The sequence below is a fragment of the Coffea arabica genome, chromosome 2c (genome assembly GCF_036785885.1).
Source record: "Coffea arabica cultivar ET-39 chromosome 2c, Coffea Arabica ET-39 HiFi, whole genome shotgun sequence".
In the NCBI taxonomy this organism is placed as follows: domain Eukaryota; kingdom Viridiplantae; phylum Streptophyta; class Magnoliopsida; order Gentianales; family Rubiaceae; genus Coffea; species Coffea arabica.
The window spans coordinates 66,748,684-66,820,772 of record NC_092312.1 but is presented as its reverse complement, the minus strand read 5'-3'; the positions used below and the strand labels follow the sequence as shown (position 1 = coordinate 66,820,772).

The window sequence follows — 72,089 nt, the reverse complement described above, 5'->3', positions numbered from 1 at the left end:
ATAGATGAAATTAAAGCTTCCAGGTGGGAAACATTATGATATTTTCTCTAGCTAATATTTAAGAAGTAAATGCAACTAAAGCTTCATGATCAGCTACTACTGCACATTTATGTATTGGCTTTATGGGCATTGAGTTGCTAATACTTATTCTGAAAGCTTTTAACTTTACGCATTTATCTATCCTGTAATTGCCGATATGAAATGCATGTAACTAGTTTTGTTAGCAGTTGACTTTATGTTACTGAGTGGATACAAGGTTTAGTTTGTCATTGATAGCAGATTGATCTTAAGTGTGAGTGGGTTGCAAAATTTCCCCCTGGAAGTGATTATTTCGTGGAATACAAAAAATTTGAACAAATTTAAATCCTTAGAATGGTTCCTAACTTTGAATCAAACAAAATGACATGGCTCGTGGCCTAAACCATAGTGGAAAAAGGGTTCATGTCTTTACATTGTGGCTCTTAGGTCTCATCATGAATGGCTTCGTCTCTGGAATCATGGCAATTTAATTTGATCTTTAGCAAATATATTGTGGCTTTTCTGGGAAGCTCTTGTTAGTATGATGATCTAATGATCCCCACAAACTTTGTGCACAGGTGGGGACTTTGTGGTTATGACTGAAGGCTCTCATTTCATTAGAAAGTTTGGAAGCTACTATTAGTTCTTTTAACTTGTTAGGGATGAGAATCTTTTAGTTTTTGCATAAGAGAGTATTTCAAGTTTGTGTACATGAGAATCTTTTAGTACTTGCTATGTTTGTACTTGTTACCGATTTTTAGTTCAACAAATTATATTTGAGCATTGACTTTTTCTTTTAATTACTATATGCATTCTACTTTTTGGGATAATTTTACAAGTTATTTGGGTTTCTGATTGATGGAATGTACAGCAAGAAGAATTACTTGTAGGTTGCTTCCATATAAAAAAAAACAAAAACAAAAAAAAACTCCTGGCAATTAAAAGTGGCAGCATAGCTCAGCTTCTAAAGCAATATCTAATGACACATGGGAATGTCGTCCAAAGCAATGTAAATTGACTAGGTTAAGTGTCCTTAAAAGCCATATATTAAGACAACTCAAGATGCCTTCATAGAATTTGATATCCTATTGATATACTATACCTATCTTGACACTTTCGATTATCACGAGAAGAGATTTTTGTTGGCAGACGGGATACTATAACAGCATAGTTTTCTTAACACATTTCAATGCTACGAGGCTATCCACACATTGGAAGGGACGACACTCATCCTAGGTGTGAGGAAAGATAAAGTGTTAGGTTAGATTATCTATACTGACACTTTTTAATGCTGGTAAAGGTCATTTTTGTTGTAGTGAATTTGCCTTTTTTCTTAAGAAAATGAAGAACTAAGTTCCCAAAATATATATTCCTTTTTTATTTGGTATTAAAAGGTTAAAATATTTCATTTCTATAAAACAAAGCCATTAAATTCAATAAATTAGACAACTTGTCAGAATGTAAGGTAAATTCCTCAAATTATGAACATCAATAAGAGGAGGGGAGCTGCAAATATGGTAAAATATTTCCATTATCACGTCATGGACATTTGAAAATCTCAAGAGGGAATATTTTATTGTTAAAATTATATGTTTTTTTGTTACTATTTTATGAGTTCCATTTTCACATAAAATGATATTATTTTATAGTTTACAACACTTTCAAGGATATGTAGTTTCTTTCAAGAGGTTGGATCCCAATTTTAAGGACATTATCCTAAAATTTAAAAAAAAAATTGAATCTCCATTTTGGGTATTATTTTGATTAATAACTAATTAAGGATAATAATATCTTTTTACCATATAGTTAGTGTAGAGGAGAAGTATAACAAAAATAATGACAGGAGGAAAGTGAAAATCGCATTAAGTGGACTAATGCATTTAATCCAAATGTAAGTTATGAAACTTGAAAGAAAGAAGATAATTTGCAACCTCCCAATATTGATTGAACAACCCAATTTTTGTGCAGTCAACAATCAAGGAAAATCCAGTGCCTAATCAATTCTCGATTAAACTTTTTCCAGTAGTCAGTCTGGTCCAAATTCAAAGTAATTTCATCCCGTCTTTCCTCTTAGGATAAATTTCTCCATCAAAGGCAAATTTCACATCAAATTTGGTACAAATGATTAGCTTTCTATGTAGGATACTACCAATTTGAATTGCTATTTTTTGGAGTTTTTATAAAATATGTATATATAGTTTAACGATTTGACATATGTAAAATAAAAAGATAATTAAAAAATGTGTTCACAAAAAATGTAAAAATTTTTGGGAAAAAATGCAATCCAAATAGGCAATAATAACCCCAATAATCTTTTATTGCCCATTGGCCAATACATTGCTAAGTTCATAGTAACTTGTAAGACACAATTTGCAATAAAGTAAATGAATTGATTGCTAATTGATCCAAATCATTCTCAACCCATAGGAGTATTATTGTGATATGGAATGGAGATCCTCCCACTCTATCACATGATTTTCTTTATACTTTGTACTCCTATTATTTATTCCATCATTGAACTTTTGACAGAACACATAAGAATTGTTTTAGTCTGTGTCATTGTCAAAGAGAACCCTTTCAAAAGGAATAGGATTTCATTTCTTCTACCCTTTAATACTTCAACTAGCACTTGGTATTAGGACTTAAAATTTTATTGTTGGAAAAGGCCTTTTGATCCTAAACCATGGGATAGCTGATCATCTACAATAACCAATTCAACTTCTCACTTCCCAGCTAGAGATCAGTGATGGATAAAAGTTGTGGGAGATATTATATTGGACGAAAAGTGAAATGAGCTGAGGTAAAAGAAACAGAATCTGTAAGTTTCCCATGTTTGTTTAATAAATAGTAGTCGGACAATTAGTTATAGATAATATTGCTAGACCAATATGAAGAGCACATATGTCAACTTAATTGAGATTTTATTTTGTAGAAATCAACCAAAAATACGGGAGAAAATAAATTGGATCTCACCAGTAAACTTTTGAAACAAAGAAGGAAAAAAAAAATCAAAAGAGCCAACCTCATTAACTTGTTTATATGAAAAATGTTAGATGGTTCCAAGATAATGAAAACTCAATAGATATCAATTGAAGAATAATCCAAATTTCATAACTACAAAAGGTATTTATTTTTTAAATAACTTAAATTAAATGGGATAATATGAAAAACCTCCCCTGAGGTTTTTCATGGTTTTTCATAAAATCACTCAGCTCCCTTGAGGTTTCTAAAATCTCACTTACCTCCTTTGCATTGACATTTCTTATGACATTTTAACCCCTTTAGAGGAAATACAAGAAAGATAAAACTTTTGTCCCAATACTACCCTTATGTTATCCTACTTATGGAATTTATAACAACAATAAAAAAAATAAGATAAGGTTAAATTTGTGGATTAATCTTTTATACGCTGACAGTGTATAAACTTTCATCATTAGATACATGACACATAATTCGAATTTGAATTTGAAATTCAAATTTTGCATATGTGTAATATATCCAATCATGATATTGTACTCCCTCCCTTTTTTTTTATAACTGACGTTTAAGAAATTTGCTCTTAAGTACTTTTATCTGTCGTTGTATTATCCCCATGCAGCATTAATTATTTTTTCACAATTTTACCCTTTTATCTCTCTTTACCAATACAGGGCTCTTAATTACTACTCCTAGTAATTATTACTTCTCTCTTTGCTTTTGGCCTAGTAAAGCAGCACCATTTAATACTCTAGTGAGAGAAAACATGAGTGAATTGGACAATTAATGAGGGTACAAAAGGAAAGTAGTGTATAGATTTAAACAATGAAAAACTTTTCTTAATTGGTATGCAAAACCTTAAACGTCAGTTAAAAAAAAGGGAGGGAGTATCTATTGTCAGTGTATATAAGATTTACTCTAAATTTTTATAAGGTGTAAATTTCTTAATGTAAACTATTTATTATAGTTCTATTGGAACAGAAACAAAATTCAAACATTGAAAAATTCACACATATGAAGAGATTATTTTAGTTTTTAATACAACTTAAATTACGCCATGAATTAAAACATATTTCTCCAAAATAGCATCTTGACTTCCTTAATTTTAACTATGCACGAAATTTTTTAAGGTGCTAATTACTCTCCAAAATCCTCCTAAGTGGTTGATCTTGATTAGATTTAATTTATTAATGTCCTTTGCTATCCCACCATCCAATGTAAAAAAATATGAACCATTATTAGCTAGCAATTTGTTTTTTTAATATATATTTTTTGCTTTAAAATTTAATTTTATTTTGGCTTTTTGATTAAATAGTTATTAAGAGCAAGGGTAATGTTGTCAATTTATAAGCTTTGATAGAAATATTTAATCTTGTTAAGTTGACAAGGGAGGTAAGTGAAATTTTAAAAACTTAAGAGGAGCTAAGTGATATTATGACAAACCTCAGGGGAGGTTTCTAGAATTATCCCAAATTAAATTGGAAAAATGAATTATTGCAAGGAAGGTATACATGCACATTTAAATTAAGAATACTTGAGAGTTTTAAAGGTGTAAGTTGAGAAGTTCTAAGGAAATCAGATACTTCATGTCAAAATAGACCACTCACCTAACTTCCTGGATTCCCCAGGTTCACCTTATTCTTGGTTGATTGGTGTTTGGCTGGTTTGGTGGACATGTATAACCTTTTGGATTAATATTCTATACGCTGATCGTGTATACACTTTTACCATTACATGTCCGACACATAATTCGAATTTGAATTTGAAACTTAAATTTTGCATATGTTTCGAATATTTAACCGTGATAGTGCATATATCGTCAGTGTATATAAGATTTACTTTAAACTTTTTAGTATTAAGGGAAACACACAATAACAAAAAGAAAAGGTAACAAATTAATGAGATTAGCAACGTTTTATATTATCTACTCAAAATAACAAGGCAAAGTATTTACTTTTTCACTAGCTGAATCTCTATTGCTTTGCTGCATGTCCATTTAGAGATGCCCTTTAGTCTTCCAAATTAGTTCTCAAAACAAGGATTCATTGACTATAACCATTTTTTTTTCCAGTGCATATTTGACACAAAAATCACTTTTAAACTGTACATTCCAACCAGACCCTTGTAATTCCAGCTGCCATTTGGCCAATCATTTCTAAACCAAAAGTCTTTCAACCTTGACTGCAGCAAATGGTTTTTTATTTTTTCTTTTCTTTCAAATTAGTTCTCAAAACAAGGATTCATTGACTATAACCATTTTTTTTCCAGTGCATATTTGACACAAATCACTTTTAAACTGTACATTCCAACCAGACCCTTGTAATTCCAGCTGCCATTTGGCCAATCATTTCTAAACCAAAAGTCTTTCAACCTTGACTGCAGCAAATGGTTTTTTATTTTTTCTTTTCTTTCAAGGTAGACAAGACATAGCTTTATAAAGAACAATCACCAATAGCCATTGATGTCGTACCCAGCTAAAATGAAATGTGTAGCGCCGTGGCAGGGACTTTAGACAAGATTTTCAAGTTTCAAATTTCACAAACACCTCATTCGTGTCCGTGGGACTAGAGTCGAGTACGGTTGACAATTTTTTGGTTGTCTAGTTACAAACTTTCTATACTGTATGATGTGTGCTTACATAATTTTATTATACTTATAAATTTTATTTGTGTATATCACATCGATGTATAAAATATATCAGTTTCAGTAAGCATACATCACATTACACATGGCAATGCATCAGCCGCATTTAACCGGATCTAAGCCACCATACCTCCTCTGATACCATCTCTGTGACTCAAGATTAAGTTTAGAATAGGGGTTGAGAATTCAACAAATTGTATTTATGGTTGTAATTTCTCAATCTTAAAATTGAATAGCCGGATCTAAAAGTTGGGAGAATGTTAAAAATATAGAACAATTCATAGGTGATCTATTCCCATTATATAGTCCATAATTTTTTTGATAAAAAAATTGTTACGAAGATTACTAGAAATCGTTTAACATGAATTGCTTGCGAAAATAAGGTGAGAATTTCCATAGAGACTTTAACTTGTTGCAAGATTTGACAAAAATGCGCCAGTTCATAACCAACTATGTTAAATTCTCTATGAACCTACCAAATAACTTCACAATACAGTTACAACAAAAGTTGATCATACTTTATTTACCAAAGAACCTATTCTACTTGGATAGTCAATGTTTGGTGTAATCTATAGATTTAGTGTATTAATGTTTATTGCATTTACTCTATTAGTTTCTATATCGTCTCACACAATTCAAAAGTTTGCTATTGAGATATTAGATCCCCAGAAGACCTAAAGGTAGGCCCAAGAAATATATATTAGTACTACGGAAATGTGCTTGGCAAACTTGCAACTTTTGAGGTTAAAATTAAGTACAATTTGCCATTGGAAATATGTAAACAAATATAAAATTTTTAATTTGAGCCTCCATAATTAATGATCGTCTCATTTGAGTTCTTCAAATATAATGATACAGTGACTTTGCTCTTCGAACTTCTTAAGTTGTTCCATTGCTTCCCCCTCAATTTTTATAAGATGGGACTACTTTGGTCGTTGCTTGCTATAAGTGGCCAGATTGTAACAAATTGATAGAGTACTGATTTTCCAACACTCATTTGACAATATCCCATGATTACCAGAGTTTGAAAATTCTTAAAATACTTGATCAATTGACATGTTTGGGGTATTACCAGACCTTAAATGTTATAATCAACTCCTTTTAATTTGGATTTATGTCTGAATATATTTCCAGAGAGCAAACTTGTAGGCAACATTGAGGATTGAAAAGCACACAACTCAAAATTCACCTTCGTAAGAGATGATGAAATGGCCCTGAAGATGCCAAATTCACCAAAAACTTAAGTAGAACAAGCAAGTACAGGATAATAGGAATGGAAAGTGACTCAACTGGTAAAGTGTTCTATTTTAATTCTTCTTTTTGGTGGACAGGATGACAACTATGTCTTGATTTTGGATTTATTGTGTAACCTGCTTTAGTACGAAAGTAGCCCAGCTTCTTATTAAGATTTTATGATAGGTATACATGCTATTCCAACCAGTTGCTTGGCCACCTTTTTTTCTGTCAATTTTATGGCCATCCTTTTTCTGTCAAATTTATTGATTTTCTGGTTAACGTCCATACCAGATGAATCTGTCTTCTTTCAAGAAAAACAAAATGAGAAAGAGTAAACACGTATTGTCATTCGCATTTAGATATTTTAGATTTTCTATTGGTTCATTAGCTAAATATGGTCAATTTGGGGAGTAGAATGATGGCAACAGAATGCTTCCAGGATCATTTCTCTCAACAACTGAGGAAACATATTAACTTGATATTTGTATATCTTGGCATGCCGTGAGAAACATAGAAACATATAAGAGCTGCATAAATGATAGACCTAATCAGGGGAGCTTAATCTTTTCAATCCCTCCTCCTGTTCTTCTAGACTACACCAAAAAACATTACCAAAGAAAGGAGGAAACATAAAAAACACAGCGCACTTCAGCTATATGGATTTCACTTCACAACCATGAAGGCACATCAGAATAATCGCGTCCAAATATTGTTGATTTGTCCAGTATCAAATCCTACAGCAATGAGACGAAAACAGAATTATGATACCAGTGATTGAGACAATCAGTTGATAAGAGAAAACTCTCAAACAATTAGACAATCTCAAAAAAAGTTTGATAAAAGTTGACAAGAGAATAAGTTATTACCAAAGTATCTAGAAATGCCTATTTGTATGTCAATTTATAGGCAACAAGTGCTAGTCTAACAAGTTACTTGATGGAACTTTTGAAATAAATTGTTCAACATAAAAAAGACAAATAAAACATCCCATGAGTTCTCTTTGTGGGTTCTTTCTTGCGTCTTGCAAGTTTTAGTCTTTCCTAGAGTTTCGAGCCCCTCAAAACCTACTGAAAGTTTAGTCTCTGTCATCCGTTTTCTTTTCTCAATCCCATAGCCCTAAGCCGCTCAAAACCTAGGGTTTTGAGCCGCTCAAAACCTAGTGAAAGTTTAGTCTCTGTCATCCATTTTCGTTTCTCAATCCCATACCCCTAAGCCGCCGCCATACTTCTCCTTTTGTGGCTTGTCTCCCTCTTATTCGGTTTGAGTCTCTGTTTTCTATTTCTTATCAGTTTTCTTATCTCCTTACTAGTTTTCCTTTGCTCTTGCATTGCAGTCTCGTAGTTAGTGCGTGGTTTTATCTCTGTTCTTCCTTGGCTCAGTGCGTTTACGTGTTTCATAATTCCTCGATGGCTGAGGACTTGGAAAAATAGCGCGCTTCCTTGTCTATTTGAGAAGGTGAATCAAGTCGGGTTGTGCTCCCTCTCTTATCATAATCTGCCATGCAACATAAAAGCTCTCTATGCCTTCTTGGTAAGATTATCTCTGTGAGACCCGTTAACATGGAAGCCTTGGCAACTACGGTAAAAGGATTTTGGAACCCTCCGCATGGTATGTCCCATACCATAATTGGTGATAATATTGCTCTTTTTCATTTCTTTCACCAAGCAGACAAAACCCGAGTGTTACTTGGCTCACCATGGTTTGCTCCATCCTTTCTGAATATAAAGGAGATGTCCCTCCTGGGAAAATTCCTTTCTCCCATTGTTGCTTTTGGGTCCGGGTTTTTAATGTCCCACTGGACTTGATGTCCATTGAATCTGCAAAAGTCATTGGTGACTACCTGGGCTCCTTTGTCGATTTTGATATCGATGCCGATGGTTTGCCATGGGGTAAATATATGTGCATCCGTGTCTCTCTGGATATTAATCAACTATTGAGGCGAATGATGCTGATCTCGCATGGAGGGGAAGAGCTTAGGCTGCTGCTGCAATATGAAAGGCTCCCAAACATCTGTTTCTATTGTGGTTGCTTTGGTCATGGCGATCGAGAGTGTGAGGATCACCTTTTAGACCAGGCTACTGATAGGAGGGAACTTCCGTTCAAAGCTTGGGCAAAGTTCAACAGTGGTGCCCTTTCGTCCACTCGTGTGAAAACAACGGAGAAGCTTTCCAGCAAAAGAAGAGTTAGTGCAACGAAAGGAGATGTCCAACAGGAAATGGGTGAGGTTCAAATTTCAAAGTCGTCTGATCAAGGAGAGAATGACCAAGATATGCATAATTCTTGTGACGAGAATGTGGCATTATTCTCGCCGTTGAATCAGGAACCAAACATTATGAGCGGGGATAAGGATCTGGCTTTAAACAAGTCTCCGCAAACAACTCCTAATCATGTTGAGAATGTAGCAACTGCTGTTATTGTAGCAGACAAGGGCACAGTCTTTAATTCTAACACCGTACATGAGAAGGGACATAGCCTTATTCTGGAAATGTTGGAGGATATTTCAAACACTATGCTCATTGACGATGGACCTAACAAGGGCTCTCTTCTGCATTGTCCAGTTGCGGCCTCCATAGTCGCCCACTTGAGTAGCCAATTCCTTGTTTCAGTTCCCTTGCAAGTCAATAGCTCATAACGTCGAACCTGGAAGCGAAGGCAAGCTTTTGCTCCTCGGCTAACCCCTTCGAAGTCTAAGACTAGCACCTCTAGGAAAAAGGAATCACTCTTGCTGATAGCTTCTACTTCGGTTTCAAAGAAACATAAGTTGCTGGATGAAGCTGATTCCATGGCCACTTCCGAAGAGCTAATTCGCATTGACAGCACTATAACGACGGAGATTGGCTCCTCCAGCCAATCCCGCCGAGGCCGATGAATATTATCAGGTGGAACTGCCGAGGGCTTGGGAACCCTCGGACAGTTCGTGAAGTCCGTAACATAGCCAGACAGAAAGTTTCCAAAATTTTGTTTCTTTACAAAACTAAATGTAGAAGTAGTATAGTTGAAAGGCTAAAGTCGAAAATTAATTTCTTTGGTATCTCTGTTGATGCTAATGGTCGCTCTGGTGGGCTTGCCTTTCTTTGGGCTAAAGATATCAATGTCTCAATTCTAAGTTTTTCCCATCAATATATTGATGCAGTTGTCCGAGTTAATCCCGAAACGCAATCTTGGCGAATAACTAGTGTATATGGTGAGCCAGACACATCTCTTAGGCGCGATGCATGGCTAAGTTTAGGACCTTAAAACATCATTCACAGCTGCCTTGGCTTTGTTTAGGGGACTTCAATGAAATATTGGATCCAAACGAGTTCGAAGGAAGTGGCCCTCGGCCACAATGGCAAATTGATCAATTTCGAGACGCACTCGCTCACAGTGACCTCTCAGATCTCGGCTTTGATGGCTACAGAAATACCTGGTTTCGAAACACTAGTTCCCCCCTTGCAGCTAAAGCCCGCCTTGATCGTGCTTGTGACAACCCTGCCTGGTGTTTAATGTTCCCATGGTCTTCTGTGCAACACTTGTTTTCTCATGTGTTTGACCATAGGCCTATCATGGTAGTAGCAAAAGATTGACCCTTTGATTTTTCTACAAGGAGAAGGCGTCCTTTTCGCTTCGAAGCCATGTGACTAAAATCTGATGATTGTGCTCGTGTTATACAGCGTAAATGGAATTCTAGCAAGGATATTTCCCAAAATCTTAATGACCATAAGTTGGGCTTGATGCACTGGAGCAAAGCTTCATTTGGTAATGTCAAAATGGAGATGGAGCAGCTCAAGGAGCGAATCGATATCCTTCAACAAGGTCCTATATCCGATGCTTCAAAAGCTGAAGCTGGGAATCTTATGCAAAAGCTTGATGAGCTTCTGGATATAGAAGATGTGAAATGGAAGCAGTGGGCTAAGCAGCATTGGTATAAGTTTGGGGACAGGAACACTTCCTTCTTCCATGCCTATGCGTCCAATAGGCGTGAAACTAACACAATTAGAGGTCTTTATAATTCTGATGGTTCATGGTATGAAAATCTGAAGGACATCGAGGCAATAATCCTTGATCATTTTTGCAAAATTTTTGCCCATTCAAATCAATTAGAGAGGGATTTACAAATTGTCTTAGAACGTATCCGAGCCAAGGTAACACTAGAGATGAATAAGCGCCATCTCAAGACTTTCACGACAAAAAAGGTAACAAAAGCACTCTCTCAAATGCATCCTTACAAATCTCCTGGTCCTGATGGCTTTAGCCCTATCTTTTTTCAAAAATTCTGGAATATTGTTGGTCCCGATATTACTCATTTTGTCTTAATATTTTTGAATAATGGTACAAACTTTCCTCTAAAGTGCTTGGAAATAGGATTAAGTCTTTGTTACCGAACATTATTTCCACATCCCAGCTTGCTTTTATCTCAGGACGATTAATCACTGATAATGTTTTAGTTTCACATGAATTGCATCACTTCATTAAATCTAAGTGCAGAGGGAGAGACGACTTGATGTCTATTAAGTTAGACATGAGGAAAACTTTTGACAGAATCGAATGGAATTTCCTTATTCGAGTAATGCGTGCTCTTGGCATTGATGCTCGATTTGTTTCTCAGATCCATAAACACATTTTTTCAGTCTCCTTTTTGTTCATCCTCAATGGGGCCCAGGTTGGATCTTTACTCCCGCAGTGGGGACTCAAGTAAGGTGATCCTCTTTCAACTTATCTATTTATTATTTGTGGAGAGGCCTTTTCCTGTCTCCAACAGGAATTCTCAAGATGTGGAAAGTTGAAAGGAATCACAATCAACGCACAAGCTCCATCAATATCGCATCTTCTGTTTGCTGACGATACCTTTCTTTTTGGAAGAGCCTCTCTAGAGGAAACTGCCAACTTCCAACAGGTCATCCAACTATACGAAAGAGCTTCTGGGCAGTGTGTCAATTTTGACAAATCTGCAATTACTTTTAGTACCAATGCAGCACAAGATGTTAGAACTGCAATTTCCCAACTTCTACATATGTCAATAGTTGAATTGCACGAGAAATATTTGGGGCTTCCGTTAGTAATTGGTAGGTCCAAATCTCAAATTTTTACATCTATAAAGGATCGTGTCTGGCAGCTTTTGTAGAGCTGGAAGGAGAAGAGCTTGTCTCGAGCGGGTAAAGAAGTACTGCTCAAAGCTGTCATCCAAGCCATTCCTATGTATACTATGTCGTGTTTTCTCCTCCCTAACAACATCTTAAGGGACATCCAATCCATGGTTTCCGACTTTTGGTAGGGTGATCAAAGGGAGATGCAACAAAACACATTGGATAAACTGAAATAGATTATGTATCCCCAAAAATCAAGGTGGATTAGGCTTTCGGAACATGAAAGCCTTCAACTATGCTATGCTGGGAAAACAAGCTTGTCTAATACCCCTGACCAATATTGTCCCACAGTTAGCCACCCAGAAGGTCGTGGGTTTTGTTCTTGGAGGTGGGGTTATAACCCACAATAAGTGAAAAACCCAAACCCGCAGGTCAAGGAGCCCAACACCCTTCCAAAAGGCCTCAGTTAGGTGGGGGGACACCCATAATAGGTTATAAAGCAATCAGGACTCTCCTCCCTAACCGATATAGGATCATTACAATCCACCCCCCTTTGGGGACCCAACGTCCTCACTGGCACACCAGGGTCAGGAGTCAGCTTTGATACCAACTCTAACATCTCTGACCAATATTGTCCCATAGTTAGCCACTTAAAAGGTCGTGGGTTTTGTTCTTCAAGGTGGAATTATAGCCCACAACAAGTGAAAAGCTCAAGCCCGTAGGTCAAGGAGTCCAGCACCCCTCCAAAAGGTCTCGATCAGGTGGGGGGACACCCACAACAGGTTATAAAGCAGTCAGGACTCTCCTCCCTAACCGATGTGGGATCATTACAGCTTGTATGATTCTTACTACACCAACATCCCTTCTTCATCATGTACTCAAAGCTAAATATTTTCCCTTGACAGATTTTCTTCATGCGTGGTTGGGATATCGTCCTTCATTCATATGGAGAGGAATTCTTGAAGGTCGGAAAACCTTAAACATTGGTTGTAGACTACAAGTTGGTTCAGGTAGCTCTATTTGTGTCTGGCATGATTGTTGGCCACCCCGTCCATAATCCTTTTGTATCTGTTCTCCGCCTCGAGTGTTGGGTTATCATGCTTGTGTTGCAGACCTTATCCATCAAGATCTCCGCAACTGGAACACAGCCTTGATCGATGAAATATTCTGGGAAGAGGAAGCTTCTTTGATTAAGAGCTTGCCTCTTTCCAAATATTTGACAAAAGATAGATGGCTTTGGCACTATACAAAGAATGGCAAGTTCTCGGTTCGAAGTGCTTATCATGCAATAATGGATTCAGACATCCTTGATGTTGGTCAGACGGCACAAGCGTCCTCTAGCTCTGGTAATGATGTAGTTTGGAAGAAGATCTGGTCGCTTGATATCCCTAACAAGAAGAAGCACTTCCTTTGGCGTATTTGTCACAATTCTTTACCTACATCAGACAATCTCCAAAAACAGAGGATACCTGTGGAGAACAAATGTTCGGTGTGCAATGGACCATCTGGTGACTTATCCCATATTCTTTTTGAATGTCCAGTCTCCGTTCAAATACGAGCGCTCAGCTTCCTAGCAAGGAAAATCCGGGCATGTTGTCAATCCTTTGCAGATGCTTGGGTAAAGAAGATCCTTGGGACCTTACCACCTAAAGATTGCGAGGATTTTGCTGTTCTCAGTTATGAAATTTGTGGCAACAGAAATAACACTTTCTTTAATAGTACGATTTGGGACCCCTTAACTTTGGTTAGCTATACTCTTAATAGTCAGGCAGCCTTTTGAGAGGCTAACCTCTAGGTTACAACTATGCCGTCACCAAGGCCTTCTTCATTTTGGTCTCTACCGCTAGCTCCCCACTTCAAAATCAACTTTGATGCCTCTATATCAACAATTCACCGTGTTGTTGGGATTGGTGTCGTTATTCATGACTGTGATGGCCAATTCATTGCCGGCATATCCAATCCAAACTAGTGCAGAGTTGGCAGAGGCTCTTGCTGCAAGAGAGGCGGTATCGCTGGCTAGGACATTGATGATCCCAAGCTTCATACTTGAAGGGGACACGTCCTCAGTTGTTAAGCAAATTAGTAGCTCAGACGGGGTCCTCTCTGACCTCAGCACTGTTATACAGAACATCCGTCTTTCCTTGCTTGACCTACACATTGTGGATGCAGTCTGGACTTCTAGAGAAGCAAATAAGATTGCACATAGTTTAGCATAGTTTGCTAGATCATCCAACCTATTTGAATCTCTCTAGAACTCCCCCCCCCCCCGGCTTTTTGTCAAACAGTTGGTGTTGGACAATATCTAGCAATCTAATTGATTAATACAACCTCTATTACTTTTCCCAAAAAAAACAAGTTACTTGATGAATAAAAAAACTCCATGAACATCTATCTAATTAGACTTGGAAATGAACTAATAATGGAACCCTAAAAAAATTCAATGAAAAATAGAAACCAAATCGAAAATAAAAACTGGCTGCGACTAAGACCAGACAAAGTCTGGCTCAATGTCTGGTGCTAGATTTTGTTGGAACCAATCTCCTGCTTTGATCTGTGGATGGATCCTTGGGTTTTACTAAGGGATCTGTCTAAGGATCCTTAGTTACAAACGGACCTTAGAAACATTTTTTCTTTCACCACATAATTACAACCCTTGATCATAAAATTAACAAGAAAACTAATAAAAAATATTACTAAAACTACTATGACCACCCACTTTATTTAATTGATTAATTTTTTATACACTGATAGTATGTACACTTTCACCAGTGAATACATGACACATAATTCGAATTTGAATTTAAAATTCAAATTTTGCATGTGTGTCATGCATCCAACTGTGATAGTATATCACTGTCAATGTATATAAAATCTACTCTTATTTAACTATAATTGATTCCCGAATAGTCCCAAGTCCCAACAATACAGAAAGATGGATTGAAAAAATTAAGGTTCCTCAATCAATATCAAAGATGTTTCTTAAAAACTCAAGGCGCATTAAGCAACAAAACAATAAGGAAACCAATATTTGTGAGCCATTGAATGTTGGTAGGACAAATTGCACGATCACATATCATGTCATATTGATATCTGCACAACACTGTAAAACAAAAAAAAAAAGCGCAAACACCAATCACCAAAGCTTTCATGTGTTTTGTATTTTTCCAACCCCATATGAGGAAGTGCTAATAAATCCTCCGTCCACCAAATGACATGAATATGGAAGAGTTCTATAGAATTTTATATGAAATTTCAGCTGCAAATTGTTAATAGTGATAGAAAAATGTCTGTAATCTATCATTGATAGTGATAGAAGCAAAGGCTATACCATTTGAAGAATAGCACTTGAGTAAGTGAACTCTCATTTATAGACCTTGCAATTGATTGAACTATTACAAGAACAATAAAATTTACAAAAGAAAACGCAAAGATTTTATCATCCACTTCCAGTTTTTGGATTGATGCGAAGCTAAACATTTCATTACTAGGCAAAAATTTCAACTTCATACAGTGAAGCTGTTATGAACCCGATTCTCCAAGCAACGCTTGAGAAGAAATCCAATTGATTAGGTAATAGAATGATCTATCTTGATCAGGTTATAGGCACAAAAGAACCTCAACCCGTTGTTCACGTGGACAATGAACCTTGGTATAAGAGATGCAATCCAATTCGATCAAAGACTGCTCAAAATGAATTAAGGTTGATAAGAAGGCGCCACAATCAAATGTGTTCTTTGATTGATAAGCCATAGATGAATACTCAAGAATCCATCTCAAGTATTCAAAGGGGTAGGCGAAAAGTCAAGAGAAAACTCTCTAAAAAAACGTCAATTCTTCTTTTTTTTTGAATGAAAAAATACAAATATTTATAACCCTACTATACCTAAATTAATGGACTCAACTTAACTTACCTCATACTATCAACTAATTCACAACAATTATTACACAAGAAAATAACTAACAAAACGACTCAATTAACCAAGGGACCTGACAACTAATTCGGATCCAACTCAACTTGAGGTCTAGGACCGAATTTATTCTTACCAAATTAACTAGAAATCTGGAAAATAAACTACTACTCTACTAATAAAAATTCGAACTACTTGAAACTTGAAATGTGGCTCTTAAGTAGCCCATATGCTGCCCACTTTTCGCATCAGAAGTCATTAAAATACTACAACAATACTATCCCATATCCCCAACCAAATCTTCAAATCTTTCAGACTTATTGGCTAAGCTTCTCTCAAGGTGTAAAAAAGACCAAATAGCTAATCCTCTTCTTCTTCAAAGGAAGAGGGGGAAAAGAAGGGGAATTAATACCCAAAAAAAAAACTTCAATTGCCATTACACAAGTTGAGCTCAGAATAATTTCCAAATCTACTGAGACCTTGAAGCTGCATGCCAACACCAAATTCATAATTACCGACCGTCCAAGAAGCAAATCACAACCAAGGATTCGCAGAATTTTGCTGTGTCTGATTGTTTCCCAAATATACAAGAAATAAATAAGTATGATTTATGACAAACACTTCCTAAAGAACACAACATCAGAAGTGGTTTAAATGCACCAAAAACCCATTGAACAGGTCACTTGACTGGCATCAACACTATAAGGAGTCATTATCAAAAAAAAAAAAAAAACACTATAAGGAGTCAAAAACAAAAGAACTGCTCAAACAAGTGAACAACTAAATTTGATACCTCAAGGCATATAAATATAAGCAACCAAACAAGAATAGGTGCTTGTGGATCTAAAATGCATTGTGGGAGGAACTTCTGCAACACCAGAAACAAGTTTTTACAGATGAAGCAAGTGGATAAATATAAATAACACATATCACTTAAGTTATACTTACAATATCCCGTTTGAGTTATGCACTGGAATTGTTATTTCTAAAAACTTAATAACATGAAAAGAGTTGAATTAGACAATCACCATTTGAGTTATGTAAATTATTTCAAAATGGTTTATTACGATATGTTTATGTATTATTTTATTTTTTTTTATCATATTATTTTTTCATTTTAAAGTAAACCACATCTTATTCAAAAAATAATAAAGATTTACATCCAATATGTAATACCAAATCTCTTGGGTTGGATCTTTAGAGAAAAATAGAAACCTTCAGGATGAGACTACCAATAGCTTAGGAATTGGAAGATCTCTTGTGTAAAATGAAAAAGTTAGTGGAAGAAGATAAGTGGTTAGTTGGGTTGCTATTCAGGCAACTTTCCTAATTCCTTTTCTTCTTCCACCCTTCTCCTCTCATCTTCCAAATCCCTTTCCATTTCTCTTCCTTTCCTCCCAAATTAAGATGGATTTTTCGACAATCAAGTTTAATCAAACAATGAGGAGCTAGGACATCCTTATTGCCTATCAACTAAAGTAAATCTTGATACTTTAAATATATTAGCGGTTTGAGTTGGGTTGAAAGCTTCATTTATCGAGTAAGCTTTTGGTGTGGTTAAATCATAATTTAGTTTTCTTATGTGACATGATTTTGATTCGCTTTGATTCAAGATTGAGTTTTGGATTAAGTATTTTCTTTTTGTTGGGTTTTTGGGCTCCCAACTTATGTGGAAAAGTCCAAAATTAATGGGTAATTGTCTAGGCCCATTAAGGAGATGTCCTACCTATTTATAGGTCAAATTAGGTTTATTCCAAAAGCAGAAAAGTGGGAAAAGGCAAAAAAGTCTGAAGAGAAATTTTAGCAAGTTTCTGGTTTAAGCAGTTGCAGTAAATTGCCTGATTAACATAGCAAACGACGTCTGATCAGCCTGAAATTTTAACTGAAGATAGAAGACATCCAGTTCTATGTTCAGAACGGTCAAGATCGGATTTCAATGGTTCAATCATTAGTTATAAATTTTGGACTGCTGCTATTTTCTAGTGAAATTTTTCATAGTTTTTGTTCTTTATTTGGGATTTGGTGACTTTGTTGATTGTTTAAGGTCATATCTCAATTGTGTACTTGCGGAAAGTTGTACTCTACTTTTAATTGGTGATAGGGAAGTAATTTGCAGTGGGCTTAAGAGTCTCATGGTTTTTTCTCTTCATATTGGAGAGGTTTTCCAAATAAAAATTCTCGTGTCTTCTTGTGGTTGTTTCTTTTGTGTTCGTGGGTTAATTTATCTTTTGTTAGTTGATGATTTTTTGTCTTGCTTAATGCTCCTAATCTGTTCTAACAAATTGGAGAGGTTTTCGCTGTGTGTTGTGATTATTCAAAATCGAGTACCTCCCAACATGGTGGTATCAGAGTTTGCTCTAATTTGTTAGATTTACGGAGGTTAATACAAGCAAGATAATATCATTGAATGGGTTGAATTATCACAAATGAAAAGGTAAGGTGAAAGAACTTTTATTTGTGAAAAGTATGCACCTGCCTGTGTTTGCTACAAAAAAGCTGGAATTCAAATCTAATGAAAAATGTGATTTTAAGTATCAACAAGTGTGTGGTTATATCAAACAATGGGTGGAAGATAATGTTCTCAATCATATTGCCAATAAGACAAATGCCAAAACACTGTGGAATAAACTTGAACAACTCTATGCTTCTAGGACTAGTAACAACAAATTGTTTTTATTCAAGTAACTGATGCAATTGAGATACAAGGAAGGCACTCCTATCTCTGATCATGCGAATGAGTTTCAAGGTTTGTTGGATCAGCTGTCTAATGTTGGAGTAAAATTTGATTATGAGATTCTTGGACTGTGGTTGCTGAATACTTTGCCTGATTCATGGGAGACATTTTTTATGACAATATCATTAATCTAGTTTCTTCTGATACTAGTTGGGTGGCTGACACTGGTGCTGCAATCCATGTCACTTCCAGGAGAGATCTCTTTGCTACCTACATTGCAGGTGAGTTTGGTTCATTAAGAGTGGATAATAATGATGTATCCAAGGTAGTTGGTATGGATGATATTTGTTTGAAAATGAGTAGTGGTGTAGACATCAAATTTTTCTTATTTTCATGTGTGCTATTTTTCACTTAAATTGCTTGAATGATTATTTTAATTTTTGTTTTGTAGGTTTGTGCAAAAAAGAAAAAAATGTTTGTAATTTCACGCGCGCGTGCAGTGCACAAACGCGATTTCTCTTTCTTCATGTAATGAACCAGCAATAATAAATTTTTCGGCAAATTTTTTGAATGGATTTTTCCTTCTTTTCTTTCTTTCCAAATTTTGGATGATACAAGGACAAATCATCATCCAAATTCTATCCTTTAACACCTACGAAAAATGGATCAAAGGGAGGGGAATGAGACACATAATCCTATTTTATCCTAACCATCAATTTTAGGTTTTTATCCTAACACACTCACCAAGAAGAAAAGAAACAGACCACTTTTTCCCCCCTCTCTAAACTCTCGGTCATGCTCCTAGAAAAAAAAATCACACTTTAAAACTCCCTCCCCTTCTCCTTCTCGAACAAACCACACACACAAAAAAGAAAATAAACACTGTCACACACACTCACACAAAAAGAAAAGCTCTCTCCCGATTTCCCCTCCTCTGCTCCTACTCTCCCACAAATCAAACATAAAAAAATAAAACAAGAAAAGGGAAAAGACAAAGTCATAGGAGGAAGAGAAGGAAATCGGCTTAGGCCAACACCACTGCTATCTCCAGAAATCACCATTCGTCACCATAATTGATTAATCTCGCCACCACAAGGCCTCTTTGATTAAGAGTTTATGTTAGAATTTCCATTGGCCTATGTTTTCATTTCCTTTGTTTGCTAGTTTCAATTGGAGAGTTTTCACATCAACATTGATTTTTCTTTCTCTTCCTTGCAACGAATACATTAGCCATTGGTAAAATTTTGGCCTAAATTTGTACAAATTCTCATGAGATATGCAAACCATAATCATGCCTACAACCTATTTGAAAAAATGCCAAAATGAGAAATTGAATTAAATGGGGTTGGTTCTTGTTCATTTAAGGTCATAGCTGTAGTGTAGAAATCACAAGGAGTGGTTTGATATAACTTTTATAAATTTTGGGGAAGGTTTGAATGATTTTAGAAAAGATAACAACTGACTGTAATTTGCTCTTTTGAACACTTTTTGTACGTTTTTTTTTTAAAAAATCAAGCCTGGAAACGGATTATATGTGAAAAATCGAGTAGAGAGATGTATTTGGTGAGTTTTTGTGAAGGAAAATATTGCCGATGACCGGCAGCGTCGGCGTCGGCGTCGGCGTCTGCCATGGCCACTGGCGGCTGAAGCTTTCGGTCCACTAGAGAAGAAGAAGGGAAGAAGAAAAAGAAAAGGAAAGAGAATGGGCCTGTTTCTTTTATTTTCGTATGGGCTGAAATTCTTTTTTATTAGTTGGGCTTGTATTATTTTTTCGTGGGTTTACAACAATAGGTTTTGAGACTCAAACCCATTTTTTTGTTAGGTTTGAATTGTAAAAATGGTTTGGGTCGGGCTGTCTTTTAAATAAGATAATTTTACTTAATTTTCTTAGGCTGAAGTGACACGCCCCAAATAGCTAAAAACGGCCCAATATATATTTATATAATCAGAAACAAAAATTTGCAACTTGGTCCTTGATCTTTTGAGTATTTTTATTTTGATTCTAAAATTTTCATTTCTTTCACTTAGGTCCTCAATTTAATTGTATTATGATCCATAAACTTTACTTTTCTTTTGATTTTGACTTCTAATCTCTTTAAAAATTATGATTGGACTACAAAACTTTTCAATTTCTGCAATTAAATCCCTAATTTTTATTATTTCATAATTACAATTATTTATCTTCTTTAAATTGTAAATCATGTTTCATTTAAAATGCACATAATTTGTAATTTTAGGAATTTTATGTTTAATCACATTTCTTCAAAATAATAAGTTGAATTTGCTATATGTTTATATTTTTCTTTTAAAGTGTTATCTATTAAATTAGTGTCTCGATCATTTTGTTGGTTTTGGAATATAAATAGAACAAACTCAACCTCATTTAACCACTACTTTAAGAGAGGTACTCTCTATTATTCTTTGAATTCTGTTTACGTGTTCCTATGTTTTTTTATTATGTGTGATTGCATGTTTTATGTGCCTTTCCTCTTATTTTATTCATTTTTTAGCTTTCATTTATTGTATTTATTTAAATTTTGATGATTATTTGGGAGGCATTTAAATGCCAAGTTGTATTAGATAGGTCTTTTTTTGCTCAAGAAAAATGTATTTAGATAGATAAATGTAATAGATAAGTTTATTATTTCTAAAAATTTCCCTTCTAGATTATAGTTATTGCCCCCAATAAAATATTTAGTTTTTATTTGTTTGCATGTTTGTGTGCTAATATGTTTTATTCACTTCTTTTAGGATTTTTGAATCTAGATATTATGTTTACGTGTTATGTGCTCTATATATTTTATGTGTTTATCTGTTTTAATTATACTTTGTATGCTTTATTTATTTATAATGAGTACATGACGTCACCACACTAGCCCAATGCTAGTTGTGACCTTTCTTTCCGATTCCTCGTTAGTCCAATACTAGTGAAAACTTTTAGAAATGGGTTAGTCCAATGCTAAACCTTTTAAGTCGATTTCGCGCTAGATTCATACTTTGTATGACATTTATTATATCTCATGCATTTTTTCCTATTTTTAAGTTATTTTCATTTTTACATGATATTTTCCGTACTATTATTTCCTTACTCCCTATTTGCGCAAATCATATCATTTGGACTTGCATTTCATTTACATAATTAGAAAAAAAAAATAGGTTAATTGATTTGCTTATCTAGATTAGAAGAGGTACCCTTCGAATATGAAAAATAGATGAGTATAATTTTTCAGTCTTAACACACTATTACCCTTCTATAAAAAGAAAAATTGAGTCTCGAATCTTAATTTGCCGTACCCGTTATGTCGTATTTCCTCTTTTAGATTATGTACATTGATTTATATTATAATTTCCTTTTTTTTGGGTCTCATCTTTTGCATTTTTTGTGACCTCTTCAAAGAATTATTCTTGGGTATCACAATTAATGTAATTGGTACCAATTAAATTTTTAAGAGACATTTTGACCCTCCCGATATTCCTTAGGTCTAAACTTCTATCCATATAAGAACATCCAAAATGTGATAAGTCTTATAGGTTAGATTAGCAAAATTTTTTATTAAATCTTGTAACTTGTCTTGGTTAGGTTGAAAGGATGCCGTAGATCAAATTTTTGCCTTCCCTTTTTTCAAACATAACTCTTGAATTCTTTTATCTTATTTTCAAAAATCTGGAGTCGTCTAAAAGGGCTTTATATGTTTTCATTTTAAAAAATATTTTGGGTGATTTAGTACACCTAAACTCAATATCAAGTGGTAACTCCTATTTTTCTTAAAAACTCTTTTTAGAATTTTATTTTGAACCACAAATCGTCGCATTTTCTAAATCCTATTTCTAAAATAAAAATCAAAAACACATTTTTAAACACTCTTTCCTCTTTTATTTTCAAAAATGGGGCACGACAGTTTTGACGACTTTACTGGGGATTTCTAGTGACTCTAAACACTTGATTTAGTTGATTTTTTTCTTTTTCTAACCTTTTTATATATCACATTGGGATTTTTTTGTTGCATTTTTTCTTTTTCTTTTTCTTTTACTTTTTTAGGATTTTTTGCATTTCACACGCGTAATCGTTTCTCGCTTTCTGTGTATGTGATAGCTGATTTGTTTACTTCCATTTATATTATTGTGCTTGTGCATTTGGGGTGGGGGAATGTCACCTTAGAACCTTCACGTGTGCTTAATAATATTAATCTCTACTCTCAAAGGAGTACTTCATACATGCATACGTTATTTCTTTTAACCTTTCATTTTATTTTCTTTTAGTGGTTGCCACACCATTCCTGCCTATTAGGATTAAGTTAGATCCAACTGGACATGTGATTGAGGCACGACGTGCATGTAGCAATATCTAAAGGATCACTCGAACCACCAATTAAGGGCCTTGGGATTGATGACCATTTGCCCTTTGGTCTGAATGTTTGGGAATTTGAAACTTTGTCAAGTTTAGATGCATTGGTGATCTCAACCTCATACATCCATATTAGTAAATCACTTAGGATAGAAGCTGCCTTATCCTATTAGGAATACTAGACACGAGGGGAGGGATTCTACCCCTCTCTTTTCTTTATCTTATCATTTTTGTTCCAATGTATTATGTGCTATTTATCAACTAAACTAATCTTTCTTTGTCTTCTCTTTTCTTGCATTCATGAGCCCTAAAAATAAAAGTACTGGTATAGCACTCTTTTAATAGCCTACCTTAGTAGATAGGTTATTACACGTTTAAATTATAATGTATTGCATTAATGTCTTAATAAATTGCATATTATTTTAGACCTACTCCGACATATCAAGGGGGCTCCCTTAGGTCATATTTACTTCCTGTTATTGAATATTTATTTGTTTTAATAAATTGGTATTATGCATTAACCTTAGATGGAATGCCACATAGGGAATCCCGCATTAGGAATAACTTTCCTTTTGTCTTGGATATGCAATTCAACGAGAATTGCATGTTTATATATTTTACATCATCCAAAAGGATAGCGTACAAGGTAAGGTAAGATCCGATCCATTTCATGATGATGGCATTGAAGATGATAGAATAGTTTTTGCGCCTTAGAATATAAGCCTCTAATACTCACTTTTTGGTCATTTGTCAAAGTTGGTAAAATCCCTTGCATAAAGAACACTAAGTTGAAGAAATTCATAAATGATTCTTCATTGTTGAGATAATAAATATATTGAGGCCAAATCTTGATTTTAGAAGACTCATAGACTAATACATTGCAATGAAAATTGTGAGATTTTAAATTATAAATTGGTGAGCAATCCAATCAATTTTTGAATAAATCATCAATTCCATCCAATCCATCTAACTAGTTTATTCTTTTTTAGGGTTTCAATCTATGGTTCACTAAAGAAACTAGTCCATACATTGCAATCCTTTTAAGAGTAGATTCTTTTACACTAAATTGACTTTTAGCATCTCTTTATGTGTCAATCAAAGTAATCAAATCCATTCAGACTTTGTCCCTCATCTTATTAGGTTAGATGTCTCCTGCCATTTCAAATTGATTTTTACTCGAATGTCAGTAAAATAATCGGATTCATCAGGTATTCTATGATGTTGACCATAAAGGGTTGCATTTTTCATACTAGGCCAGCACTTGGCATAAAGGACTCCTCGAGCGGACATGTATACTGAATTTGTAATTTTGTTTATTAACTATGGGTATTTTTCTTTTTCTTTTTCCTCCTTACCTGCATTCATAAAAGATATTCTAGTAAAGCAAAATTGATTTTCTCAAAAAATTTTAAGTATTACTTGATTCTTGGAAAGATCCTACAATATAAAAACATGAAAAATCCATGTGAAAGCACTGGTTTAAAGCATTTAAGAGATTTCATGATATAGTTGTTCGTAAAAAAAAAATCTAGATTCGTTGTTTCTAAAGAAAGAAGAAAGTGTGTCTGTGAAAGTGTGTTCTTTAGAGATTTTTCTTTTCTCATTTGTATTATAGTTGAGAAAAAATTTTGTTTCAAACATTTGCAATAATAAAAATTTTCATTTAAACAATTATTGTTTTGTATATATTCATGTACATTTCATTCTTTATTTATTCGTTGGGAGATTTGTGATGGACTTTAAGAAATAACACTAAATTGAGATTCACAATCTCTTGCATGAGATCCTACAGCTGTCACCAAAGCTGTCACGTCCCATTTTTTAAAATAAAAGAGGAATGAGTGTTTAAAATGTGTTTTTGATTTTATTTTAGAAAATAAAGAAAAAGAGCATTAAAATGGACTTAGAAAATGCGACGATTTGGTCCCAAAATAATAGTTTGAAAGGATTTTTAAGAAAAATAGGAGTCGCTACTTGGTATTAAATTTAGGTGTACTAAGTCACCCAAAATATATTTTAAAATGAAAACATATAAAACCCTTTTAAATGACTTCAGATCCTTAAAAGTAAGAGAAAAGAATTCGGGAATTGCGTTTAAAAAAAAGGAAGGCAAAGATTTGATTTAAAACATCCTTTTAATCTAACCAAAGTTAGTTGCGAGTTTTAGTCAAAAATTTTCCTAAACTTGTCACATTTTGGATGTTCCTATGTGGATGCAAGTCTAGACCTAAGAGATATCAAGAGGTTTGAAATGCCTCTTCAAAATTTAATTAGTATCAATCACATTAATTGTAATGTTCAAGAATGATTCTTTGAAGAGATCATGAAAAATGCAAAAGATGAGACTCAAAAAAATGAAATTATAATATAAATCAATATACATAACCTAGAAGAGGGAATGCAACATAACGGGTACAGGAGATTAAGATTCGCAACTCAATTTTTCTTTTACAGAAGGGTAATATCATGCTAAGGTTAAAAAGTCATACTCCCCTATTTTTCATATTCAAAAGGTGACTCTTCTAGACTAAACAAACAAATGGACTAACATATTTTTTTTCTAATTATCTAAATGAAATACAAGCTCAAATGATATGATTTGTGCATATAGGGAGTAAGGGAATAATAGTAGGAAAAATATCATGTAAAAATGAAAATAACCTAAAAATAGAAAAAAAAAATGCATGAGATGTAATATACATCACACAATGTATGAATCTAGTGCAAAAACGACCTAAAGGGTCTAACATTGGACTAACCCATTTCTAAAAGTTCTCACTAGTATTGGACTAATGAGGAATCGGGAAGAAAGACCATAATTAGCATTGGACTAGTGTGGTAACGTCATGCACTCATTATAAATAAATAAAGCATACAAAGTATAATTAAAACAGATAAACACATAAAACATATAGAGCACATAACACGTAAGTATAATATCTAGATTCAAAATTCCTAAAAAAAAGTGAATAAAACATATAAGCACACAAACATGCAAACAAATAAAAACTAAATATTATATTGGGGGTCCTAACTATAATCTAGAAGGGAAATTTTTAGAAATAATAAACTTATCTATTACATTTATCTATCTAAATACATTTTTCTTGAGCAAAAAAAGACCTATCTAATACAACTTGGCACTTAAATACCTCCCAAATAATCATCAAAATTTAAATAAATAAAATAAATGAAAGCTAAAAAATGAATAAAATAAAAAGAAAGGCACATAAAACATGCAATCACATATAATAAAAAAACATAGGAGCACATAAAAAGAATTTAAATAATAATAGAGAGTACCTCTCTTGAAATAGTAGTTAAATGAGGTAGAATTTGCCTTATTTATACTCCAAAACTAACCAAATGGTTAATGGACCAATTTAATTGATAACACTTTAAAAGAAAAATGTAAACGTATAGCAAATTCAACTTATTATTTTGAAGAAATGTGAATAAACATAAAATTCCTAAAAATTACAAATTAGATGCATTTTAAATGAAGCATGATTTACAATTTAAAGAAGATCAATAATTATAATTATGAAATAATAAAAATTAGCGACCTAATATAAAAATTGAGAAGTTTTGGGGTCAAATCATAATTTTTAAAGAGATTAGACGTCAAAATCAAAAGAAAAATAAAGTTTAGAGATCAAAGTGCAATTAAATTAAGGATCTAGTGAAAGAAATCAAAAGTCTTAGGGCCACAATAAAAATGCTCAAAAGATCAGAGATCAAGTTGCAAAATTCGGATTTTTATTACATAAATATATAGTGGCCATTTTTAGGTATTTGGGCCATGTCATTTTAGCCCAAGTAAATTAAGCAAAATCATATTATATAAAAGACAACTCGACCCAAACCATTTTTACAATTCAAACCTAATTAAAAAATGGGTTTAAGTCTCAAAACTCAATGTTGCAAATCCAAGAAAAAATAGCACAAGCCCAACCAACAAAAAAGAATTTCAACCCATACGAAAATAAAAGAAACAGGCCGGCAGCCATGGCAGAAGCTAGCCCCGCCGCTAGCTGCCGGTCGTCGGCAATATTTTTGGTCACAAAAACTCATCAAAATACACCTCTCCACTCGATTTTTAGCGTAAAATCTGTTTTCGGATTTGGTTTTTCACAAAAATGCACAGAAAGTGCTCAAAAGAACAAATTACAACCAATTATTATCTTTTCTAAAATCATTCAGACCTTCACCAAAAATTATAAATGTTATACCAAAGCACTCGTGATTTCTACACTACAATTATCAACTTTCAAATAAGAAACAACCCCATTTAATTAGATTTCTCATTATGGCATTTTTCAAACAGGTGGTAGGCATGATTATGGTTTGCATATCTCATGAAAATTTAAATAGATTCAGGCCAAAATTTTACCAATGGCTAACATGAAAATTTACCAATGAAAATTTGACGATTATCAAAGGCACTTCCAAGTATCGTCGGTCAAGAAAGCATGATATCGTCATGGACTTTTTACCTCCTAGTGATTCAGAGTTCAAGCAAGCACTTGAGGGTAATAAGTAAGTTAACATCATTTAATGCATGTTTGCTCTATATTTATTCTTTACCAAGGAAAAATTGGACTACCTTCTCAATGAAATATAATTCAAATTGGACATTTTGGAGCTTAAGTAGGCATCTTTACTTCACTGCAGGTGAAAATTATTTGGAGTTAAACAAGTTATGCTGCTTGGAAGCCTTAAAATTCTGAAAACTTCTTAAAACAATTGCCAAATTATTAGGATGAGAAATAATTTTTGTTTTCCCATAGTAGTCAGAGAATGTGAAGTTAAGCATGTATCATGCAACTAGCCAAGTAAGGACCTAAGGTAGTAGCTTTCGGGGGACAAGAAGATTTATGCTTGTCTATGGGCTCTCTTGCAGACTCCATTAAACTTTTCTGAAATTCAGCATACAATTTGCTGTTCATAATCTTCCACAAGCCTTTTGTGAGCTCTTTAATTTTTGAGCTCAGGAAGTTCGTGTGTTGCTGTTGAATGTCTATAGTTTACGGGACATTTTCATGAGCTAGGTGGTTTAGTCATTCGACATTTTGGATCATCAATAGGGTCCTTTATAGATAATGTCTTCGATCTAATGTCCAAGTAAATGTACTGCTGTCTGTCTCCTTGAACTTTAAGTGGAGACTTCTTGTACCAGATTGCATTCATACTAGATTCTGTCAATATCTTTTTGGAGTGTTGTTGCGATCTTTAATACCTCTTGTTGAATCAATGGTTCTGCTTTCTTAGTACCTTATTGCAGGTTGTACAACTGTCATAATTAAATTTGGAATGTATTACTAATGAATATTCTCATTTACTTTTTCCATGTGTGGCATTTTCTGTGTCTTCTTCTCTTCTGAGCCAACATTATCCTCAAATCTAATGAGTAAGCTGGTAATTGAAAGTCATGATTAATCCTTTGAAGCTATTTCTTGGTTGAAAATCTTACAAATATTTCCAGCAAATTTAAGTGTTACAAAACGTTTGCCCAAAATTAAGTGTTTATTTCTACTAGTAATGCCTGCTTTAACTTCGTTATGGAAATGGAACATTGTCTTAACATGTATCTCTAACTCCCACACGACCAATACTGATTTTGGCTGGCATGTGAAGCCTCAGTTGGTTTGGGAAGAAGTCTTAGGTTAATCTGGCATTTGAAAGTTGATAGCTCTTGACCATTCTTGCAGAATTTACCGATATCTTACTGGCTCAGTAATGTTTTCCACATTGGAGGATGGGAAGATAGTGAGAGGCTTGTCAGGGGTTCCAAGTGAAGGTCCAGTCATACTAGTTGGCTATCACATGCTGCTAGGTTTGGAACTTGTTCCTCTCGTTGAAGAATTCTTGAGGCAAAGGAAAATTCTGGTCCGTGGTAAGAGTCGATGAATCTTTAAAATTGACTTATATGTTTCCCTTAAGCGTGAAAATGATCTTTGCGATGGGTTATTGATTGAGGATAGTGTTTAGATTCCATTTGATGATAAATTATCATAGTTAAGAATCTTTAGAGTTTGAACTTCGTACTTTTAATATATTTAGGGGGGAAATGATTTCTATTGGAAGGTTTGGAAATGAATTGGATGCTAACATGCTTGGTGGAGAAAAGTAGTTCACGTACTCTTCATCTTTGAAAACATATTTGTTAATCTCTTGTAATTTTGAAAGCTATTTTGTATATTAAAAATGGCACCAGCATGTGTATATTATTGATGTACTATAAATATAAGATCATCATTAAATAAGAATGACGGATACTACATTGTTAAGCTCTTCTATAAGGTTAGCATTGATGAAAATGGATGTTATTGTAATCATTGAACGGGATAGTCGAATGGTAATTAGTATCATTAGAGGCTAACCGTTTTGTAGTTAGTACGTACCTTAAACCACTGTTAGCTAAGAACTCGATATCCAGGGTCAATTAATAAATTTAAATCTTCAGTTTATTTGTGATTGTCTACATGGTAGCATTTAATTGCTTGCTTTAACCATACTTTGTGAAGTATGTACTATACATACGTATCAATGGACGTTTGAATTGTACCATGTATGTCAACATGTTTAGGCCAACAGGAAAGTGCATAAACTAGTTATTGAGCAAGTTGCAGCTCACTCCCACGTATTAACACTATGCAAATATTATAACATTCAAAGAGGCTTAAGATAAGGATTGAGGAGTCTAGAACTTGAAAGTGGCTGCAATGAAGGAAATAGAAGTTTATTTTTGAGTGTTGGCCTTCCCTTGACCTTATAAGCATTTGATAATAATTGTGTCTTGTGAATTAGTCATAGAGTACAGCAGTATTGTGTTCCATGGTATGGGATGTGACAATATATCTTTTCAAATAGGAGTTTCACCAAATCAAATTAGTTTTCTAATATATCTTCACGTATGTGCCCCGTGTTTATACACGGGATTACAAGCTACGATGTATGTAATTCAATTACATCAACTTTATACCCCCACCCCACCTCAACTGTAGAGCAGAAAAAGAATATGTTGGGGAAAGAATGACTGGCAACATCATAGCTTGACAATCTGCTATAAGTCCTATTCTACTTTGCAGTGAGAAGTATGTTTGCAAATCATGATTCAGGGATCAAAGGTTCGGACTTGATCTATTGGAGCAAAAAATGCCCGATATGCTGTTCTGTCCAAGATAGTTCCGTAAGGATCTTCCTCCCTTTTTCTAAGCAAGTAGGCCATACTGTTTTCAACTTCAGACTTTATCTGGAGATACAGCTCTCTTGCTTTTTCTGTCTTTCAACAACTCTTGCCTTCCTTTTGTCTGAATAGGCTTCCCAAACAAATAGTACAAGCGGCCAGGAACTTAGGCAAAAGGCCTGGCAAATATATTTCTTGGTTTGCAACCTCTCCAGTCACATGAGCTCTGCAACACAACCACATTGGTTATTTCAAATGTTCATCAGTGGAAAATCTAGTTGTCTCAGAGTTTTGAGAAGAACGGTATGAGCAATAAAGGGTCATTACCTTACTCTAAAATTCGAGATTTCGTTAATTTTTCTAATGTCGTCATTCAGCATTGGGATCTTCATCAGGTCTTCATAGTCAAGGACTAACTGCAATTACAAAAGAATTTCACATCAGAACACCCTTGATGGAACTTACTGCTGTTCGCCACAGGTCCGCCACAATTCTTCCTCGTGGTCCACATTTAACCTTCGGATTTAGTCAAAACAAAAATTAAATAAAGGCTTTTGATTAGCTAGTGTTAGAAGATTGAAAATCAACACACTTTCCTTTAAGGTGACATGATTGATACTAAAGGACACTGTAATGCCTTCTCCCTGCTCATATTGCCTCATTAGCTTGTATGAGGAAATTGGAACAGATATTGCCCTTTGATAAGTTGAAATTCCACACCCATGTGCAGAATCCATGGACTACAAAGCTAGCACAGCTTTCTGTGGCACTTTGTGACCAGCATATGTATCTTATCTTTGAGCTCTAGTGTATGCGTTATTTCACTAAGGAAAGATCCACAAATAATGAAAGCAAGAAAGTTTATATTGTAAAGGGAGTAAAGTTACTTCTGCTGTATCGTCCTCTCCAATGACACCAAACGGTACATTTGTGGCACCAAATGTAGCTGCCATTCTCACAAATTCTGGCTGTTCAGGCCAAAACAACTTGTACGTTTCACCCTGAGAAAGTGTGCGAGAGCATTCATCAATGTTGGAAACAATATTGAGGAGAATTACAAAGCGAAAGTCATCAAAACAAATACATGTTTTCCTGTGGGCGTTGGAAGAAAAGGTTACAAATGACACCAGCAGCAAAAAGTGGCTTGTGATCATATCAAGCAATAACCAAGTGGCATGGTGCAGATAGCTACTTAAACATTCATTGTCAAAGCTAATCCAAGCTGAACAGTTTGACAAGCAATGGAAAATCGAAACAAGGCAAACAGTTAAAACATGCTATACATTTTTATAAGCCATCCCAATGCCGTAAGGATTATTACTACGTAAATTCTCTTAACATGCATATCCGAGAAAGTTAATTCGTGAGGATTTAACTACGCATAATCTGATACGAACTCAACCCAACAAGAACCTATCTTGAAGAACCGAATCGATCAGGCAGTAGAAGGATCTATTTTGACCAGGTTATAGAACAATAATTACCTTGCTAGATCTAAAGAGAACTCGTCTCTAAAAACCTAGTGGATTGGTTATTAGCTTGAACAATAACAACATTGCTAGACCTAAAGAGAACCCGTCTCTAGAAACCTAGTGGATTGATTATTGGTTTGAAAGAACAAGATGATATGATCATCTTGCCTTGAACACCACAAGTATCCAAGCTAAATACTTGATATAGTTCAAGAAGAAACTCAAGTTCCATCAAGGAACTCCATAAAATGAGACAATTCTCTTTTTGTTAATTCATTTTCAATATCATATATTCGAATAGTTACATAAAGTTGGCTATTTATAGCCTTACAAGACTCTGAAACCTAATCTAAATTAGAAACAATACAAGTTTCCTTATTTAACTTGACTTCTAAACTTGACACAACTTCCTAAATAAATTTGGAATCAAGATTTGGAAATCAATCAAGATATCAATCAGGATTTTGAAACCAATCAAGAAATGGAAACCAATCAAGATTTGAAAATCAATCAAGATTTGGAAGCAATTAACTACTTTCCTAAAACTCTAATTCAACTAGAATAACAACTTAACTAACTGAAATTGGCTTAATTATGGTCAACATAACCTTAGCCTTTATTCCCCTTATTAAGGACTCAAAAATAACTCAAGACTAACTCTAATTAACTAACAATTATTGCTGAAACTTAATTAAATAAAGGGTTAATTACATTTACCTCCCCTGAGGTTTGACCATATTACCAATCAATCACTGTAATTTGTCCAAATAACGGTCTCACCCTTTGAATGATTAAACATTTAACAAAAACCCCCTTAATGCCGAAAATGCCCTTATTGAGGCCATGTTGCATTAAAAAAAGAACATATTTTTATTTTATTAACCCTGAAGCAATCCAAAAAAATAGGAAAAAGTTTTTGCTTATTATTTTATAAAAACCATATCTTTGCTTCCATAAATAGTTTTGAATCAATAATTATTTTAAATCTTAAAAATAAATATTAAAAATTAGATAAATTGAAAGAAAAATAAAAAAAGAAGAAATTATTTTAATTCCTGGAGTATGGTTCAAATTGAGAAAAACATGCCTTGTACTCTCCGCAACATACCTTGAACCACAAATTCGAATCATACTTGAGGATTTAAAATAATTGCTTCTTTTTTATTTTTCTTTCAATTTATCTAATTTTTAATATTCATTTTTAAGATTTAAAATAATTATTGATTCAAAACTATTTATGGAAGCAAAGATATGGTTTTTATAAAATAATAAGCAAAAACTTTTTTCTATTTTTTTGGATTGCTTCAGGGCTAATAAAATAAAAATATATTCTTTTTTTAATACAACATGGCCTTAATAAGGGCATTTTCGGCATTAAGGGGGTTTTTGTTAAATGTTTGCTCATTCAAAAGGTGAGACCGTTATTTGGACAAATTACAGGGATTGATTGGTAATATGGTCAAACCTCAGGGGAGGTAAATGTAATTAACCCTTAAATAAATAACAAGAAATAATCATGACACAAGTTCAGATCTTCAATGATTCTTGAGCTCGATCTTCATGTTCTCATCATTCCCCTCCTCTTGAAAGACGATTTGTCCTCAAATCGAGTGATTGTTTACAAAGGAGTAACTCGGAGAATGTCTTGATATATGCAATCCAAGAATTTCAAGAAATAACCAAGCCAACTACAAGACTCAAGAGCAACAAGAAACAAGCACAAGGTATGGGGGAGGAAAACAATTTCGGATGAACAGTACTGCTACAGTATGATGAACAGTATTGTTACAGTAGTGACGGGATGAACAGTAGTGAACAGTACTCCCCGTGAACAGTCCTTTTTTTGACAACTCGACACAAGGTTACGACTTTACTTGGAAGAAATTTAATGGGAGCTAAACCCTTGAAAAACCTGTTTTCAAGAACGTAATCACAACATGAAATTCTAACATCGATTAATCAAGGGGGTAAGTTAGACTCAAGCGATAAAATAAAAAAAAAGAATAAATTTTTTTTTCTTTTCAATTAAAAGGCGACTAGGGTTTTGGTAGAAAAATAAAAAAGAAAAGGATATTAACCTGAATCAAGAGCCGAAACTTTGATACCAGGTGATACGAACTCAACCCAACAAGAACCTATGTTGAAGAACCGAATCGATCAGGCAGCGGAAGGATCTATTTTGACCAGATTATAGAACAATAACTACCTTGCTGACCTAAAGAGAACCCGTCTCTAGAAACCTAGTGGATTGGTTATTGGCTTGAACAATAACTACCTTACTAGATCTAAAGAGAACCCGTCTCTAGAAACCTAATGGATTGGTTATTGACTTGAAAGAATAAGATGATGTGATTATCTTGCCTTGAACACCACAAGTATCCAAACTAAATACTTGATACAGTTCAAGAAGAAACTCAAGTTCCATAAGGAACTCCATAAAAGGAGACAACTCTTTTTTTATTAAGGGAAAATGATCTGTTTCATTCCTTATATTTCGCAAAAATATTCTTTTCGTCCCTTACTTTTAAAACGAAGCAAATTCATCCATAACATTTAAAAAGTAAAACTATTACATCCCTGAACCTAATTTCAATCTGAATCAAATCACCTATCAACCTGATTACAAATTTTGGAGGTATAATTGGTAGATCACTTGGTTAACTCAACTTGATATTCAATTGAAATTTAATGAACCACAAAAAATAAAAAATTATAACATAAAAAAGAAGGATTAATCTTTCCTACATTGTCATTGTATACACTGACGGGTTTATGTACCTGCCACATCATTTCAATTTAAATTTAATCACCAAATTTTGTATTTGTGCTATACATCTAGACTCGCAAGCGTATATACTAACGATGAATAAAAAGATTTATTCAAAAAAGAAACCTTACTATTCCAAATCAAAGAATAGCCTTTTATGTTATAATTTTTTATTTTTTTTGGTTTAATAAATGTCACATGAATATGATGGAGTTGACTGAATGATCCTTCAATCCTAACTCCGAAATTTATTACAGAATTATTGGATAGTTTGATTCAGATTGAAAATTAGGTTCAGGGATATAATAGTTTTAATTTTTAAATGTTAGGGACGAATTTGCTTCATTTTAAAAGTGAGGGACGAAAAGAATATTATTGCGAAATGTAAGGGATCCCACAGGTCATTTTCCCTTTTATTAATTCATCTTCAATATCATATATTCGAATAGTTATATAAAGTTGGTTATTTATAGCCTTACAAGACTCTGAAACCTAATCTAAACTGGAAACAATGCAAGTTTTCTTATTTGACTTGACTTCTAAACTTGACACAACTTCCTAAATAAATTTGGAATCAAGATTTGGAAATCAATCAAGACTTCAATCAAGATTTGAAAACCAATCAAGATTTGAAAATTAATCAAGATATCAATCAAGATTTGGAAACCCAAGATTTGGAAGCAATTAACTACTTTCCTAAAACTCTAATTCAACTAGAATAGCAACTTAACTAACTGAAATTGGCTTAATTATGGTCAACATGACCTTAACCTTTATTCCCCTTATTAAGGACTCAAAAATAACTCAAGACTAACTCTAATTAACTAACAATTATTGCTGAAAACTTAATTAAATAAATAACAAGAAATAATCATGACACAAGTTCAGATCTTCAATGATTCTTGAGCTCGATCTTCATGTTCTCATCATAATCTCACAAGATTTAAGAGTAAAAAGCTTGAAGTCATCTGAAGTACAGTGGATTAGTCACATTGATTAACAGTTTCTATGAAGTACCTTACGATGCAAACTCTCACGAGCGCCACCGGGATAGAGCAGAATATGTGATTTTGTTTTAAACAATTTGAAAAGATTGCTTGCACTGACAGGTGTTGCACCGTATATTTTCACCATATCAAAGAATGTAAACTCTTTTGAATCAGTCTCCACTATGCGTGAGAATATTTTGGATGTGCTCTTATAGGTAAAGAAATAGGGTGAGATTTTTATGTGGACTTAAAGCTCTTTGAGCCTAGTTTCTAACCCATAAACGCCACTCAATTCTGAATTTCCTAAACAAAGACGTGATCTATTTACTAAAGTGATGTAGGGTTGATAGGGAGTAACTAGTTCGGCCAATCGGTTGCCTAACTTTATTCTATCTAGGGCAGATTTCTCAATAGTTTAATCGAGAAAATCGGACAAAAATTGTTCATTTTTCTTCCCAAATCACTTTAACTCAAATCCAACATTTTCCCAAGTCACAATTAACCTAAATATAGAATTTTAACATCATATTCATGAAAACCCTTGATCCATTTTCAAAATGGCTTAACCTTTTAAAATTCTCTCTCTATCTCTCATTTTCTTCAGTTTCACTCTACTTGTTCTCCGCTTCTCAAAAGGCTTTCCTCTTCAAAAAGGAGACCACCAAATGTCTCCCGTCCATGAATTTCATGTATTTTATTTTTCTAATAAAGTCTCTTTTAAGATTCCTTAGTGAGAATTTTTTATTTCTCATAGGAGGTCCTAGTGAGAATTTTATTTTATTTTTCTTATTTTATTGTTACATCCAAATTTGTTTTAGATCTAAATTTTTTTGTTTTAGTTTTGGGCCTATCTCGACAACTCTCATCATGGAACTTAAAGCCGTTGATTAGCAGATTGTAACATGCACAGAAAAGAGGTGAAATGATTTATCTTATCAGAAACTAATTTGACAATTTATTGTATTTTTTAGATCTATTCAAAAAATTTTTGGTATATTGTATCTATTAAATTGCAAATCTATTATTTCTAGTGCATATTTAACCCACCATTAGAATAGTGATGTAAATCAAATACCAAACTCTGCTTTATGTAAAGTTGCTAGAGTACGATTAACCTCTGGATTTGAAATAATTGCTTATATACTCGATATTAGCGATAATTTACAAGAACATTTTGTATTCTTAGTAAGTAGGGGAAAGGTTAAGGATTTATCCGGTGTGAGATATCACATTATTCGAGGAACCCTATATGCTGTCGTAGTAAAGGATCATCAACAAAGGCATTCTAGTGCATTGTAGATTCTTATCCACGACTTGTATTATTTGATAATGGCATGTGAAGTGTATGGCTAATCCAATTACGGAAGTTTCGTAAGGAGACTAGATAAGGCTACCATAAGACAAAAAATCTTCTTTCTAAAGAGATTTGATTCAGAACTCTTACAGGTCCAAGGTTCAATATTGAAATAATTTCAGAGGTTTTCCCTAAATTTGTCTGTGTCAACAAATAATTCGAAATACTTCAACTTTTTTAGAATAGGTCTGAGTCAAATAGCAATAATTCGAAGCAGTTCTTTTACACTATTTCAAAAACCTAGGGATTCAATCGTATTGGATATGGAAAATACAAGATTTCTAATCCTAGCAGGAATGAGATACTCAATTTAAAGTAAGTAAATAGAATTTCATACTCAATCTCATACATACATATAGAATTTTGTGGAAAGCTGTATTCAATGAAAGTCATGTGTACGACTTGGGGGGAGATTTTTCATATCTTTCTAGAGCCACCCTACGACTTGGGTTAAAAAAGCCAAAATAAGTGATTTTAGCCCTTAAAATAAGAAAACTGATTCTTGAACCCCTTCACACCCTTATATCACGTCGAGGTACTACATAATGATTTTCTACAATTCGTTAATGAATTTATTTTTTATCACAAGTGTTGGGAGGTACCGGGTTTCAAATAACCACAACACGCTGTGAAAACCTCCCCAATTTGTTAGAACAGATTAGGAGCGTTAAGCAAGACAAAAAATCAACAACTAACAGAAGGTAAATTAACCCGCAAACACAAAAGAAACAACCACCAGAGAGCACAAGAATTTTTATGTGGAAAACCTTTCCAAAGTGAAGAGGAAAAACTAAGAGTCTCTTGAGCCCACCACAAATTACTCCACTATCACCAATTAAAAGTAGAGTACAACTTTCAACAAGTACACAATTGAGATATGGCCTTAAACAATCAACAAAATCACCAAATCCCAAATAAAGAACAAAAACTATGAAAAACTTCACCAAAAAACAGCAGCAGTCCGAAATTTATAACTAAAGATTGAACCATTGAAATCCGATCTCCACCATTTAGAATGTAGAATTGGATGTCCTTTACCTTCAGTTAAAATTTCAGGCCGATCAGACATCATTTGCTATGTCAAATCAGAAACTTGCTGAAATTTCTCTCCAGAATTTTATGTGTTTTTCCCACTTTTTTGCTTTTGGAATAAACCTAATTTGGCTTATAAATAGGTAGGGCAACTCATTAATGGGCCTAGACAATTACCCATTAATTTTGAACTTTTCCACATAAGTTGGGTGCCCAAAAATCCAACAAATCTCTCCCCTCCCGACTATGTGGAAGAACTTGCCATCCTAGCAAGTGAGCAACATACTTCAAACTTCCATCTTAGCAGTGATTTTGTCATCATATCAACACCATTGTCATCCATATGTACCTTTTTAAGTTCAATCAACTTCTCATCCAACACATCACGTAACCAATGATATCTCACATTAATATGTTTAGATTTGGAATGAAAAGTTGGATGCTTTCCAAGATGAATTGCACTTTGACTGTCACAAAGCAACCTATACCTCTCTTGAGATTAACCAAGTTCCCTTAGAAACTTTTTCAACCACAGCAACTCCTTGCATGCTTCAGTAGTTGCAACAAATTCGGCTTCAGTGGTTGATAATGCAACACATTTTTGCAACCTATATTGCCAAGAAACTGTTCCTCCTATAAAAGTAATCAAGTAACCCGAAGTAGACTTCCTTGTATCAACGTCTTCAGCCATATCAGCATCAGTATAACTATGGCACTACAAGAAAAAAGGTCATTAGTGACAACATTTCTTTGTGACGACAAAAAGTCGTCACAAAATGAGGTTGTTTAGTCACGACTTTGAAGGTTGTCACAATTGACTCAAAGCAACTGAGTTTTCAGTGACAACTTTTAATTGTCGTCACAAAACTACTTCGCGCCATGGGACTTGGAAGGCGCGAGTTTTGCGATAGTGACAACTTGATAAAAGTTGTCAGTAATTCTACCACTTTCTTTGACAACTTTTCGTTGTTGTCACTGTTTATGTTTATTGACGACCAATTTTTGTCAATAAAACTATAGTGTAGTTAGTGACAACATAAGTATCATCACTAACTTGAACATCTCTAATGCATTTATTTAATTGTGAACCTCAATATTAATTTATTTTTTTTAAATTTGATGATTTATTAACTATGACTTTATTTAATTGTGAGCCTCAATATTAATTTAATTTTTTTTAAAATTTGATGATTTATTAAACTAGTCATAGTTACTTAAATATTAATTTAAGTTATTTACGGACGACTTTTTGTTGTCGTCACTGATCACGAAAAAAAAAGTTATTAGTGACAACATTTTGTAGTGATGACAATAAGTCGTCACAAAAGGAGCTTCTTTAGTCGCGACACCTAAAGTTGTCACAATTGCATCAAAGCAACCAAATGTTTAGTGACGACCCGTTATTTTCGTCACAAACTACACTGCAAGAAATATGGTCATTAGTGACAACATTTTTTAGTGACGACAAAAGTCGTCACAAAACGTGGTTGTTTAGTGACGACAAGGAAAGTTGTCATAATTGCTCAAAGCAACTAAGTCTTCAGTGACGACCTTGAAAAAGTTGTCACTAAAATGATCTCTATAGTGACAACTTCTAATATCGTCACTGTCACTCTACCGATTCGGATTTAGTGACAAGAATTAATTGTCACTGTTTAAAGTAATTATTTTTAAGTCACTTTCATTAATTCTACTGTGTCACCCTAACTTTTGCGATTTAGCCCCAAATGTTGTAAAAAATTCCATTAATTCCATTATGATACCTTAACTTTTACAATTTAGCTCCATATGTAGTACACCGATTTCTTTAATTCTATTATTACTCCCTAACTTTTGTAATTTAGCCCCATATGTAATTCACCAATTTCATTAATTCTATTATGGCACTCTAACTTTTGCAATTTAACCCCCATATGTGATACATCAATTTTATTATTTCTATTATGGCACCCTAACTTTTACAATTTAGCCCCTATTTTTTTATTAGGAAATTGCGAATGGTATCTTGATAAACTATGCATAAATATTTTATAATTTTCTCAAACTTAAGTAATAATTTGTTATAAACTCTAAAGATATATCTTTCATTACAATAGTTATAAGGCAGGCAGGTCTTTTTATCAATGGAATAAGAAATTTATGCCAGATTTATCTTTTGTACTACATGCCAAGTAGTATTAGCAAAGGAATAACAAAGTACTACAAAGTAATTAACAAAATAGCCTTCAGAGAGTGTAGTTTATGGGCAAATGAGCATTATCTATTCAAAGTACCAACTTTTTATGGGTATTTTACTTTCAAACATATAATTTATGATAAATTTATAAATGTTTGTAAGTAAAATTCAAAAAGTGTTACACTGATTTCTTACAAAACGAAAACTGGCAGGTTATCTTTTCAACATAAATTAAATTTTTTTTAAAAAAGAAATGACCCATAAAGTACCAACTCTTTGTGGGTTTCCTCCATTACATGAACAAATATTCTGCTCTTTATGGGCATTTCACTCTGAATCATTTAATTTATGTTAAATACATAAATGTTTGTAAGTAAAATTCAAAAAGTGTTGCACTAATATTTTTTTGAAAGGGAAACTGGTAGGTTTTGTATTTAACATAAATTAAATATGTGAAAGCAAAAAAAAAAAATTACCCATAAATCTATGTCTTGCAAATCTAAACTAGTAAAATAGTTTCAAACAAAATTAAACATTAAAATAAACTGTAATTTATACACATTAAAATATCTGTAATTTATACACATTTTGCAACTACTACTTTGTGTTTTCTCTGTAATGAATTTTTTAACTATTGAGAACTTAAGTTTTATCTTGCAAATCTATACTAGTACAATAGTTTTAAACAAAATTAAACATTAAAATAAATGTTTGAAAAAGAACAAAAGCACATTTATTACTTGCAGTAATGTAACAAAATTTTCTCAACCATTATCAATATTTTCACAAAACTATTAAAAACTAGCAATTGACAATATTAAAAAGGGATAATTTCAGAAACCTCCCCTGAGGTTTCTGACAATTTCACTGACCTCCACTGAGGTTTCCACAATTACACTGACCTCCCCTGGCAGAACTTGGGACCCAATTGCTGACATCATATAATGCAAAATTACTATTATACCCAAGACATTTTGTGTTTTGGATAGTATTGGATTGCATTTCTATTTATTTAATGTATGGTTATGAAATTTGTAATGATATTACTCTTGGATTGCAGTTTTGGTTTGCACCTTATTACTGTTAAGGTTTTATAAATGACTGTTTTAGTTCTTGGATTGCACCTTACCTCCAAAATTAATTCCCAAATTTTCCATTTTCTAATATTCCTACAAATATGCAAAATTATGCATATCCCTCAAATCTACCTAATATTAATGTTTTGTTAAACTCTAAATAACAAAAATATGAAATATATTATTTAAATATATTTTAGTTACACACAAGTTGGATGGGTAACTAGTGTGTCAGAGAGTTGCCATAATCTCCTTAAACCCGCATGCGGGTTTAAAGAGTATTCGGATATTCTCATATGCACCTATGCAAATCGAACCAACCGGATATCTTATCCGTATCCCATTTTTTTAAATAAAAATCTTATAAATTTGAAAAATAAAATCAAATTTAGATGTATTAGGGTTTTAAAAATATTATATAAGTGATAAAAATTTTATAAATTGTAAAAATAAAATCAAATTTAAATAATTAAATGTTATATTTACATAAGAAATAATACAATAATCATAATAATCATAATACAATAATATTGATGTAATAAAACTGCCATTAATTTAAATATTTACTTATAATGCCCAAAGAGCCTAATTACCAATTTTTTCTTCTCGCGCTCAAATATAACATTAACCCGCATGCGAGCTCACCTTGAAATAGAAAAAACACAGAATCCCGCTTGCTGCAATAATGTTCTTTAGTGCTGCAATTATAAGAAATTAGTATAAAATATTAGCAAATTATAAAAGTACATTTTCAATTATATGAAATTAACAAATTTTGCCACCTATGTTGATGAAAATTTTTATTTTTTGCTAAAAAATAAAGAATAATACTATAGCATTAAAAGGCAATTCGTCAGGCAAATATCCTTCAAAAGGCAATGCTACTTTAAACATATTTTTCTACTTTTGCCCACGTCAATTCATCAGGAAAAGTTTTCGTTTTCCCACCATTTTTTTACCACCAATTTTTTTCCTTTTCGCCCAAAAAAGAATTTAGACGGACATTAACTTATAGTAGGTTGCAAAATGGCCTTCACAAAAGCCCCAATCTTCATCATCCTCTTCCTCATCACCCTCCTCCCGATCTCCACCAATTCTCAAGACCCCAGTTCGGATTTGCTCTTGCAGCTCGAATCCCTCCAATCCCAGTCCCCCAAAGGCGGCGTTATCCATCTCACTGATTCCCTCAAACGGATTCTATCCATTCCAACTCATCGTCCCTGTGCTTTCCTCGTCTTCTTCGACGCCCAACAACTCCACTCCAAACCCGAACTCTCCCTCCCTTCTCTCAAATCCGAGTTCTCCCTCGTCTCTAAATCCTTTTTAGCCAACAACCCTCCAACTTCTCACTCAAAACTCTTCTTCTTCGACATCGAATTTCAAGAATTCCAGTCCTTTTTCGCCCTTTTCGGAGTAAATTCTCTGCCCCACACCGATGTCAAGAAAGACTCCGTCCAGATAAATGCATCAGATTTCTCGAGGCTCGCCGAATCCATGGCTGAATTTGTCAAGGCCAAAACGAAGCTGAGCATTGGGCCAATTGATCGCCCCTCTTTGATTTCTAAGAAGCAATTGATGTTTCTCATTGCTGTTATTCTGATTTCGGCTCCATTCTTGGTGAAAAAAGTGATTTATGGGAACACCCTTTTGCACAATAAGAGTATTTGGATGACCGGAGAGATTTTTGTCTACTTTTTCAGTGTCTCCGGTTCAATGCATAACATAATTAGGAAAATACCCATGTTTTTGGTTGATAGGAATGACCCTGGGAAGTTGGTTTTCTTTTATCAGGGGGTCCGGGATGCAATTGGGAGCTAAAGGGTTCGCGGTTGGGTTCTTGTACACTGTGGTGGGATTGTTGCTGGCTTTTGTTACTCATGTTATTGTCTATGTGAGGAATAGGAATGCTCAGAGGTTGGTGATGTTTATTTCCTCCTGGGCTGTTCAGATGATTTTTGTTGGCATTCTTGTCGCATTTCTGGTTTCTTGATTTTAGTTTGTTCTACCGTGTTAGTTTTTGTTAGTGTTTCAGATAAGGAAAATTGACGTTTTATTTTTGGTGTAAATTAACAATGTACCTTTCATTTTGCTTTTGTGCTCATATTCTGTATTTGCAACTGTTGCTAAAAAAATTGAATCATGTAATTGGCAGTGATTTATGTATCTTTTTGGTGTTGTCTTGGTGAAATGCTTGTAATAAGCATAGCAATCACTTGTTTTCTCGTTTTCTATGGTATCTGTTCTAGATCTTCTTTCACATGTAGATATGGCGTTGAGATAAGTTTCCGACTAAATGAGGAAAGGTGCAATTTTGAATGGTAAACCTGCGGCCAAATTGCAAATCACATGCCAAATTATGAACTAGAGCTATAAGTTGGCATTTGCAGTTGGTAGTGGGTGTTTCTTCAGGAGTTGGAAGAATTTGATTCACAATTCCATAACATTTTAAAAGGCTATACTACGTACTCAGTAATTAGACTAGAGAGGATGATGCTTGAGTGCTAGAGCTTAGTGCAAGAGGATACTGCTATATTATTTGTGATATAAGTAATTCTCAATCAACTTGCACAACGGTGATCTTTATGGTAGTTTTCTAGTTCGAGTAAGAATAAGTACTTTGTAAAATCTGTTTTGCTTGCTTTCCTGGAATTTAAGTTTCATGTCTTACATGGTAGTTTCATGTCTTACATGGTAGTTTGTTCTCCATATAGCATTATTTTATACTATATAATCACAAACTTTTTGCTGGATGTAGGTTGGATTTTCTGTTAACGGAGTAATAATACTAACTTTTATGTGGGTTTTGAAGGCATTCCTTGAGGTAATACCTTTTCTTTTCACATGAATGGTTCCCATTTTTGGTGCCATTCTTGAAGTAAATTTCATTGTGAATGTTTTGCAATGTCCCGCCACTTGCCTAACTTACTAGTTTGATTGGAATACAATATTAAGGGGTGCTGGTTTTCTATGGAATTAATACACCATGACAAACAGCAAAAGTAATTTCAGAGATCTAGAACAAGAAAGTTGTTTTTTGCTTTTAAATGGCAAAGAAACATTCTAGTTATGTTGGTACACATTGCTCCTACTTGACACCTTATATCATGATCGACATTACTTTGGTTATCATACTTGACACCTTGTATCCTCTGTGGTGCATTAGTTTGGATTGTTTTGGTTTAGTTTAGTTTAGTTTATTTGAATGTTTTAGCTAAGCAAGTGAACTGAAGTTGCTTTTCCTTTAGTGTTGTGCTTATCGTCTTATCAACTGGTTATATTGTTCATAGCAGTACTTATATCAGTACTTGTTATAGTAGTGCTTGTTGCCTTATCAACTTGTTATATTATTCCTTTGAGGCTGAAGTTTAATAGCAGTACTTATTTCTTGAGCTAATTTGGTGCATTAGTTTGGGCCTGATTTTGATTTTCTTTGGGGCTGATTTTGAATGTCCAGCTTTAATTATTGAGGTTCTTATTGGATTGCAAATTTTAGCTAAGCAACCGAACTACAAGAGATATAGTGAAATTGGGAAATGGCAAGGTTTAGTGAAATTTTGTCTGATGTTAAAAATTCCCCCTTGTGTTGAAATTTGGTATTTTTTTTTCACGACAAAACAGCCTAGCAAATTGTCACACTTAAAAGACAGTATCTTTTATCGGAACAAAACAATGACTAAATTCGTTTATATTATTCCAATCTTGTTTGCCACATCCAAAGCATCGTAGTCTGGAGTCAACCGAACATATGCTTTCTTTGTTCCATCAGGCCTGATCATAGTGTTCACTTTCTTGATCTGTATGTCGTACATCTTCTTCACTGCATCTTTGATTTTCTTCTTATCAGCACGGATGTCAACTATGAATACCATGGTATTGTTATCTTCAATCTTTTTCATGGCAGATTCAGTAGTCAAAGGATATTTGAGAATCTGATAATGGTCCAACTTATTCCTAGGAGGAGCACTGATGCGTGGGTACTTCGGGTTCCCGTCCTTTTTCAATGTCTTAGGACGATGGAAGGTAACTTTGGTCCGGATCTTCTTGGCTTTCTTCTTAAAAGTTGTCCCAGATTTGACAAATTTGGCAACCTTGGCTATAGGGTGTTGTTGAACTTCATTATGATATTTGAATGCTTATATGATATTTTGACATTTCGTAATGCAATGGATGCATTCATTTGCTAATTATAAATCATTGTCATTTTTTTCCATTTATAGATATAATTGTTGTAGGAAAATTTTCAATTTTCATGGTGATAAAGAGTTATCATTGAATCAGAATTTTTCATTAATAACAATATATAGTTGCACTTAAATGTTCGCTTTTGTTTATATGCTGATTTTAAGTTTAAGGATGGAGTGTAATTACTTGTAAGATTTTTTTTGTTTATTGTACCAGTTGTCACTAGATTTGGTTCAAGAATGGCTAGCAGAGAATGCCAAGGAATCAATATTGGGACAGGACATGAGTATTAGTGGAATAGCAACTTATCAGCCATTTGATGGATTGATGGAGTTGAAAGTGGTAAGTACTTTGACATTACGTCTCATTTCTATCTGTTGTGCAGTTAATACTTGTTGAGTTGCGTAAAAACCTCTGAAGTTTATTGCATTTCCTGCTTCTACTGTGCAAATTTTTCTGAAGCAATTTCTGTTCTGAAGTGCTATTGACTCTATTAAAATTGAAGGAGAAACTTCCCATGCAGCAAGTAATTTGAATGAATGCCTTCTATCTGTTTTATGGTTAATACTTGCTGGGTTGCATAAGAATCTCTAAAGTTTATTGCATTTTCTGCTTCTACTGTGTTAATTTTTCTGAAGCAATATCCATTCTGAAGTGCTATTGACTCTGCTAAAATTGAAGTAGAAACTTCCCATGCGGCAAGTAATTCGATTGAATGGCTGCTTTGATGATGTATATTTAATTCATATGAAGTATCTTTTGGTAAGTGCTTTAGAATGAGTAGAATCTTGGTGAAGAATCTCCACTTGCGATACAAAATTGAGTGTGAAGCTAGTTGATATCCTGATTCTATCTAAACTAAAGACAGAAAAACAAGGGAAAGACATTCGAAATGAAGCAAATATGTCCTGCATGAGTCTAAATCATTCTGTCAATGCACAAAATCGTGTCATGAAGACAATCTTTGGCAGATGTCACAGCACAAATTAGTCATGTATGTTGTACTACTTCTTTGAACTACTGGAATTTGCAATGCGTTCCATTGGTAGCAGAGTACAGGCAAGAAAATGAAAAACTAGATTAAAAAAATTCCAAACGTATTTAAGACTCAGGGCTTGCTTTTGCCTGCCTAAAGTCTCAAAAATCTTGAAAATGATTACTGTTTCATGTTTTTTGGTAATCAATTTGTGGTTTTCAAACAATGAATTACAAGTTTGGTCACTACAATTTGTTGTATGTGATTTGTCACTTGTAAATAATGGCTTTGACATTCCTGTGTATCCTAACCAAAGTATTGTGTCTGCATAATTATGATATTGACAAATGTGCTTAATGAACACTAGTTGCTAACTCACTTTAGTTAAAAGATGATAGTTTTGAATATGTTTCTGCTTCTTGTAGTAGCACTTTCTCTCCCCCTGCCACTGTTGGAGTCTTAAAAGTAATTATTCTGGCAATAAGTCCACAGGTTACTATTAACATGGACTCGGATAAAGTTTGACTTTTTGGCTCTAGGTGTAGCTCTTATAGCTTCCAGCTATTAGGATATCCAATTTGTCTCTTCAATTAGCCAACTTGCAATCATGTGTACGGTGCTTGGACTTGCTTTTTATCTTGTTGCTGTATATGCTGATTCACTATTCTTGTAGGCAGTAGTTGGATTCATGTCTCAAGTAATGGACAAATTAGTATCCTTCAAAAGTGCTTGGTAGGTGACAATATTAACTTGTAGTATCAAGCCTCAAAAGTGCTTGGTAGGTGATAAGGCTGCTTTTTCTTGTTTATTAGACCTTATGTATAGTTACATATTTTTAGATATATGAAATCCTATGACATTCAAAGCTTCAAAGACTACTTTTGGTCTAAAACACAGTGAAGTTTGCAAAGTTGTTTCTCATAAATGTGGAATCGTTTGTTGCTGTCCTTTGACATCTTAATATTAAAATAAAGAAGTGGAACAATTCTGCCCATATAATCCTTGGCTCTTAATGAATGTTATTAAACTTCCATCCTCTAGTAGACTCTGTTTCCGAACTACCCATATAATGTCTCTTTTTCTACTCTTTGTATAGCCACTATCTAGATGAGACTTAAAACAAATGATTCACTTTATTTTTTGGTGACTCCTTAACTAATTTTCCTTGTTTTAATTTTTCTATCATCTACTAATAACTTTACTATTTTATTGCAGATATATTGCTCATTTTAGAGGTTTGGAAGATTAGCAGTACGGCTTACGTGTCGACTCAAAAACTATGGTTATAGTGCTATCTTAAGTTTAGAAAATGTTTCGGTAGCACGGAAAATGTTTTAGGACTTGGAATTGTTTTTTAGTGTAGCCTTGACTTATATGGCAAAATTTGCTCTATTGAAACTTATCAAACTATTTGTAGTGTGATGTTGCACTTATTTATGACATTTGAATATTTAATATGTTATTATGGCATTTCCTATTGTAACGGGTGTCTACGTTTGTTATTTATTAAACATTGCTGATGTTTTCATTTTTTAGATATTATTGTAGTAGGAAAATCATCAAACTACACATTGCAAGGTGTTGTAAATGAGTAGCATTTCTCAAGCAGGCTGTTTTTATTGACAATTGTTGTTGTCACTGAATCAAAACTATTCATTGATAAGAAGTTGTTGTCACAGTTGATAAGGGGTTTATTGACAACAAAGTTGTCACTAATTAATATATACACTGACTATGTTGCTTCATGCATCATTGACAAGAAAGCATGTCGTCACTAAATTTGTAGCTTTTATTGACAACATATCTTGTCATAAAAAAGTTTTTATCCACTGACGACTTTAAAGTCGTCACTGTATACTTTTACCGACGGAGATTCAGTGACGACTCTGTGACAACCGAAATGTTGTCAATAAAAGTCATCAGTGACGACTTTTTGCTTTTTTGTGACGAAAAGTAGTTGTCATTGAAGACCAAAATTCTTGTAGTGGTTACAGACTGTATGATCTAGTTGCGAAGAAACTTGTGAGAAGCCGTGATGTTGTGTTTCTTGAAAACCAAACCCTCGATGATATTGGGAAGACAGACTCTCATATCCATGATGACCTCACAGATTTTGAGTTAGTTTCTATATCACAGTTACCTACAAGAGCTAATGGAAGAGTTGATATGCAGCATGATGATGTTGCTGATGACCAGTATGATGGTGATACACATGATTCTACAAATGATGATGATCAACTCAGTCATTCTATGGTAGATCCACAAGAAACTCCACTCAGAAGGTCTATAAGAGTTAGACAACAATCTACTAGATATTCTTCAAATGAGTCTGTGCTCTTAACTGATGGGCGAGAGCCTGAATACTTTGAAGAAGTTATGGAGAATGCAAATAAGCAGCAGTGGTTCCATGCTATGGAGGATGAGAAGAAATCCTTGTATGATAATCAAACATTTGAGTTGGTAATATTACCAAAGAGTAAAAGGGTTTTGAAGAATAGGTAGATTTACAGACTGAAGCAGGAAGATGGTTCTTCAACACCAAGATATAAAACAAGATTTATTGTTAAAGGTTTCAGTCAAAAGAAGGAAGTTGATTTTGAAGAAATTTTTTCTCCCGTAGTTAAAATGTCTTCAATTCAAACTGTGTTAGGTTAGAAGCAAACCTTGACTTAGAAATTGAGCAAATGGATGTGAAGATGGCTTTTTTTCTCTCTCTTGGCTTCCCCCCTCCACTCCTACTCTCCCAAACCAAACAGAAAAAAAAATAAAACAAGAAAAGGGAAAAGACAAAGTCGGAGGAGGAAGAGAAGGAAATCGCTGGTGGCTTAGGCCAACACCATTGCTATCTCCGGAAATCACCATTAGTCACCATAATTGATTAATCTCACCACCATAAAGCCTCGGTGAAGTTCTTTATCCTATTTACAACTTTGACTAAGAGTTTATGCTAGAACTTCCATTGGCCTATGTTTTCATTTCCTTTGTTTGCTCGTTTCAATCGGAGAGTTTTCACATCAACATTGATTTCACATCAAGTTGTATGTTGGCCGAAAATTTCTGGTTGTTCCTCTCTTGTTAATTTCAAAATTTTGATGTTATTTTGGTGCAATAATGCTTGATACATGTTGGTGGTTATGTGTATAATTACCTTTCAAAAAGCTTTCCATTTAATTGTGTTTAAGTAGGGTTAAAGTGAGGTTGAATTTTGGAAATTTTCTGATCAGAAAACCCCAACCAGTGTTCATATTTTAGGTCATAACTTTCTGTCTGGGAGTTGAAATTGAGTGCTGTTTGTGTTATCCGACTAGACTCCGAGAGCTCAACCGGGAAATAACAGTTACTTGCCAAGTTACTTACAAACTATTATTCTTTCTTTGAGAGAAGTTGTTGTGCTTTAGCAAAGACAGCTTAGAAGTTGAGACATTATTTGCTCGGTTATACCACGTACCTGATTTCTCGTTCTGATCCTCTAAAATACCTGTTGGAAAAGTCAATGCCCACGGGACGTATGGCTAAGTGGCAAATAATCCTTTTTCAATTTGACATTGTCTTCACAACACAAAAGGCAGTCAATGACCAAACCATAGCAAATCATTTGGCAGAAAATTTAAGAGAAGATGATTACCAGCCATTGCATACCTACTTTCCTGATGAAGAAATTCTGTTCATTGGAGTAGTTGAGGACATGAGTGAGCAGTATCTTGGATAGAGATTATTTTTCAACGGTGCGTCAAATTCTTTTGGAGCTGGAATTGGAGCAGTTTTAGTGTCGCCGGGGAAACACTATCCTGCTACTGCCAAATTACGGTTTCCTTGTACCAACAACATGGCCGAGTATAAAGCTTGTATTTTTGGATTGAAAATGGCATTGGCATGGAGATCAAGAACCTGATAGCATTTAGTGATTCCGATTTACTAGTGCACCAGACGCTTAAGCAGTGGGTAACTCGGGATTCAAAAATTATACTGTATCATTGTAGTTTGCTTAGTTTGGCCAGTAAATTCAGGAATTTGGAACTCAGACATATTCTTCGCACTTGTAATGCCTTTGCTGATGCTTTAGCTACTTTATTTTCAATGATCCAACATCCAGATGAGCTAGTGATTGAACCTGTACAAATTCAACTTCAGGATAGGCCAACGCACTGTCTGGTTATGGAAAGGGTCTCTGATGTTCGTCCCTGGTACAATGATATTAAGAAATTCATGAAAATGGGATCCTACCCTTCTGATGCTGATTCTGTCGTAAAAAGTTTTTTACGCAGAATGCCATCAAGATTCTTTTTGAATGAAGAAGTGTTATACAATAAAACATCTGATTTGGGCCTTCTGAGATGCATCAATGAAGAGGAAGCCAATTATTTGATGAAGAAAGTGCACAGTGGAGTTTGTGAGCCACACATGAATGGGCATCTACTGGCTAAGAAGATCATGAGATCAGGGTATTTTTGCCTTACTATGAGGCATGACTGTGCAAATTTTGTCAAAAAGTGTATCAAATGACAAATGCATGGTGATGGTACACGTGCTCTTCCTACAGAGTTGCATAGTATGACTGTTCCGTGGCCATGTTCGATATGGGGAATGGATGTGATTGGAACTATTGATCCTTCTGCTTCAAATAGACATCAATTCATTCTAGTGGTGATTGAATATTTCACTAAATGAGTTGAGACCGCGTCCTATAAGCATGTGACTATGAAAATAGTGTCAGATTTTCTGAGAAATAACATCATCTATCGCTTTGGCATACCGGAGACATTGATCATCGATAATGCCAAGAACCTAAATAATGATATGGAGGATGGGTTATGTGAACAATTTAAGATCAGGCATTGAAATTCTGCCAATTACAAGTTTCAGATGAATGAGCCATCGAAACTGAAAATAAGAATTTGAAAAAGATCATTTGTAAGATGACTTAAGCACACCGGGATTGGCATGAGAAACTGCCTTATGCATTGATTGCGTATAGAACTACGATCAGGATTTCTACCAGTGCAACTCCTTAGTCTCTTATGTATGGAATGGAAGCAGTGAATATCCTAGATGTATGGAGCTAACTTCTCATAGTATGTAGAGGAAATCGTGACCAGACATTCAAAAGCAGCCTGTCGGATTTTGACATCAGGAGACAAAGTAGCTTCACACACAACTCTCATGATGTAATCACGCTCCATATCATTGGAAAATTTTGCTTGAGCAAATCCAAGAGCATTATACAATGCTCTGGTAGTTGCAAGCTTGACATCATTAGTCCCCTCATTTGCACTCATACCTTGGACAACTGCTGTCAGTATTTTATTCACTTGATCTTGGTCTACCTCATTTGGAGAAACTTCTTCACATAAATATCCTAGAGTTTCCAAAGTGGCTTGCTTCACATGAGCGGGGACCTGGTGAATATTTGATAGAAGTGAACCTATCAGTTCAGGCCACTGCTTCTGCAGCAACTCAATGGCTGCAATTTTTGCAATGACTTGTGAAGCAGTAGAGCGAGCATCAGGCACAGGTGAAGAAAGTATATGTAATAAGCATGTTTTTTATCTAGTTTTTCACACCCACATCTAATGCTAACCATCTTTGGACAAGCTCATATTTTCTATGTTGTTCCGTAGCATCCAAAGCATTTTTAAGGATCGAACCAGCTAGTTTACGGCTATCAATTGGTTTGTCCTCACCAGTAAGTTCCCCAGAAAGAGATAATAAGAATATAGAAACGTTTTGCTCCTGAAACTGCCTCAATGACTCTTCTGCATGCTTTCGTACAGTTGAATCCGCTGATTGTGCATTTAGGAGGACCTAGGTAACTTCCATTGCCATACTATCTCTGAAAACATTATAAGGGTTAGCTGTTAGACAACAAAGCATACTCCAAGAAATTACAGGGATCAAAAAAGCAATGAATAAACATTGGAGAGAAACAAATTGAAATGCAACCCTCTACAGAAAGGTTAAATTCAACACTAACAGCAAGAGTTTAATAGGAGAAAGAGGTCATACAATATTAATGTTAACTGATACATAATTGTGTACATACACATCATATTCCTTGGCTATCAGCACCAGTTTAACAAGTGCAAGCAATTATAAAATTAAACTTCTCTTCCACACAACCATGCGGTAAAAATCATGCAGCTTGTTTAATGATATTTCCTACATCAAGCTGATCAGCTGTGTCTTAAGGATGTAAAATCCAGGCTTGGACGCATAGGACAAAGGACTAATGTAACCAAAGAGGTTAGTGACAATAACAGCTCTAACATGCAACCTAGATCTTGAATTCCCCGCAAAAACAGAAGCATAATAAAAGAAGCTACCGGCACATTCATCTTCCAAAGCATTAGATACGTAAAGACATCAAATTTATCATTCAACTCAAGCTTAAGTGATAGAAACAGTCAAACTAATTATAATTGATCCAGAGACCGAGTCAAAATTAAGCCACGTGAAATTATAATATGCAACAGGAAAATCCCATGAATTGCAAAGCTGAAGCCCATAAACTAAATACCCGGATCCCACCTAAGTGCACAAACATCCAACCAACACATCCGAGCTCTAAAAACTTAACTCGTGATTTAAACAAACATAAAAGCTAACTGATCTAAAGAAAACTCGTCTGATTTAAGGAAAATGAATTAACTGAACGCAAAACGGAAGCTACTTGAGGCGCAAAGATATGACAATTAAAAAAAAGGAAAAAAAGAACTACGTAGATTAGGATTTCAAGTATTGTACAATAAGCAAGCATACAAAGTTAAACTTACAAAGCACTTTTAAAAGAGAAAAAAAAAAAGGCAAGAAAACATAGAGGATAGATCGAGCATTGAGTTGGCTCAAGAAACGCTAGTTTAAATTTGAGAAGAGAAAAACATAAATCCATGACGAAATCAGTAAGAACGAGGAGAATATTACCTAAAGGCGTGAGTTGACGAGATGGGAAAGATAGAGTACGAGTAAGAGAATCAAACTCTCAGATCGATATGAAACCCTAAGAGCGAGACAATGGAGAAGAAGAGAGAGAGAGACGCGGAGGTAAAGCTGAAGTTGAATTATGCAAATGTTTTTAATTTAATATCTGGCGGCGTAATTATTTCCTTAAAATGTCCGCGAATTTGAAACGTGGGATCGTTGGCTTGTTGGTGTCCTGTGTCCGTCCTCCACTCCGCGGTGCGCTTTGTTTTAAAAATCACGCACTCCTACTATCACCTCCCGGCCGCAACGGATCCTCTGTACCACAATCCTGTCTCACACCCTATCCCACCCCTCATAAACTTGCCAAGTGTCCTTTTATTAACCCAATCCTGAAACAACCCAACTCGAACCATGTTTAATTATTTAACCGATTAATCGGGGTGAGAAACTTAATCACACAAAACCAAAATCCATTAAACTAAAAACCCAAAAAACAAAATTAAAGATTAAACAAGGCACAAAAAAAAACCCCACAAGGCCACGATTCTGGTTTCCCATCAGATTTCACTCCTCCTCAAAAGCTTCATCACAAAATTCGGGCAGGACAACAAAGTGCAATTCAACGCAGCAGGCCACGATTCTGGTTTCCCATCAGATTGGTATCCTTCTCAAAACCTTCATCGCAACGCAGCAGGGCTGTCCGAGTTCATCATCTTCACCATTCAGCTTTGACGAAATATTCACGGAGCAAGGGACGTAGGTGAATTTTCCTAAACTGAAGCCTTTTCTCCTAAACTAAAGCTAGTCTTCAACGGAGCAAGGTACGTAGGTGAATTTTCCTTCAAATAAGTACTCTTCATATGCAACGAATTGCGTTATTTATGTGCCGCTTCTATCCAGGCTTTTAACTATTACAAAAACAATTAAGAGTTTGGTTAATAAGAAGAATAGTAAATTTAGAATCACCAAAGTGGTATGAAAAGCAACATGGTATTGATTCGGCAAAAGTTATATTCGGCGATTAATCCACAAGAAACGCCAGCGTCTGGCCTAGTATTGATTAAGTATGACTTTTTCTTTTTCTTTTTTGTTAAATCTTTTTGGTGGTCAGGATTCGACAGGGATCCTAATTTAGTATGACTTGACAATGTCAAAGGTTTCCTAAGGGCAATGTGCCGTAATAATATTTAAGAATTTCTAGTGCTAGCGATTTGCTTCCCTAAGAATTTCTACTCCAGCTTATAAACCTATAATTTTTCATTGACGAAGACATAATATTAAACAAAGTCTTCACATACTAATTACATGGCCATAGTAGTCTTTCCTGTTGAGAGGGAAAATGAGAACTTAATAACGAATTTCATTTTTTCTGTTTATTATTTATTTTTTAATATTCTAGTTTGGGTGTTTATACAGTAAGTTATCTGCTCTTTGTTTGATCATTCCCTATGAGGATATCTACTTTTCATTCATGGGTCGAGTACTTTTGCATGGGTTATTTTATTCTAGTGAAATTCTGTTGTGTGTGTGATATTTCTCCTGGTGACTTTGCAAATTGTGCCATTTCTTTGTGAATACTTTGATGCATTAGTTTTGGGCCTCTTCTCTTGTGTATGAATAGCTTGAATGCATACTCATTTTTCACATATTTTCCTCTGTGCTATTTGCTGAGTCATTCTTTTCTGTGGTTTAATAGGTGCATGATTTTCCCTACCATGTTGCTTTTCACCAAAAAGGGTAATAAATTATGTATTTGTATTCGGTAATTTGATACAGGTCATTTGTTGGGTTTTGGGGGAATATGGAGAATGATTTGCCAACTCATGAAGTCCAATCATGTCGTAAATTGGACTTTGAAGATGTTGACTTGCAGGAGATAAATGATAATGCCTTACCTCTTTGTATTACTGATGGCAATCAAGGAAATCAAATTTTTCTTCCTTTGGCTATACCTGATGACTTGGTCCCGAAACTTGACATGGAATTCGATACTGAAGTAGCTTCTGAATGTGATGAAGCTTATCAAATTGCTAAAGATGGATTTTGGAAAATGTCAGAACAAATGGATGCATGTTGTCAAGGGAAAAAGAAAATGAAAGAAGTGCGTATTGAAGAAAATTGTAGTGCGTATCAAGATGTTGACACTAATCCATCTGAAGTTGCCTATAATAAAATAAAAGGCATCAAAGTGAAAGAAAAAGTCACCTACAAGTCGAGCAAGAGGCCAAGAAGTGCACTGGAAATGGCTACTAAGAAACGCAAGTACAAGGTGAAAGAGAAGTCTTCATCGAAAAAATTACAGGTTAGACAATTTATTTAGTTTATGTGAACAATGGTTTTTGATTGTTTGACTATTACTTTTTTTTTTGGGTTCCTTAGTTGTCTGATGAATGATGAGTATAGAAATAGTATTAGGATCTTTATTTATAATTTGGATAAAAATGATTGTAGGAATTTGGAAATAATGTTGTTCATTCAAGTATGGATTCTGCTACAATTCAAGGTTTTGTTCGAGAATTACCACCCCAGCAGGTATCGTTATTCGTCATTTTTGTCTTGTATAGCATAGTAGATATGTAATTTATTTTAAATTTTTATTTGAATAATTTATTCTTTAGATGACTAAACTACATTAACGATATATTTTTTCAATGAAATTTTTAATTTGTGGTCGTCTCTCTTTAATTATATCAGGAATTTGGAATTCCAATAGAAGACATTTACAATAGGCGAAATCCTAAAAACATGACACAATTATTGCAAGTAAGCAAATATTATGCTTTTAATTTGTGTTGTTTCTTATTTATATTAATTTTTTATAGTATTATACTTTTACAAGTATATAGCTATTTTTATAATGAAGGGTGGTCTTCTATTTCTTATTTTTGGGCAGACGTTGGACCCTAACTTCTACCAAGGCTGTGACTTGCTGTCTTCAAGTTCAATAGCACACCAGCAGCGTCAATGAGTTTTGTCCAAGAAAGAAAAAATCTTGATTAATTACTTAATCTTATATTCATCATTCATAATCAGGAGTTATTATTCTGGATATGAAATTAGGAGTTATTATTGGCACTTCCGTTGACATTTTTAATTATTTGAGCTAGACAAAAAAACTGTTGACAATAACCTTTTTCTGTGCATACGGTATATCTATATAGGATCAGGAATAATGCACTTTTTGCACGTTGAAGCTCAATGAAGGATGAATTTTTTTGTGATAGTGAACTCAATGATAGTGATATTTTAATCACAGCTGACAATAACCTTTTCCTGCTTTTCATAATCAGATCATCCAAATTTGATGTATTTAGGGTTGGTATATGTATATGGGATCAGGAATAATGCACTGTATGCACTGTGAAGAGTTTTCTGCATATATTAGTTTGATAAGTTACACTTATAATTCAATACATTTGCTAACTTAGCATTTGTTTTTTGTAGGCACAAGAACTGGGAAATAATGATGATAGTGATCAACAAGTTGCTAAACATGAATGATCAGGGCAAAAATCTTGGATGGTGTGAAGTTATACATTTATACACCTCGGAATCTATCCACTCTTTTCTTTCTGTTCCCTTGTAGAAGAGGGATCATAGATTTTTATACACATTCCATTTTTTGTTTTCCTCTTTCTGAGGTTTGAGCACAATGAAATTGATGATTATGCTGCCAAAATTCAAATAATGCTAAAAGTCGTAGAGAAAATGAACTAGAATGAAAAAATTGCTATACAAAATTTATATTGACGTGCAGGACATAATGAACTAGAATTGCGGAATCAAACCACAACGTTATGTTTTAAAGCCACAAAAGCAATCCATGGAGACCAAAGCCAATAATTTTCAACTTTGACATGAAATAACATCTTAGCTGCACTTAATCAGACAAGGGGAATATCCACAACACCTTCCCAGATATTTGGGATTTCACTTATCATCTTACAATCAAAGCAAAAGGCTAACGATCTCACACACAATTAACTTGAGTCTGCATAGCTCTAGTCTCTCTCAAAGATACTGCAACAATATATGCTTAAAACACGCGAACATTGAAGGGAAGCATGCCAACCCCTTATTCAGTAATAGTAGTGGATCGAAATAACATGAACCCCTAGAATGCAATCTCTGAAGCAGAATTTACTTCGGAAGTCTCTAGAATGCAAAAGCAAGACATTGTAAATCAAACCAATCGTAACAAGCTCTAGAATGCAATCTCTGAAGCAGAAACAGAAGGAGAGGCTTTGTGGTCAGACACTGCAATACAGCATTGGCATAACAACTGCACAGTAAAATGAAAGAAATCTTGAATATACTTGACAAATAATAAAAAATCCTATGAAATTTGTTTCAGTACATTATTGCATTAAGAGTCTGTACATTTCCTATATCTATAAAATTTTTCTAGAGCTATTGATATGTAAAAGCACAAGAAAAGCAGGAAAAATTTTGAAGAAATACCTGTTTCCACAATTTATAAGACCTCTTGGAGACATGTTGAAAACTTCATAGTGAAAGGACTTCACAAAATCTTCATACCAAAATAGCATCTGTAAAATAAAAGAAAAAAATTTATCCATAAACTTTCATGAATGACTAGGCCCAGAATACACCATTTAGATTCATCAATCAAGCAGCTTAAGAACTGGCAAACAAAATCTTTGCTGAAATGTTTCAAACACATGCATTACTCCTATTTAATATTTTTGCTCTATCTGTTTAAATGATAATAGAATTGCTCCTATAATTCAGACCTTAACTTTCTTCAGCTGCCTGTTGACCTTAACTTTTTTTCGTTGACTCGCTCCATTTTCCTAGCAAGATATATGTAACCAGGGGAAGCACAACAAAGACCAGAAACAAAGCTGGTATATCAGTTTCCCTTGGCTAAAGCATGTCCTCACCAAAACAATCATGTCCCGTTTTCCTCTAAAACCTCTTTGGCATAGCAGATCGCACTTAACTACATGTAAGAATTATAGAAACAACACAGAGATCAGCTAAGTAGACCACATCATCAACTTCATCATTCAACTCAATTCACTAATCTGCTGCACATCATTATATAAGTGAATATCAACCAACCATCAGAGTTAAAGGCTATGACAGCTATAATTTGAGAACAGATTTCAGAAAGGAGTCACAATAAATCCGAATGACAGAATAATGGGCAAAGAAAACTGCGGGAAAACAAAGGCAAGAAAAACCTACGAAAAAAATGATTCATGACGCCTAGGCATTTGATCGAACAGGTGGGGAGCTTCGTCCAATTGCCCATTGATCACTCATAACCTGAAGAAAGGGCTCCGGAGAATGACCACGAAATTGGGGTTCCCAATGTTTCTCCACGTTATTAGAGATGCGCTAACCTTGGGATGCTTTACTCCTAACCCCACAAGGTTCCGAGATGGAGCACAACCTGAGTCTCGGTCAAGAACGGCGATTTTTGTGTTTTCACACGGCGCACGATTCCACCATCAGATTTCCTTCGACTTCGTGACGAAGGACATAGCATATGATCATCAGCCGAAATCATGCCACCAGGCATTTGAATTGTGAGTGATCTCTGATGAGCTGATGAGTGATATCTGACGGAAGCTTTTGAGGAGGAGTGAAATCTGATGGGAAACCAAAATCGTGGCCTTGTGGGGTTTTTTTTTGTGCCTTGATTAATCTTTAATTTTGTTTTTTGGGTTTTTAGTTTAATGGATTTTGGTTTTGTGTGATTAAGTTTCTCACCCCGATTAATCGGTTAAATAATTAAACATGGTTCGAGTTGGGTTGTTTTAGGATTGGGTTAATAAAAGGACACTTGGCAAGTTTATGAGGGGTGGGATAGGGTGTGAGACAGGGTTGTGGTACAGAGGATCCGTTGCGCCTCCCGGCTCTGCCCGACCTACATTCTACAAACTCAACTGCTTGAACTTTATGAGTTTTTTTCCCTATTCGAGTTTTCCTATTTTTTCCCTCCCGTATCCCCGCATCGCCCATTCCTGACAGAGAAGGTGTTGCAAGCGTCCCAAAGTAAACAATTCTAGAACCTTCGGTTGCCGTTTATTTCAGTGAGAAGTACTACAAGCATTTTCACATGAAACAACTACCACTTTTTAGTAGTAAAAATACGTTATTTAAATGGTTATAATTAACAATTAGCATATAGCCTACAAATGTTCAACTCACACATTATTTGATACAACATTTAATTCTATCAATAATAGAAAATTCTGTAGCAGTCCATTTGGATTAATTAAGGTGCATAGGTGGATTTGATGTGAAATCCTTATCCAAAACCCTTTCAACAAATGCAAATATTGTTTGGGTAACTTAGGGCATCCACAATTGAATGTGATAGATACACCCAACCATTATACTCTGTCCATAACTAGAGTGGGAGTATAGTGAAAGTGTAATAGTAATGATGTGTATCATGGCCATTACATGCATAATAGACTGGTTGTGGATTTCATTTGTCATTTATGGATTCCATTTGCTAGTTGTGATTTTGAAGACCTTGAGTTATCGTCTGTAAGACAGAATTTTTGATGTTGGACATCATGTTAATCTAGCTTTGACAACATGTTAAGCCCTCATTTTGGGGCTAGGGTACTTTTGATTAAAAAAAAAAAAGGTAATTTTGGATGTTAAAGTATTTTTTAGGTATTTGGTGAATGTCATTCCATAAAATCAAGAAGTGAGTTTTTGGTATTAAAAAACACTTTTAACAAAAACTCAAATTTGATCCTTTTAGAGTAAATTTTGTTGTTTAAAAAATAAAACATTAAATTTAACCATTTTGTCTTGCATTATGAACTAAATAAATGGATAAATACATTTTAAAATTTTCAAATTACATATTATTCAATACAATAAGTACTTATTGAATTATGTATCCAAATAACATATTTAAAAAAAATTTAAACACTTAATAAGTACTTTTATCAAAAGTTCTATCGATGAAATACTTTTCAATAAATTACCACAACTCCAAATGGACCCAAGTGCCATCTTCAAAGAAGAGATAGACTTCACACCACAATGGTTGTGGTTTCCTCCAACTTCAAATGTGTAAAATAAATAGGAAAATTCATGTTTTTTTTTTCCAAACGATAACATAGGAAAATTCATGTTCAATGCCTCAATTTTCTAAAAATTTTAAATGAATTCATCTCTTTATTTAGTTCATAAAATATAGTAAAATGATTAAATTTAATATTTTTTTTAAAAAAAATACAAAATCCATTTTACTCTTTGTTGATGGCTATATATATCTCATTTATGAAAAATTACAGTCATTGGACATGTTCAAAATTTTTAACACCGAAGTTGAGAACCAACTCAATAAAAGAATCAAAATCATCAGATCTGATCATAGTGGTGAGTGCTATGGTAGATATAACGGTTCAAGTGAATAACGCCCAGGACCATTTTGCTAAATATTTGAAGAATGCGGTATCATCCCACAATATACTATGTCAGATTTACCCACTATTAATGGTGTTGCAGAAAGAAGAAATAGAATGTTTAAGAACATGGTAAGGAGTATGATATGTCATTCTACGTTATCAGAATCACTTTGGGAAGAAACACTTAAGACTACAACATATATCCTTAACAGAGTTCCAATTAAAGTAACTATTAAAATCCTTTATGAGTTTTGAAAAAATAAAAAGTCTAGTTGAAGCGTTTACATATTTGAAAATGTCCAACTAAGGTAAGGCCTTATAGGCCAAATGAAAAGAAATTGGATTCAAGGATGATTAGTTGTTATTTTATTAGATATTCTGAAAGATTCAGGGATTACAAATTTTATGATCTTATGAATAAATCGAATTTTGAGACTAAAAATGCTTGATTCTTTGAAAATGTCGAATTTAGAGGAGAAGATACAGTTAGAAACCATGTCTTTGAAGAGAACTATGTTAATATTCTCACAAGTGTTATTGATCTTGTTCAGGATCCTATTCCTGACATTGATCATGACACAACAAATCAAGATAATGTCAAAGAACAAAATTTTTTTTTTCAAAAGTCGCACCGGTGCGATTAATTGGTGAATTGGGGAGTTAATCTCAAACTAGTAATAAGAGAAACTATCTTGGGAGTTTAGTAATTAAGAACAAGAAATAAGAGAAAAACTAGTGAGTGCATGCACTATTTGCAACTATTCCTAGTTAACGTCTTAAACAACTAAAATGTCAACTTTCATTTCATTTCAAATCATCATCCAAGTCTTCATCTTCCCTTCTTCTCTTTTTCCTTGGCCGAATCTTAGACTACAAAAGAGGGAAGAAAAAACTCCTTCTCCAACTACAAAATTTTGCTAAAAAATCTCCCTAATCTTCACTCACCCTTGAAAGTTGTTCAAGTTTGAAGAAAGATTTTGTCTTGTGGTGGTTCTTGGTGGATTTGGTGGTGCAAAACTTGGACTTAGGTAGGCTTGAAGAAGTTTGGAAGAGGTAATTAACTCTACTCTACTTGATCTTTTATTCCATAAAAGAATTAGTAGTAGATGTTGGTTGCTATGAAAGGATCTCTTGAACCCTAAAAAAATTTAGGTTAGATGATTTGAGAATCTTTCATGTTTTATGATGAAAGTTATGGTAGATTTTGATGCTATAAGACTTGATATGTGTTGGTTTGTGTTTATTGTGGAAATCTCATACATTGGATGAATATTGGATGTGATTTGTCGAAGGACAAAGTTCTGAAAATTTTCCCTGTGTGCTGGCCGATCTGATCAGCTGGTTTCCAGCCCTGATTTTTGAATTTTGGGGTGAAATCTAACTCAATAATCTTTGTTAGATGTTAATCTATGAATGTGTGAGTGGGTTGAGTAAAAATTTTGGACTTAAGAAGTCGAAAGAGAAGAGTTCTTGCTGCCCGGTTTTTCTGAAAAATTTTCGCTGGTCTTGCTGACCAGCTAGAAAAATCTCGATATTTTGGTGTAGAAATCCAAATCGAGTTCCATTTGTGGCGTTTGAAGCTAGACATAGAATTCTTTCAACCTTGTAAGTTTGAGATTTTTACTCAGTTTCTACAAGCGCCAGAAATTTCACAAAAATGACTGAAATTCAAACCTGATTTGCTTTTAAACTTGATAAAGCTATAACTTGAGGGCCAAATTTGACTTACTTGTGGATTGAATCTTATAAAAGTTCTCCCAGACAATTGTAGTGTTTTGAATCTCGTTTCCAACGGTATAAAGTTTGTATTTTTGGACTTATGAAACTTAAAATATGATTTTTCAATTAGCATCGCGCAAAGCTGAATTTTTTTGTTTAAAACAAAAATGTTCTTTTAAGGACTTCCAGCTTTCCTATGGAATTATTAGTCTGTTTTAAGTTTGATTTCATGGATGGATACAAGGTCTCTTGTGACTTTAACCCCTCGTTTTGAATGGTGATTTTCGAAGGATTTAAACCCCTCTCAATGTATTGCCTTAGTTGATTAAGTGAATGAATTTTTCCTCCTTGTGTGCTAAGTAACTTAAGGTGTATGTGAGTGCAGGTTTAAAGGGGGGATTTGGCTAAACACGGTTTGCATTTGGTGATTGTTGGTTGAAATTGTTTCGGGTATCTAAGAGGATTTCGAAGGGAATCCCGACGCGGAACCATAAAGGACTTGCTTGCTCGTTTGCTTTTGGTTATGGTGAGTGTCAAGTGCATATTTCTTGATATTTTGATTTGAATGATACCACATGTTATGTGTTGAATATTGAACTTGATGAGGCGATAGTGTACTGTATCACACTCGTCTTCCTTTTCTTGAATAATCTTGTACTTGCTTGAACTTGAGCGACCTGTACTTGTACTTCTGCTTATGCTTGATTTGTAAGTGCTGAACGGCAGCATGTACCATACTCAATCTGAGTGGGAGGTGCCTCTCATCACGTCTCAGTATCTCTGTCTTGATGAAATCGATTAGAGAGTTATCTCATCGATCACACCTGTTCTTGCTTGGATATTGTAAGTGTTGAGCGATAGCATGTACCACACTCAATTCGAGTGGGAGGTGCCTCTCATCCCGTCTTAGTATCTTTATCTTGATTAAATCGATTGGAGAGTTATCTCATCGATCATCCTTATTCTTGCATGGGTATACTCAAGTATTACCAAAATCCTTGTGGACGTTCGGACCCGGTAGAGGGTGAAACGATGGATGGGGATTCGTGTCAAGTGAATTCTATAGACTTGTTACTTGTTTAGTTGACAGAGTGTCAACATTGGAAAATCGTGGTTCAAAGGTACCGGCGTAGCATGAATTGTGGATTTAGCTCGTGAGAGTTTCTGTATCCTTTATTGATAGTTTTTTTGTTTCTCTTGTAAAATTTTACGTCAATATCATTGTTGTTTTTCTTGATTTACACTTTATTAATACTAATTGTACTTGTTTGCTTGCCTATTTTTCTTGGCTTCACTGAGCGTTAGCTCACTCTTTTAAGTTTGATTTCCTTAACAGAATTTTGAAGTGAAGAGACTTTTTGAAGACACTGGCCTTGACTATATTTTGGTCTAGCCATGGATGTAAATAATTTAAGTGATATTCTGATAGTTGTAATTTGGGACGCTTGATATATTTTTGGAATATTATGGTGTAGTTGATGAATGACATTTTGAAGGAGGTGACTTCTTCTATATATTAGTGACGTGTTGGTTGGGTAGTTCTAAGTTATAAACTTGGCTCGTAGTGAGTTCTAACGATGGCTAGGCAGACGGCTTGCCAAAACCCTAGGGTTTACAAGGAATGCTAGTTTTTGTGGGGACTTTCTGACTTCAATGAAGAGGAAGTTTTCCTTGCCATAGTATCAAAGCTATTAGTGAGGAGGGTCTGTCCTCGCTATTGATTAGTCCCATTAGTTAGAAAGACAATAGCATTATCGTCAATGACTTTTAGCAATGATCATCTATTGAGAAAATTGGCAAGGAAGCACTTTCCTCGCTAAAACTAATTGGCGAAAAAGTTAGCCTTTTGGCAAGGACTTTGGTTCCTTGCCAAATCCCTTTTTTATTGTAGTGTCCCTTATTTTTCCTTTTTTTCTAAATTTCTTTTAATGTTAATCCCTGAAACTTAGTTGTAATTGAAGTTTCGTTAAGCAGCTAGATTTTTATGAATATCATGCTAACTCACGCTCTTGTGTTGTTTAACCTTTGAAATTTCAGATTGAAATTAGGTATTTGCGAAGACACGAGCACAGGAGTTGGTACGAAGGGCTTTTTTTTGTTATCAGGTAAATAAAATTTCTATCCGCGTGCTTGCAATTTCTTTTTTTTATAGATTGTTGAGAAATTTTGCATTTTGTTGATTTCCATTATTTGCTCAGCTGCTTGATTTAGTAGACTGTAAAGTTTTGAACTTGATTAAAGTTACATTCAACTTTGCTCGCCTGTGTGGTTAAGAAAGTACATTGTGATAAACAAAGTGCAATTTCAAGTTTTCTCCAATTATTATAACTGGTGTATATGTTTTTAAAACTAAATGTAAGTCTTACTATGATGCCTATTGCAATTTTAATGCAATGTTATCGCATCATTATTTCTGTTTTCCTAGTTTGCCTTGTCTTTTTACCAACTTAATAATGGAATCTTGCAACATAATTTTGTAGCTTTTAATCTTGACACCTTGTACAAACTGTTGTTGTGTTTCAAATCTTCATTGCTTCTTATTCTTAACGATTTGATGGAAAATGCTTAGAATGACATTTCTCTAGTTTGTGGACACTAAAATTTGCATTTATCCTTATTTCAAAATTTTATTTTATTATGTTTTTTATTATTTTATTATTATTATTATTTACTTATCTATTTATTCATTTCATTTCATGATATTTTTACTTTTTAAGAAAAATCATTTCAAATCATTTTTAGAAAAATTGCAAAGAAAAGACAAAAAAAAACCAGGAAATCAAATTAGTTTTCATAAAATAAAAAGAGCACAGTGCACTCATACTATTCATCACTTCCTTTGTACAGAAGCCATGAACGAGCTCTAGTACTAGATTGCAGCTGCCATTCCCATTCCATTTTCACTCCGTTTTTCTTGATTTTCCTTTTTCCTAAAAACCTTTTGCCACCTCACCATCAGAATTATCAGGAAAGTTCCAGAGCTAAAGTCATCTAATGGCTCAAAAGATGGCAGCAATACCTGGGTTTCATCCTCACCTTTGAGGTGAGGGTTTGGGAGCCTTGGTTTGGTATAAATAGAACCAAAACAGAACCATTAGAGAAGAAAAAAGGGAGTGGCGGCGGAGCAATAAAAAGCAAAGAGAAAATGAAAGGAAAGAAAAAACAGAGAGAGAAAGAAAAAAAATTTTTGCAGTAAAATTCTTGGGAAAAACAGGCTGAACAATCAGCCCGTTTCTTCATCAAATTTCCAGCAAATCTCGAGTTTTTAGGAGGATTTATTTACTTCTGCACTTTATTGGGATGTATTAGAACCATTTTTGTTCAGAAACGATTAAGGGAAAACGCCTCCGAGACAGATAAATTGAAGCTCCAAGACGCGAGTTCATCAGTGCTATACCCCACTGCGACGAAAATTTTCTTGACTTCATTCTACGAATCAGCGCGCCTTCTAGGGAACATTTCACGTTTATCTGACCTCACAAACACTCCCACGTAATTATGGCTCCTATCCATGCCGATTTAACACATTTTTTGCAAAGATTAGAGCCATGGTTCGCCGTCGCGGGTCGCGATCACGTCGCGGTCTCGATTGTTCCACATCCGTCACGGCATATCAGTTAAATATCGGGTGATACGCACATTATAGTATATAAAATTTTTTTAATAATCTGAAAAATTTACTAAAAATAGAAAATACCATTAAAAACACAATTATCAAATTAAATTTACTAAATACCTACATTATCATATATAGTTACTGATTATTAAATAAAATAATACTGTCATTACCATAAGGGTCTATAGTATTAGTAATAAATGATTTTAGAATCAAATGTACATTCTAATTCTATTTTATATGAGATAAATAATTATATATAAGAATAAAATTATCATATCTTACATAATACAATACAAATCTCTATACACAAAGAAAATAACGGTATTTATTTAATATAATAAAGAAACAAATACTTATCAAATAATATTATGAAATGCAAAGATATAAAGAAACAAGCATTTTCACTTAATTACTTGGGCCAAACTTGAACTTTAGGTGCTTTCAATTTTTCCTTCTATATTTTTCCCTGATCCGAAACAAAAGCCCCAGCTTCTCTTGGCATAATAAAGCATGATACGTTAATTGCATGTTACTTCCAAGACAAAACATGCAACAACAGCTTTTTTGCACTATCCAATTGTCCCTTTTTCAAATCTTTCCAGCTTTTCTACAAAGCAGGACCCATAAATGAGAAAGGACGAGAGAGAAAAGACATCCCAAGGAGTAGCAACAGATGATGCAGAATCCAAGTCAGCAACGCTGTCTTCCACTTCTTCAGCAGCCAAGAAGAGTATACGATCATTGCAACTAGTGTTGTTCCTCTCAGATTTGGCCGTCCCTTTCTTCATTTTTTTTCCAATTTCCCTTTCGCCCTTTTTCTCCTCCTTCACGGCCAGACTGAAGACCCCTTCGCCCGGTACAGATGACGAAGAAATTGAAGATCCCTTCAGCTCCAGATGTGATATTCAGCAGTCAACTTCATTCTTTTTTTCACTTTCCCTTTCCCTCTGTTGTCTCCTTCCCTCTCTGCCGTCACCCTCTGTTTTTCTCCTCTCCTTCCTTCATAGCCGGATGATGAAGAAATTGAAGAGCCCCTTCAGCTCGCTTCTCCAAATAATCACTCCAGATACTGCTGTGATCCTCGTTCTTTCTTTTCCCTTTTCCTTTCTCTCTGTTTTCTCCTTCCCTCTCTGCAAAAGGCACACAGAAATTGACGGTATGTTTCTCCCCTTATCCTCCTTTTCCCCTAAATCTTGTCTTTGTGGTTGAAAAAGAAAACAAAAAAGCATGGGTGGCCGACTCTCTGTGTTCTTGTTGCTGTTTATGATCTGACTGGTTCATATCCGAGTCGAATCCGAGAATTTGGCCGGTATCCTTCTACACCGTTCTAACTCGGTCAATATCAACTGATTCGGAGCTATTCAAATCGGATGTGGTATAATCCGCGTTTCGGGTATCGGTATCGGAACGTTAGGGACTTTTTCGGTTACGACTCGGCCGAGTCATCTCGGACTCGGCCGAGTTGGCGAACCATGATTAGAGCTCATCGGACATGAACTCTCGAATTTTGTTGCTGGTTTGATGAGTTTGCCCATCTCTCTGACATACTTGTTTTTAGATGATTTTCTTGTTGAATATTCCCTTTTCTGTTTGTGAATCTTTGGTGTTGGTCTATGGAAACAAAATACATGAGTTACACAATCTTGTTGGCTCGGTAGTTACTTCGTATGGTTCTTATATTTGAGGAAACAAAGTTGCCGAAGAAGGCTGCAGAAGAAGAAGCTTTGAATCAAGCTACATGAAAATTTTAAAAATTGCACTTAGACCCCTTAATTTTCACATAATTCTAATATGGCCTAAAATCGAAAAAATTGAACCAATTTTTGGCCCTTTTAAGTTTTAATCCTCTTTTTCATATTTTAATTAGGTTTTTGGACAGATTATTTCTGGATTTTAGGGCATTATTAAGCCTTGATAATTTTTAGCACATTTTTGTCTTGTTGGGTTTAATAAAATAATTCAATGCTTGGGTTAATGTTGTTTTCTTTGGGTTTTTGGTAAATAGATGTGGTGCGTCTTTGTTGTTTTCTTTTGGTTTTTGGTAACTAGATGTGGTGCGTCTTTGATTGGGTTATGGCATGAACTTGGGAGGAAAGCTCGTGTATTTTGGTTGGGTTGAGTTGGCAAAACAATGATGGGCTGGTCTGTGTATTTGTTTTTAGGACTTTTGCTAGGCGTAGGAAATTTTCGGCCCAACCAAAAGAAAAAGAAAACGAAAGATGGCCCAAGGCCATTTTCTAGCTACTAGTTGCTTTGGACAATACACTTTTTCAGTTATCGAATTTTAGTAAAAGTAACTTTTTCATGTGAAACAATTAGTACTTTTGCATACAGTTTAATGTCCAAATTTGTGATTCTTTTTGTAGGTTATTAATTTCATGGAATAATAGAAGTCATTTTAATTGATTTGTGAAGATTTGAAGTGTTTTAGAGTGTATATGAAGTGAAAAATCGTCAAAGTATGGAAAGCATTCAATTGCAATAAAATGGAACTTTGACAGCTCTGACACATTCTGGTATTTCTCTCAAATCTTGAGTTACATGTATTAGATTGAGATAATTTTTAAACCATTTTGAATTAAGACAAAGATATGCAATTCTTATGCACAATCAAAATCTAGTTCAAGAGTTTACTTGTCAAAATGCTAAAATACGATCGGAAAAATTTGCTATCAAAAGTTGAAATAGAGGATTGACCAGTCAAGGGTACTTTGGTCAATTACCATTCTACAGACATCCAAATGCAATGATTTTTGATGCATTGGAAAGTTAACTTAAAGGGTTAGAATTTTTATGCTTTGTGCAAGAATTAGTTTAGCTTACATCATTGAAAAATTTGCAGTTGAAATTGATGGAAAAAAAGATCAATATTAAAGATTGAGCAAAAAGAGCCAAACCTGCAAAGAGAGGAGAACCATGAGCTGAACCGCAAGCCTACCTTGCAGATCTAGGGTTACAGATCCCTAATTTCAGATTTTAACTTGCTTTGCAACTTGTATTTTGTTCAAACAACCTTTTTGACACGTTTTCGTGATCAAATTTCGGTGGAAACTATCCGAGAAAGCGACAAAAGATGCTTTAGAACTCAAAGAAAACAAATTTATAGGTTCAAGAAAAATATTTACGATGATTGCGCTTTGTCTTTTGCATCCAAATTACTCTATAAATAGAAGAACTCTTCACAAGACTAAGTGTGGAGAGTAGAGTAGAGAATAGAAAAGAGGAAAACCCAATAGCTTAGCTTAGTATAGTTTTAATAGTAGTTGTTAGTCTAGCTTATTGAGAGATTAACTTGTTAGTCTTGCACTTTGCTTATTTGAGAGATTAACTTGTAAAGGAGTTCAAGGATTTAACTTTAAGAAATTGAATAAGAATTCTTCTTCCCATACTCATTTTCTCTTGTGCTTATTTTCAGTGTTTAGTTGCAAAGTATTATTCATACTTGGATACGCTTAACATGATGTTTAGCTAAGGTTTTCATATCTTAGGCAAAAGATGAACTTGCTATTGTTTTGATATGAAATAGTTTGGAATGATTATGTTATTTCATGGTTTTGTTATATCTAAGAATTTGTACTTGCTATTTGTGGTTGTTTGGCCACCAACTATGAATTATTTGATGATTGTATGAACAATGAAAGTTGTCTACATATAGATCTTAGTTCTAAGATCCTAGCCTTATTCTTACAAAAGTAGAGAATAATGGTTAGTCAGATTCATGTGATAACTTCATTAAGTTTATTTAATTTATTTCTTTCCTTTTCTCTATGAAAATAGGTGAAATGTGATTCAAAGAGTTAAAAAAATTGGTGAAAGCAATTTTTCACCAATTTTTTTAGGAATTAGCCAAGGAGGTTTCTCTTAAAAATGTTCATTGGCAAAAGCAATGACATATATTTGGAAGTTACTCATTGACAAATCATGGAAGTATAAACATAATCACCTTAACTTACTTCTAATTTTGATACAACAAGGGATTCTAATCCTTAGGACCCTTTCACTTAATCTTAAAGCAATCCTAATCTAACTTGTTTTTTACTTTTATTTCTTTTCTGGCAACCTATTGCCTACATGGTTTGTTCTACCACCTGATGGTTGGTTTTATACCGATTGCTTAAGCTATATGAGCAGTTATATTGCCTAGACTAACTTTTTTCCATGGTCGGTGTGACGACTTGAAAATTTGCTCATATTTTCTTAAAATTCTCTTTTATTTTGAATAAATTACTTTTAAATATCTTTTCTACTCATTTACTTCTTTAATAGTTGCAATAAATCGTAAAATCAAGAGTTTCATTTTTAGTTTTATAGTTAGCGTAAATTAGCGTTTTTGTGTATTTTGATAGTCTGCTTAATTAGTGAGTTGTGTGTATTAAATTTGATAGTTAAAAGTGAGTTTTAGATAAGGGGAAGTGTATGATTAGAAGTGCTATTAATAAGTTGGTGAATCATAAATTAAAATATTAGTACGCAGGAGTTAAGGAAAATAGGCTTAAACTGATGTGCGCCGTTTGTTACCGGTGGAGGACACCACTTGACCAATACTTTCTTACCCTAATTTCCTTATTTTTATTTCATTTAATCCTCCCTAATTTAACCCCTAAGGCTAGCCGAAATTGTTGACCAAGAAAAAAGAAAGAAAACAAAAAAAAAAATAGACAAGTTGAGGGATGCCAAGTGTTGGCACTTAAGCCAACTTTGACTAAGATTTTCTTTCCATCTTTATCTTCCAATTGGTCACAATTTCTTTCATTTCTCCTCCATGATGGCCGAACCTTAGAGACAAGAAAAGAAAGAAAAGCTTCTCCAATTTCACTTTGATTCCAAGCTAGAACTAGTAGGAAATCAACCTTAAACCTTAAATCCATCCGTAGAAGGTTGCAACAAGGAAGGAAGAAGCTTGGTGTGGTGTGATTTTGAGGGAAGAAAGCTATGGTTTGCTACCTTCTTTAGGAATTGAAGGTAATCTTGGTAAGGAACTATTTTTTCCCTTTAATCTTGCATTTAAGTGGGCATATGACTTGAATATGTAAGTTTTATGGTTGATTTCATGGATTTGTGATGTTGTTGGAATTTTTCAGCTTTTATTTATATTTTCCAGCCATGAATTGGGAGTTTTTAGTTTTGATTTGGATATGAAAGTTGAGATATGAAGAACTCTAGCTTTGGTATGAAATTTTAGCTTCAAAATAGGATTTTCCAGCTTTAAATGTGAAATTTCAGCCTTGGTGGAGGATTTTCAGCTTAAGTATATGTTGCTTACAGCTAGTTTATGGCTAAAATAAGTACTCTATGCATCCTATATCTTGTAAACTTGATTGGGGCTGTCTTGTGGTGAAAGTGTAGCTTTGAAATAGCTGGAAAAATTGGTAAATACAAAGGAAATGCTGCTGAAAATTTTGTCCGCTAGAACCCTTGGCAGCCTTAGGAAATCTGCAATATCTTGTTGTAGAAATGTTGGTATTGAGTTTTGTTTACTGTGTTTGAAACTAGAGTCAGAGAACTATCAACCATGGAAATTTAAGCCTTTTTTTTAATTCCTATGAATATCTATGATTTTTCAAATTTGACTGAAATTGCATACCTGTTCTGTCTTTTACTGGATGAAGTAGCAATTTGGGCTGCGAATTTCTCCATCAGATTGAATCAGCTTTTGAACAAAACATGAAAGTTGTAGGAGTTGAGTTACTTTCTACCCAGAAAATTTCAGCTCAATTGAATCACTGTAACCTGTGAAATGACTAAAATATCCCTGACTGTCCAAATGCCCTGTTTAACCGACAGTTTTCTATTTCTTTGAGATTTCAATTTTTGACCCTGAGAATGCGAGAACTGGATGTTGATGTCTTCATAGGAAATGTAGGTCTATGTCTTAGTTTCGAAACTCCATAAAATTTACCTCGATCCGATATACCTAGTTGCAGTTATGATCGAAACACCAAAGGATGACAAATCTACTACTTATAATTTCTTCCAATAGTCATCAAGATCAAGAATTATGATCTTCACTTCCTTATCAACAATTAGGACAACTTTCCTTTGGTTTCCTATGGAGCGGAAGGATGGACGAGGGAGATGAAGAAAGGGGGTGGAGGGTTTAAGAGCCTTGTTATTTTCTATAGCTGGGGATTGATCAGGGTTTAAGGAGAACATTAATTTAATTAGCCCAGTAGTCTTATTCAAAAAAGGTTATAATCTCCATTAAGCAGCTAAAAGCGCTGCCTTCGCATCCTTGAAATACTCTCTCTCTCTCTCTCTCTCTCTCTCTCTCTCTCTCTCTCTTTCACCGGGGTAGTAATAAATGAATAAAAATGTGTTGGTATATCCTTTACGGCCTAAAGTTATATATAT

The 72,089-nt window shown here is 34.3% G+C and overlaps 2 protein-coding genes, 3 long non-coding RNA genes and 1 pseudogene across 5 annotated transcripts in view; 4 read left to right on the top strand and 2 right to left on the bottom strand.

Annotated features, from left to right (window-relative positions):
- Positions 1–818, top strand: part of LOC140035397 (uncharacterized) — a 3,528-nt gene extending 2,710 nt beyond the window's left edge. The window contains exon 4 of the long non-coding RNA XR_011839566.1: positions 597–818. This is a non-coding gene — a long non-coding RNA (uncharacterized lncRNA). The remainder of the gene's footprint in view (positions 1–596) is intronic.
- Positions 819–9,738: 8,920 nt separating this feature from the next.
- On the top strand, positions 9,739–13,719 carry LOC140035755 (uncharacterized). Its single transcript, XM_072077118.1, has 6 exons — positions 9,739–10,057; positions 10,144–10,421; positions 10,527–11,048; positions 11,615–11,918; positions 12,845–12,949; positions 13,052–13,719. Exons 1-6 carry the CDS (start codon positions 9,739–9,741, stop codon positions 13,717–13,719), a joined length of 2,196 nt encoding a protein of 731 aa, XP_071933219.1.
- A 28,196-nt stretch (positions 13,720–41,915) lies between these two features.
- Positions 41,916–45,158, top strand: LOC113723675 (probable dolichyl-diphosphooligosaccharide--protein glycosyltransferase subunit 3B; annotated as a pseudogene).
- A 4,794-nt stretch (positions 45,159–49,952) lies between these two features.
- On the top strand, positions 49,953–50,582 carry LOC140035754 (uncharacterized). Its single transcript, XM_072077116.1, has one exon. The coding sequence runs from the start codon at positions 49,953–49,955 to the stop codon at positions 50,580–50,582; it is 630 nt and encodes a 209-aa protein (XP_071933217.1).
- A 762-nt stretch (positions 50,583–51,344) lies between these two features.
- On the bottom strand, positions 51,345–53,093 carry LOC140035394 (uncharacterized). Its single transcript, XR_011839563.1, has 2 exons — positions 52,998–53,093; positions 51,345–51,909 (listed from the first exon to the last, which is right to left on the bottom strand). It is a non-coding gene; the product is annotated as an uncharacterized lncRNA (long non-coding RNA).
- A 3,728-nt stretch (positions 53,094–56,821) lies between these two features.
- Positions 56,822–57,556, bottom strand: LOC140035395 (uncharacterized). Its single transcript, XR_011839564.1, has 2 exons — positions 57,459–57,556; positions 56,822–57,279 (listed from the first exon to the last, which is right to left on the bottom strand). It is a non-coding gene; the product is annotated as an uncharacterized lncRNA (long non-coding RNA).
- Between the last annotated feature and the right edge of the window lie 14,533 nt (positions 57,557–72,089).

What these genes read in the sequence shown, in the direction of transcription:
- LOC140035755 (XM_072077118.1), top strand. Translation starts at nt 9,739, where the DNA reads ATGAATATTATCAGGTGGAACTGCCGAGGGCTTGGGAACCCTCGGACA. An exon ending in GCGAATAACTAGTGTATATG is followed by an intron (nt 10,058 to 10,143) that starts GTGAGCCAGACA and finishes GGCTTTGTTTAG; the next exon opens with GGGACTTCAATGAAATATTG. An exon ending in TAGACTACAAGTTGGTTCAG is followed by an intron (nt 12,950 to 13,051) that starts GTAGCTCTATTT and finishes CTTGTGTTGCAG; the next exon opens with ACCTTATCCATCAAGATCTC.
- LOC140035754 (XM_072077116.1), top strand. Translation starts at nt 49,953, where the DNA reads ATGGAGATCAAGAACCTGATAGCATTTAGTGATTCCGATTTACTAGTG.